The following is a 54,508-nucleotide window of genomic DNA, read 5'->3' as shown; positions in this document are numbered from 1 at the left end:
CAAGGATAAAATTTTGCTTGGATATTAAAAAAAAAAAAAAATTGTTGATGATCTGGGATCATTAAGAAATTTTGGAGAATATTGATCAGAGTTGCGCAGCGAAAGTATGATGGACTGAGTCAATTTAAACTGGTCAAAAATATTGACTATGTTTTGGTAACATATTATTATGAAAGACTATATTGTTCAATAATGAAAGATTTTGTTAATAAGGGAAGGTGTATACTATTGATTCTCAGGTCAATCATGATATGATTATGTTATCTCTTGGATAGAATTTGCTATTTTTGGGTATGCTAAGAAAATAATAATAATAATAATTGAGCGTATCATGACTCGGGTTAGTTGATTGTTGACCAAATATGGTCTAATTTGTTAAGTATCTGAATAAACCATGCATTATCTGCTCTCATCTTATGATTTATAAGTTTAAGTTAAAAGCTTTGTGGCATTTTGAATCATGGTATCAATACTTTGCCTTCTCAGACCTGCTCTTGTGATTTGATGCAAATTATTTTTGAGATAGACTGTTGCTATCTAATGATCGTCAGTACATGTTCATTTTGTGAATTACATTTCTAGCCATTTAATGATTTGACCAAGGTTGGTCATTATCCTTTGAGGGATCAGCACACTACCATGATAAGTGTATGAGATCTATTTCATTTCAAGTTCTATCCCAAACACAACTAATTTTAATCAATCCTGTTGTGAATCGATCCTGATCCAATCTCGAGTGAACATGCATCAAGATGATAATTTCAATATGAGATTTTAGTCAATCACTTATCTAGTGTTAATCTTGCGAGTCTTATGAATTTTTGATAGTTGATCCAAAGCTATCTATCACACTGATTTTGATCGAGGAGAATGAGATCTTGAATTTATATTACTCAATGGGCTGAGCATCTGAAAGGCCTAGATCTCTTAAATTTCGAGGACGAAATTTTTTTAAGGGGGAGAGAATGTGAGATACGGGCTGAAGTCGGCAGCCCCAGCCGACTTCAGCCCCGTTTTCCTTTTTTTGGAAGGAGCCAGAGCAGGGGATCGCAGACGCGATCCCCTCCGGCTTCTTCGGGCGCAGCGAGGGCGGGGCGCCGCGGGCGTTACGCGGCAGCCCCGCGGTCATTCCGCGGCCACCCCACGGCCGCACGAGCGGCCGTTGATTTTGCCCCACCGCCGCGATTTTCGCGGCGGAGAGCTGTTGAAATGGGGTTATAAAACCCCCCTTTCCTCCTCCCTCTCCTCCATCTCCTCCTCTCCCTCTCCTCCCTCTCCTCCCTCTTCTTCCTTTGTTCTTGCCTCCCGAGTGACCGGCGTCCTCTTCCCGACCGAGCGCCGTCCGGATCCCCATCGCGGCCATCCCCTGTTCCGAGATCCATTATCTCGGTTTCGAACGCCACCGTCGCCGCTGCTAGCCGCCGGATCGAGCCACCTGCGGCCGGGATCTGCCGCCTCCGTCGACCGCAGGTAAGCCCCTTCTTTTTCTCTTTATTCCGTTGCTAAACATCCTTGTGTTCTCCCTTTGTTTTGGCCCCAAACCGAGATCACTCGGTTTTCCCTCGATGCCCGTTGTCGCAGAAGCTGCCGGCCGCCACTGCAGTCGGCCGGCCGTCGGCCGGGCAACAGCCCCCGGGCCGCCTTGGCTGACCCCCCCCCAGCCGGCCCCTTCTTCTTCCTCTCCCGTTCTCCCATCTCCCCTGTTCATGGGGAGCTCGGTGAAGAAGAAGGCCCACTGCATGTGGGCCGTGAGCAGTATGATGGGCCGTTGGGCCCTGTTCACCGTGGGCCCAACTTGGACCCGGTTCAAACTTGAAACCCGAAACAAAAAAAAAAAAAAAAGAAAACCCGAAACCCAGTTCATATCCGAAACCCGAACCCGAAACCCAGTTCAGACCCGAAATCCGAACCCGAAACCCAGTTCAACTCTAAACCCGAACCCGAAATCCGAACCCGAACCCGGAACCCGAACCCGAATCCAAAATCCGAAACCCAAAACCCGAAACCCAGTTCAGACCCGAAATCCAAAATCCAGTTCAGACCCAAAATCCGAAACCCGAAACCCGAAACTTGAAACCCAGAACCCGAAATCCGAATCCATTTGGCCGATAAATGGAATTTTACAGATAAGCCCTTGACAGTATATTATTTCACAAAAGGGTATTCTATAATTTATGTTTGGTCCCTATAAGAAAGATTATTACATAAATAATCCATTAGAGACCAACTTTGGGGGCCCTATTTGGTCGGGTCTATGCGGGCCCATTGGGCCGTGTCCGATATGGGCCCTATCGGGCCATGCCCATTATGGGCCAACTCTGGGCCCTGTTGGGCCATGTACAATAGTATTATTTTTTTTTAGTTCTGCTGAGCTCTGAAATTAACAAAGAATTAATTAAATTTAAACAGGTGAACCTGATCCGCCTATCTGAAGTAAGGGTTAAGCGAGAAGAGGTAAGTAACTTAATGCTTCAAAGTGCATTTCTCCAAATTATTTGGTAAAGTAATTTATTACTGGATTAAATTTTGAAATATGTTTTGTGTTTAGTAAAATGGGTCTGGCATATTAAATTTTATTTGAAAATTTTATTATATGCTCTGAATTCCGTGAAACATGCCTGTACAGTTTATGAAATCTATTTTTATATTTATGCATTCTCAGCATGGCTATGATCTGTTCTGTTCTGTTCTGGCCCCGCCAATGGGGATTATACGTTGGACCTGTCGACTTGTAATCTGTGAGGAACCGGTTTCGACACCGCGCCACCGGTGATTAGAATAGTGGTTTCTGGACACCGTTTCCACCGGTGACTAACAATAGTGGTTTCTGGCACTCTGTGCAACCCATGCCACTGGGTTACGTGGCCGTAGCCTATTATGTTGAGATTCTGGTATAAGAGTTTTTGGAAAAATGATAATAAGTTTTGAAAACAACAAAACGATGTTATTTATGATTTATTCCAGATATTATCCTGTATTTTGATCTGATATGCTCTGACCCCACTCTGGGGTATTTTGTTGCTTACTGGGCTAGTGTAGCTCATTATTCTGTTTTCTTCATTTTTCAGATCCAGAGGCTTGATCGCACGGGATTGGGGAGTGCGTTAGATTTTCCGACGATTCCTCCAGTTATTAGTCCTTTAGTTAGATTGATGAAAGTATTTGACTTACGTAAGCATTTGTTATTTGAAATTTTGTAAAACCGCTTTTGAACAATTTAAATAATTATGTCAGTTTTGAATATTTGTATCTGCTTTGATATGATCCGATGCCTTGCACGCCTGTGCCCACCGTACGGGCGTGCGGCGTCTGCCGCGCCTCGGGCTCGGGGCGTGACAATTTACTCTGAATTGCTAGAGACTAGCAATAAGCTAGTTGGGGGGTGTGATGAGAGCATAAAAATGTGATCTACATACCACTTAAATTAGTCTTATTATTAACAGATGATGATAATATCGTCGAGTTAAATTGTATTTTGTGTTTCGCATAGTCTTATCATAAATCAGAGATAAAATGCATATTTGGTACAAGTTTGGTTTAGGAAGATGCTTAACCCAAGCTGTGCGCACCCAATCTCGCCATATCCTAGTCGAACCCATCATATATCAAACTCACAATTATGGGCAGCAGCCAGGCCTGACCATATTAGAGCAACACTTGGCGATCATCCACATGGAATGCACCAAAAACATCCGAAGCCCATCCTTCTGCATCAGTCTGCATCCCAAAACACCCAAAACACCGCATCCTCTTCCTCTTGATTCTCCTGCGGAACCAGCGAGCAGCACCCCACATCATCTTCTTTCCTCGTAATCCCAGCTTCCGGATCAAGCAACGCAACGCCCGTGATTACCGCCCAGCCATCCGCCTCCTCCACGGTGTCCGCCCGAGCCCGTAATCCCAAGCATCAGCGATCGTCCGGAGTCTCAGATCCACGGCGTCCGAGCTTCTCCCCTGCAAGCAATCTTCCGTGATCATCCTGTGATCACCTCCTAGCATCACGCGTCCGTGAACCGCGTCCAACCGCGTCCGCGTGCCAACCTCCAGCCCGAAATCCAGCCACGGATTGACGCCCTCCGCCTCTGCAACACCCGTTTCTTCCTTCTGCAGCGCCCCAGCAACGAATCCATCTTCCGCGATCAACATTCGAGATCCCTCTCCTTCCGCCTGTGAAGCACCGCAGCAGCCGCTATCACCGCCCCGGATGTCCACGTCCTCCTCCGTGGTTTCAAACAAAAAAAAAGAGAAAGGGAAACAGGGGATGCCCTGTTTTCGAAAATAAAAAGAAGAAAAAAATAGAGAGTGAGAAAGGGAGGGATGTTGATGTTTGTAATGGTTTGCTAATTCCGTTGGCAAAGGGTGATGGATGAATCCTTGTCATGTTGCTTTCATCAAGTATACTCTAAACGTTTATTCTAATTATTTTATATCCATTGGTATGTTTTGAATTCTTGAATATTTATTTATTAGATATATCTTTTATGGTTTATATATATATTGATGCATGGATTGTTTCGATGTTTGATTTGTCATAGACGTAACCGGCACGATAAATACTTAGATGTTGAATTCATGTTTTCAGATTGTATACTCCATGATTAGAACTACTGTATCATATTAATCTTTAATCAAGAATCGCCGAGTTTATTTATTGGAAGTAATATTGTCAAGGAGGATTCCGGATCCCTAGCCTTCTCTATATTCTTGAACTTTGTTTAATTATCTATTAATCCTCTGCTTTTAACTTTTGAAAATCAACTGAAAACTACATCTAAAAATTACGCTAATAATCTATAGATCGTTTCCTGAGGAATCGACCTCGGACTCCCGAGTTATATTACTTGTGCGATTCTCCTGCACTTGGGAGAACAATTTTATTTTTGCATCAAATAATATGTAATTATGAAAGGCAAATAAAGAAAAGAGTTAAAGCGCCAAAGATTTTTCCTATTTGGTGTTGCCTGATCCAACCTGATCAACTATGTCAAAACCCCAATCCCATTGCTCTGCTGCACAAAAGTCAGCACCTTCGCCAACTTCACCAATCTCAAAGACTCTCCATCCTTTTCATGACCTTCATGTCTGCTTCGATCCATCCATCCTTATCTGGCTTGAAATCTAGGACCACGGTGTATGCACGTGGCTGGAAGGTGACCAGTAGATATGATCGAAGTTAGACAAGGAATGGGTATTGCTGCTACACCCACAAGCTATCGACTATGCTCCGACGGGCAATGTGAAGAAAGAGAGAGAGAAAAGAGATGCAATTAAGGTACTTGAAAGTAGGCTAGTGTTGGCCGCCGGCCATCCCCTATCCTTATCGGCATCGAAAGAAGCCATCGAGGTGGAGAAGGAGGTGGATAGGCATCAAGGGCATGGGAGGAGGCTTCAATCAATTCAATCTCTCAAATCATAATTTTCCTTCTAAAGGAAATTCATATCAACTAAGAACCGGCTAATTAGGCACTTGGAGTTCATTTAATGAATTACCAATCTAACTATAGTTTCTAATTGTTTTGCTTGAACAACATAATTTATAGAGCAATCTAGTTGTTCCTCCAAATCTGGTCGATATCTGCTCCACTTGGTGCAAGTGGAAATTCTCATCCATCCTGCGATGCATTTTTCTCATGCTTGTAGTAGCTATTTTATGGTCATGTTGGTTGGAATGGAGCTCTAGATTCTTCCTCTACAATGTTCAGCAATTAGGTGGATAGAAAAGTTGTGAAGCTCTTCTCTGACTGTTCAACCTCATTCAAGGATCATGAACTTTTGAACTTTGCAATGGTTGTGAAGAAACTTGTCACGCCCCCGACCTAAGATTGTGAGTCAGGGATCGCAGCAGCCGCCTTATACTCATAAAAAACTCTCTCCACAAGCATGCAAGGTATCTCAATTGATATCATATACAACCAGCAGAATACATTTAAATAATTAACATTCAAATTCTAATTTAAATGACAAAATTAAAAGTCTTACAATAAATAACATTCCAAAATTTTACATCAAATCAAAAATAAAATCTAGTGTAAATAAAGATTGTCAAAATCTTATCTCTAGTCGCTCTCCCATGATAAATTCTGGAGTCAAGCTAATTGTTCAAATCTTTAAAAATATAAAAAATCTATAATGAGCTAGACAGCTCGATAAGTAATGAATACCTTAACTTGAAAATTTATATAAAAACGTATGTGACAATAGTAAAACAAAAATTATCACAAATCAGTGTAAAGACATAAGCAATTCCATTTCAAAAAACAAATCCATTAAGATCCATTTCTTTCAAAATTCATATACACAATTATAAATCCGATTCGAAACAACTCATATTCAACTCAAGAGCCTTTAACTATGGCCATACTTATACTTGCTCTTGATTGATGGAGGGTTGCAATCTTGTAGGCTAGAGAACATTGTGATGGATGGACAAAATGGTAAGACCCAAAAGTCATTTGTGTTCACTCCCATGTCTATCGATGTTGGCACAAGTTACTCCAAGAAAGAAGCCTCGATGCAAGCTTAGAATGGGAATCTAGATCCTCAGTCCTCCGACCAATAGCCTCCATTTGGCTTTTGGTTGGTGGGCATTAGAACTAGATTGTTGAGGCCCCTCGATTTAGGGGAAAGGGGAAAAGTTGTAGACCCTGGCCTTGCTTAGGCCACGAGCATTTCCCTATCCCAAACATCCTCCCTAGAGTTCCCCTGGACTTTGAAGGCTAGCAAAATCGGCCAAGTTTTTCAGGCAGTGGATGCTGGATTATCTAATCTCCATTGTTGGTGCATGGTCTAAGTAGTGGTGAAAGGGCGGGTGTGTTGATCGGATCGGATTTAGGTCAAGCTTAGGCTTGCTCCTGGGTCAGGCATAGAAGGAATCGGGAGAGCCCACAATATTTATGGGCCTTCGCCATGTGGACATCCGTATGGAGCAAGCCCAATTTTCCTCGGTCCCTAGCCCTAGCTTGTTTAGGCTAAATGAAACAGATCTCCTAGTCCACAAAGTTGAGGCATGCTCCTCCCAGATCCTAGATACATGATCGGACCCAAGTCGTGGAGCCCATCAGGCCTGGCCTATCTTCTCTTGAGTCTGCTTTTGGAAAAAGCTCGGCCACTCAGCCTAGCTCAACTCTAAGGAAGAGGCTCTGCCCCCCGAGGAAGAGCTCCAAGAGTCACATAAGGAAACAAAGTTCACACTACATGCACTACATCACTGAGATCCATATCTAATATTTGTAACCATAAAAGGATCTTTTGTCAATAAATGACATGAAGACTGCTATGACTCGATGTTAGTGGTTTTGCTGGACCTAATTTAAGATGTTGTTCAATCAGAACTATGTGGCCATATGAAGTGAACATAGTCCGAGAGTCATTTTCAAGCTATATATGTAATAGTCCAGCCCTCGGGCTTGTGGGACAGCCTGAAGAGGCCAGGCCCAAGCTCGGGCATGCCTTGTTGCACATGAAGGAGGAGAAGACTCCCGATCGGAGTCTTCTTCCTCCTCTGATAATGCCGGACTCTAAGAATCTTGAGGCAATCCCAACACTGGCCAGACTCGAGATTCAATCTATTTAAGACTCCTTCCTTCCACTTTGATTGTCATCAACGAAAATCCGAGATATCACTGCCGATTTCCCAGTTCTTCTTCCAAATTTTCTTCATCGATTTGTCACCAGAAAGGCCATCGAAACCTCACTTGCCTTCTTCTCTTTTTTTTTTCAAGTTTTAGAGTTGTTGCCACGCTGATTTGCACCGAAAAAATCACTAAAATTTGATCCGAAATAGGGGTGCCCTATTTCGGCATCCTTCTTCCATGTTCACCACCACCGGCTGCTTATTCGAGCTGGACATCGCCATTTCTTGGGATTAACGATTTTGCATGGCCGTCAGTCAAAAAAGAATCCACCATGATCTATGCTGAGTTGTTCACCCCTTGCTCTTCTTGATCTTCTTCTACCCTTCTTCGCGCCATCCGACCACTGTCGCCGACGGTGCCGCGGCCGAAGGGCTGCCCGTGGCTATCATCGTCGAGGCTGGGCCGACTAAGTGGCCTGCAATGCTCTGATTCGAGATGAGAGGGGGGATTGACTCTCCCCTATTTTAAGAAGATAGAAGAGAGTCTTCTCTCTTCTTTCTCTCTCCTCTCTTCTCTCTCTCCTCTCTCTCTTAATTTCTCTTCATTATAGACTAGGGTTGACCCTAGTTAAGGGCTCTAAACTAGTGTCGCTGCGACCATCCGTCAAGCTAGCCTTAACCGAATATTGCTGAGCATCATTGGACTCTATTACCATGAATCCCTATTGTGTTTTATGAACTATGGTTTGATTGTCTTTTCATGATTTGACTAGTTGGACTGGCGAGAGCCGATTGACCCAGATCGTCGGACGCTGCATCTAGTCGACCCTATTCATCCAAATTGTTAACCACCGTTGGACCTCTAATTGATAACCTTTGATTTATTCTCTTGATTTGATATATGATTCTTTATCAAATGAATTGGATTATATTGCACTGATCGATTCAAATAATTGGGCGTTGTTATCTAGTTGGTCTTGTATATCTTTTATACAATTCTATTTTTATGGTCAGCCTTGGTTTTATATGAGGCTATAGTCATCCAAGCAGAAAGAAGCCCGACGAGATCTTATACTCTAGTTTCTCTCTTTTTCTATTTTTTTTCCCTTGGTATTCTCTCTCTAGCTTGATCCGAAGAAATTTTGGTTAAAGGGACTCAAAGGGTAGTCTTAGATTACAACATGATGGTGGAACCTTTAGTGGATCAGTAGGAAATTCTGGGTTGTCGGATATCTTGGATAATTTTTGATGTTGATTCGGTTCTATAGGATAACAATCTTTTAGGCATGAAGATATTGAGTAGGATTTTGCGCACTCTGGTTTGTAGATTGTGGTAGTCTGTCTGGGTTGTCAGTAAAGAGGTAAGAATTCTTGTATACTAACCTGCATGATATAGATATTTTTGTACCTATATGTATTTCATGCTAATGATCCAAATAAGTAAGAAGCAAGAATGATTTTATGATCGTTTTGGTATTAAATTGTATTTTGATCATATTTACTTATGATTGATAGTATGATGGGTGTATATATGTACATAATTTATACTTAAATAATAGGACTAATGGATATGGTGCTTTGGACTAACCACGTAATATTGATTGCCCGGTTATGGATGAAAAACATGATCGTGGTTAGTCTAAAGCCAGAAATAAAGTTAAAAAAAATTGATGGATGGATGTGAACTTGATTAAATGAATAAAGACTTTGGGCTCATCTCGTTATCATTGGTTGCCCTACCACAGGCTAAAAATATGATACTACTATTTATGCCATGACAGGCTAGAAATGTAAAGCAATTGTTTGTTCCATCACAGACTATAAATGTGAAACTACTGGTTGCCCCATCAAAAGCTGAAAATGTGATATTATTGGTTGCCCTGTTACAGGCTGAAAACGTGATACTATTGGTTGTCCTGTCATGGGATGGAAACATGATCAGAATTTGGCCCAAAGTAAAAAAAATAATTTATTCAGATAAAGTTAAAAAGGAATGGAACAATGTATTAAGTAAAGAAAAAAACATCTGTATAAGCATTGTTAACAGACACAATTACATGTACAATTTAAATACATATTAGACGGCAATCAGAATATTAAGCACATAGAGCAAGTTTAAATATTAAGCACAAATTAGAGCTATAAACAGAATATTAAGGCATCAAGCAAAATCACCAGCATGGATGTATGTCGGCTGAGATCCGCAGTAGAGAAGGGCGGTCAGCCGGAGGAGGGCGGTTGACCGGATCAGTAAATGGCTTCGACAAAAGGAGGAGAAGGAGGAGGAAGAGGGGCAGGAGGAGGAGAAGGCAAGCGGAGATGGGGAGGAGGAGAAGACGATACATCTGCAGGGAAGCTTTGCGGTGGGTATGGGCAGACGAAAGGAGGAGGAAGAGGGAGAGGAGGAGAAGTAGACCGGCCAGAAGGAGGAGAAGGAGGAGGAAGAGGGGGTGGAGGAGAAGGAGGCCATCTAAGAGAGGGAAAATGAGTTGGGGATCAGGGCGGCGAGGAGGAGGCGAAGGCAGAGTTATTTGGGCTGAGAAGGGTCAATTTAGGGCTAACAAGGGTCAATGGAAGGGGTGATCGAGCTTTTTTAAGCATCGTCAGAATTCAATATTAGTAGGTTGGTTTCGCACAGTGCTAATAAGCGTCGTCTTAGTGTAATTCCTACCCCGACGCCACTAAAAAGTGCCGGCAAATTTTTGCAGGGTGACTAAATTGCTGACGCTTCTTTTTAGCATCGGCACATGAGAGTCGGAATATACTATTTTTCCTATAGTGTTGTTATTCCATTCCAGCTCTGCTTGTTCTTCCTTCAAGAGTTGTATTTCTCGACGGGTGTTGGTTTGTTCTACTTTAAGGAATGTGAGTCGGTCTCGATGCGCAATTTATCTTTTGAAGCCTTGAAGGGGTAATTGATAGAATTTCTTTTTAAGCCTAAGAAGTGGCTTGTATAAAGCAAGGATTGATGACCTCCCGACTATTTCCAAATTCAAATAATATAATTTTCTTAGAATCCTTTCTTTCTTTATAATAAAGTAGTTAGATTTGTAATAATTTCTTTACTAACGACTGAACTCAAGATCAAAGCAATTTTTTAAATTGCTAATATATAGAAAACTCCTTACTCTTTGGATTTAGAAGAAGGGCCAATGAATAAAATTTCCTCTTGACTCTAAATAAAAAGGCATCACAAATCCGATTAAGTGTTGTTGAACGGTATTTCATGGGTTTAATATGTAGGTGGATACGGTCTGAAATGAGATAGATGTAAAGGCAAAATGGAATGGTTTCAGGGAGATAAAGAATATCTAATACTTTGAAATCTATTTCAATAGAGATTATTCACTCTTTTATAGTGTTTAATACACACACACACACACACACACACACACACATATATATATATATCATATGCATGAGTGCGTAATTTTAGATTCTTTATTCTTGCTATCTTTTTCATCAGAATTTTTTAAAAATCTTCAGTTTTTTTTTAATTTATGAGTCTTTGTTTTTAATGGAGATATTCCAGAACTCAGAATTTATGGCCTTTGTGTCGGAAAATAAAAATTCGTAAAGTATATGAGGACCCAACATGGCTCCGCCTCTAGCGAACGGTTTGTGGTTCTGGGGTCTACCAGAGGTGGGTATATATTTATATATATTATTAAGTAAACAATGTTGATCGTACATTTTTTTGACCATGTGCTCTTACACCAAGACTATCAAACCTTTTGATCTCCATGACTGGATACACACAATAGACTGCGTCTACGGCCTGCAGAGCAAGTAGTTTGTGTGAAACCTTCATACCTAACCTCATAGACTCTTCTACTGCGTTATTAGAGCATGACTGGTTCCATCTCCTGGTCTATATATACCGATCCTCTCCACGCCTTCTTATGCCGCCAAATACCCTCATTTCCTCTAAAGATTTAATTTCGTATAGGAAAGAGATGCCTTGCCATATCCTCCTCTTTGCTCTCCTTGCCCTGGCTTCCTCTCGTGTGATGGCCTCCGATCCCAGCCAACTTCAAGACTTCTGCGTTGCTGACCTCAAGTCCCCTAGTAATTACTCTTCACTCTTATCTTTTACTAGTTTCAACATAATGGTTTACGAGTTACCCTTTGTTGCTTAGCTTCTTCCTTTGGATGCAGTCCTTGTGAATGGTTTTGTTTGCAAGCCACCAATGCACATGACAGCGGATGATTTCTTCTTCTCCGGCCTCGATATGCCTGGCAACACGTCGAACCAGATTGGATCTAAGGTGACGCAGGTGAATGTGAACCAAATTGCAGGGCTCAACACCCTCGGCATCTCCTTGGCTCGAATAGACTATGCACCTTACGGTCTCAACCCGCCACACACCCATCCCCGGGCCACCGAGATCCTTACAGTGTTAGAAGGCACGCTCTATGTCGGCTTTGTCACATCCAACACCAACAACGGCAACCTTCTCTTCACTAAGATGCTCAAGAAGGGTGATGTCTTTGTGTTTCCCGAAGGTCTAATCCATTTCCAATTCAACTACGGTCCAATGCCTGCCATGGCCGTTGCAGCCCTAAGCAGCCAGAACCCTGGAGTGATCACTATAGCCAATGCAGTCTTTGGATCAAACCCACCCATCTCTGATGCGGTTTTGGCCAAGGCCTTCCAAGTGGGCAAGGATACGATCAAGTATCTCTAGGCTCAGTTCTGGGTGGATAACAACTAGTGAAGAAGGCCACAAACGGCGTAGTGCAAGTGTCAGCACATATGGTTCATCTTGTGAATTGCTTCCACAAAGCGATTGTTTGGCATATGGTTAAATAGGTGTCTGTTTAGTCGACCAATAAGAACACCCGCTGGTTTAGAGGTGTTCATTTGTTTGGTGTACGTGCATCGTATTCTATATAATTTAACTTCATAAGGCCCTATCGAAAGTGCAGAGCCCAGACCTGTTATCTTGAAAAGATCACCCATCTTTCAAGCCTGCCAATGCATCAATTGTTCTCTCTTGCTCTGTTTGCTCGCTGGCAAGTTTTCTAGGTTCTGGCTCCAACCTTTAATGGTAGCTGCTTCCAACATACCCCATAGGGCCATTTTAGCTTCTGCAATATGTCCTAGAAAGTTGTCAACTCGGTTGCATCTTGAAGTGATTAATCCAGCTTGAGGTGATAGCTTAATGATCAAAGATTGAACAAGGGAGCTGCTGGATGCTGGTTCACTTTGACATGGTAGTCTGTTTAGTCGACTGTATCTTGATGCTGGACAATTGGAATCAACACTAGTATCTATTTTCTAACCATTACTCGGAGTGCTCCTGTGTCATTGTCTTCTAAAGGAAGCAGGTTGTTTGCTTCTTTCCTAGCCTTTCTCCAAATTAAATATTATATCAATTAATGTACCATAATTCAGGACACTATCTGGTGTCCCAGTTATTTGAACTCCAAGATCAAGCTTGATTTTGATGTCCCAGTTATCACATAACATCATCTAATTTAACCTTTTATCTATTTTATAATACGAATAAATTAGATAAAGCTATTAGAAAAGTATTTTGCCAAATTTTTTTTTATGGGCCAGCCATCAACAAATTTGACAGGAAAAACTCGGTTTTAATTTGTAGTGAAAGATTCTAGTTTACTAGAAAGTCTCTCTTTTTACTTTATTAAGGAATTGAAAAAGGAGATATAATAGATGATGCTCCTACTGCTACACCTAAGAGGGAGGAGTAACAAAGAGTGGAGATATACAACTTCAGAAAAACCAAGATAGAGTAGGTATTACAAGCTTTCATCAACTGAAGGAAGAGAACCATCTTGACTTATAAAAGGAATAGGGTAAAGAGATCAAGGGTTGAAAAATGGTCTGCACTAGCTGAAGGCTGAAAGTATCATCATTTGAAGGCATAGATGACTAAGAGTCCGAAAACAAAGATGACCGACAGTGTAATAGTTTAGAAGCAAGTCAATCCAACTAATCCTGGAGTTATGACTGTTGTGGTTCAAATTTGGCCTGAGGGAGACCACGCCGGTGGAGTCGAGGGAGCCGCCAGTGATTGGAAGGAGAAGACGGGAGCCACCTTCTGTGCGATGGCCGCGGACCTGCACAAAGTTTCATCAGTATTTCCGGTGAGGGCCCTTCGACGATCAAGTTAGAGTGGAGTAGATTTGATCCAGCCCAAAAGTCCTTTACAAGTTACCTGACCGAGCTATTTATAGTCTCGGTGGAGTGGCCCAGGTGGTAGTGGCACTGCAGCCCTCATCATGAGAGGTCGGCTTGACGGGTACTGGGAGTAGCTTGGCTTTTCAGGTTCCGAGGCGTGCTTAGTGGAGCGCTCCGAGCTCGAAAGTCGGGGCATACTGCTGAGGTAGGCGCCCCGAGCTTAGTTGGGGCGGGTCGGCGAATACTGGAGGCACCCCGAACTTGGTCGGGGGAGTCGGCGAATGTCTGAAGTTGATGGAGCCTTCGGCGGAGTCTCGAAGTCGAGCTGACTCGGTGCCGAAGTGTGGATTCGATTGGTTGGCGTTGACGTTTATTGGGCCGAAACTGGGCGGCCTTTTAGTTGTGGGCTGGACGATCCATTTTTTCTCCTATCATTTGCGCCCCACTTCCGAGGTCGAGCCGCCTTGCAGCTCGGACGATGGAAGTAGGCAGACTTCTAATCGTCCAGTGCTTCAATCACGTAGGCAAGAAGAGGTGTGTACCAAACTGGGTATGCCTTGGCATATTTCTTGGCCGAGAGCTCGACGTCGGACTTGGGAGGTTCGAGTTGCCAGATTTTCTTGAGTAGAATCCGCCGTGGAAATTTTTCAGTGTTCCACATGGGCGTTCCTTCCTGGAGGTTTCGATCATTAATTTTCCATCCCCCGAAGCACTCCATCTGGCGAAACGTGAGAAGCCGGCCATTAATGCTTCCTTCTCCAAAGCGTCTCATCTGGCGAAATGCGAGAGGTCAGCCATCAATATTTCGAGCTCCGGAGCACCCTCCATAATGATCAGCATTTAGTGGGGGCAATTCAGAGAGATTTGTTGAGGCTGTCTTATGGCCTGCCACGTGGCGGATCCCGGGTCGTCTGATCATTAAGTTGCATGATTGCTAAATTGAAAGTAAAATATAAATCCATTGAAGGTTGAATGATTTATTTAAGCCTTTAGAACCACAACTCTAAATTTTTATCTAACATAGGAAATTAAGAGATGCCTACAACACTATGGGTAACATACCTATTATACGGTCAAATATGTTGAGTCCATTATAACAAGTGACTATTGATACTATTTCATGAGAATGATTTGTCTAGAAATGCTTCCCTCATCTTGAGGGGAAAATAAAACTGGCATGGGGGGAATTTGCAAGTCTATAATCCTTCCTTCTAACATATCTGGAACCTTACCCATCGAGAGTCTATATTTATTAGCTTAGTCTGAATGCACCATAAAACTACTAGAATTATCCCTTTGGCAATCTCTTCTTCCACTTGGGTCATGGCCGTGAAAGTTCTCAAATTTTCATCCAAGTTGAGATGCTTGTAAATCCAATGTGAGAAGTGGATATCTCACGGATGTTGTCTACTTGAACTTCAATATTTTTTCTTCCACCAACCATTTCAAACACTATAATCCCATAACTATAAACAATGGATTTGCTAGAGATGCCTCTAAAATTCCTTGAGAGGACCTCAAGGGCAATAAAAGTAGCCTACAGTCCCTCAAGATTTGGCCATTGATATGATTCTGTCAGCCGAGCTACACTATTTTAGCTGGCCGAAAATAAGATATTTTTGGATATTGCAGCCATGGTAGAGATAGTCTAAGCCTCGTGCATTACCAATTTCAATCTCCAATTGTTTCACCCATTCAAGATCTAGAATAATTTGTTGCTTAATATAAATGAATTTTTCAAGTGATCCATTAACTATGATCTCATATATGAGAATTCCAGTGAATGCGTCCGAACACAAGTTTAGTAAACTCACAATGCCGTTACGAGGAGATGATAAAAACCCCTCTTCTCCTTCCTAGTTCACCACCGAGCCCCTCTCCTCTTCCTCTCCTCCCTCTGTTCTTGCCTCCCGAGTGACCGGCGAGCTCTCCGGCCGAATACCGTCCGAATCCCCTCGCGACCTTCTCCTGTTTCTGGATCTACCTCCCCTTCGGAAGGTGCCGTTGCCGCCGCCGCTTAACACCGGATCGAGCCTCCCTTGGCCGAGACCCACCACCTCCGTCGACCGCCGGTGAGCTTCCCTCCTCCTTACCTTCGTTCTATTGCCGAAAGCATTGATTTTTTTCTTCTCTGTTTCAGCCCCAGCAACCGAGATCATCTCAGTTGCTTCTCCTCCCCGTCGGCCAATGCAATGGCCGCCGGCCGCCATGGCGGCCGGCTGGCCGTCGACCGAGGGGTGGCCTCCGGCCACCCCGCCGGCCCTCTCTCTCTCTTCCGTATCTCCTACTTCCCCTGTCCGTGGGGGGTATGGGGAAGGAGGAGGCCCATCACGGGCCAAACTGGGCCCGTTGGGCCCTATCCATTGCAGGCCCAACTTGGGCCCAGTCCAGTCCGGTTAGGCCCAGTTGGGTAGTACCTTTGTGGGCCCAACTTGGGCCCAGTTCAGATCCGAACCCAGAACCCGAATCCGAACTCGAATCCAGAACCCGAAACCCGAAATCCAAACCCATTTGGCCAATAAATGGAATTTTTCAGTTCAGCCCTTGGCAGTATATTATTTCATAAAAGGGTATCTATAATTTGTATTTGATCCCTATAGGAAAGATTTATTACATAAAGGCCCTCAACTATATTTGTTTAGTCCCTTTACTCAAGTTTTATTACAGAACAATACTATGTAATTATATATTGGTCCTTGCAATGGATTTTATTGCATAAATGAACAAATTAGAGGCTAACTTTGGGAGGGCCCTATTACGCCGAGTCTATGCGGGCCCATTGGGTCGTGTCCGATGTGGGCCCTATCGGGCCATGTCCATTATGGGCCAACTTTGGGCCCTGTTGGGCCGTGTCCAGTAGTATTACTTTTGGTTTTGCTTAGCTCTAAAATTTATAAAGAAATTAATTAAATGTTAACAGGTAAACCTGATTCGCCTACCTTGCGTAGGAATTAAGCGAGAAGAGGTAAGTAACTGGATACTTCAAGTGTGATTTCCAAATTATTTGATAAATAGATTAAATTTTGATATATGTTTTGTATTCTATAAAATGGGTTAAGCATATTAAATTCTATTTGAAAATTTTGTGGTATGCTCTGAAATTCGTGAAATATGACTGGATAATTTATGAAATCTATTTTTCTATATATATGCATTCTCAGCATGGCTATGATCAGTTCTGTTCTGTTCTGGCCCCGCCAATGGGGATTATACGTTGGACCTGTCGACTTATAATCTTGAGAAACCGGTTTCGACACCGCACCACCGGTGATTAAAATAGTGGTTTCTGAACACCGTTGCCACCGGTGACTAACAATAGTGGTTTCTGGCACTTTGTGCAACCCATGCCACTGGGTTACGTGGCCGTAGCCTATCATGTTGAGATTCTGGTATCAGATTTTTGGAAAAATGATAATAAATTTTGAAAACAGTAAAACGATATTATTTATGATTTATTCCAGACATTTTTTTTATTTTAATCTGATATGCTCTGACCCCACTTTGGGGTATTTTGTTGCTTACTAGGCTAGTGTAGCTCATTATTTTATTTTCTCTATTTTTCAGATCCAGAGGCTTGATCACACGGAATTGGGGAGTGCGTTAGATTTTTCGATAATTTCTTCAGTTATTGACATTTCAGTTAGATTAGTTTGGACATTTGAATTATGTTAGCAAATGCTATTTTGAAATTTTGTAAGACTGCTTTTGAATGACTTTAATTATTTATGTCAATTTTAAGCATCTGTGATTAACTCTTAAATAAGTTTTGAACATCTATATTTGCTTCGATATGTTTCGATGCCTTGCACGCCTGTGCGGCCCGCCGTGCGGGCGTGCAGCGTCTGCCGCGCCTCGGGCTCGGGGCGTCACAGATTTGGTGGTATCAGAGCTCAGGTTTCAGATTCCTAGGGATTGTGTTTGAAATAGTCAGATGGAGCTTAAGTTTTAGGATCTTTAGGATTCGTCAGAAAGTTTGAGAGATGGGTAGATATTAGGCCATTAGACGAAGGCATTTATTTGCTTTTGTTATTGATAAATTTGAGTTATTTTATCATAATTTTGAAATGCTAAAATTAGAATGCAACCTAATTATGGTCGTAACCGAAGTGTGAATGAGCTACTCTGAGAGTTTTCTTGGTAGAGCAATTTGTATTTCAAGTTATGATTAATTAGATTTTGACTAAATTAAGTGAAAGAATATTAATCATGAGATATTATCGTGCAATATAATTATTTTGGAAGTTTAACTTGATATCAGGCACTATGGATATTGCTTCTAGTTGAAGTTAATTATTTTGGTGGCAAATTAAGATTCACTTATAAAAAGATGTTTAAAAGTTGGACTAGAAAATATTCATTGAAATCTGTATGTGGATCATGCATGGAACTCGTATATAGAAGGAAAATATACTTGGGGATGAGACTTAAGAATTTTTATTTGGCTCTAACCCTTGAGACTTGAAACAATTAAGATTGATATTTTGATGGATCTCAATGTAAAATCATAGAGCTTATATCTTGATGGAATTTCTTGTAAATCTTTGAACTAGATTATTAGATTCTTGTGAATTAAATATTTATAAATCAAGGCCATGAGTTGATTGTGGATTTTGTATCACCATATGAGAAATGCAAGTGGGATTTCATGAGAGGCCCAAATAAGTTTAGCCTAAAAGAAAAGATTCGGGATGATTGACTAGGCTCCTGAGTAAGCTAATCTAGAATCCTTCAATTATCGAAGCTTAGAATGAATATCAACTTGTATAATGGAATTGTCAAGGGAAACTAGAATTGGCTTAGTTCAAATTTGGATTTAGAATATGATTACTTGATCATATGATGGTACAAATACGCCAACTATCTCAGGGGTTAATCATGACATAGTGTACTTGGGAAGCAAGGATAAAATTTTGCTTGGATATTATATATATATAAAAAAATGTTGATGATATAAGATCATTAAGAAATTTTGGAAAATATTGATCAGAGTTGCACAACAAAAGCATGGTGGACTGAGTTATTTTAAATTGGATAAAAATACTGACTGTGTTTTGGTAATATGTTATGATGAAAGACTATGTTGTTCAATAATGAAAGATTTTGTTAATAAGGAAAGATGAATACTATTGATTCTCAGGTCAGTCATAATATGATTATGTTATCTCTTGGATAGACTTTGCTATTTTTGGGTATGACAAGATAATAATAATAATAATAATAATTTGAGCATATTATGACTCGGGTTAGTTGATTGTTGACCAAATACGGTCTAATTTGTTAAGAATCTGAATAAACTATGCATTATTTGCTCCCATCTTATGATTTATAAGTTTAAGTTAAAAGCTTTGTGGCATATTGAATCATAGTATTAATACTTTGTCTTCTTAGACTTGCTCTTGTGATTTGATGCAAATCATTTTTGAGATAGACCATTGCTATCTAATGATCATCAGTACATGTTCATTTTATGAATTACATTCTTAGCCATATAATGATTTGACTCCAAGGTTGGTCATTATCCTTTGAGGGATCAGCACACTACTATAATAAGTATATGAGATCTATTTCATTTCAAGTTCTATCCCAAATGCAACTAATTCTAATCAATCCTGTTGTGAATCAATCCTGATCTGATCTCGAGTGAACATGCATCAAGATGATAATTTCAATCTGAGATTTTAGTTAGTCACTTATCTAGTGTTAATCTTGCGAGTTTTATGAAATTTTTGATAATTGATCTAAAGCTATCTATCACACTGATTTTGATCGAGGAGAATGAGATCTTGGATTTATATTATTCAATGGGCTGAGCAATTCTAACTTTGAAAGGCCTAGATCTTTTAAATTTCGAGGACGAAATTTTTTTTTAAGGAGGAGAGAATGTGAGATACGAGGCTGAAGTCGGCAGCCCCAGCCGACTTCAGCCCCGGTCCTAATCTGGGAGGAACTGGACAGAGGATGGCGATGGCGATCCTCTCCGGCTCCTCCAGGATCAATCGGGGCAAGACGTCGCAAGCATCCCGCGGCACCTCCCCTCCGGTCAAATCGCGGCCAATCACGGCCACGGATCACGCTCGACTGCTGCGATTTTCGCGGCGGAGAGCCGGTACAAGGGGATGATAAAAACCCCTCTTCTCCTTCCTAGTTCACCACCGAGCCCCTCTCCTCCCTCTCCTCTTCCTCTCCTCCCTCTGTTCTTGCCTCCCGAGTGACCGGCGAGCTCTCCGGCCGAATACTGTCCAAATCCCCTCACGGCCTTCCCCTGTTTCTGGATCTACCTCCCCTTTGGAAGGTGCCGTCGCCGCCGCCGCTTAACACCGGATCGAGCCTCCCTTGGCCAAGACCCACTACCTCCGTCAACCGCCGGTGAGCTTCCCCCCTCCTTACCTTCGTTCTATTGCCAAAAGCATTGATTTTTTTCTTCTCTATTTCAGCCCCAGCAACCGAGATCATCTCGGTTGCTTCTCCTCCCCGTCGGCCATTGCAACGGCCGCCGGCGGGGTGGCCGGCCTGGCGGCCGGCTGGCCGTCGACCGAGGGGCGGCCTCCGGCCACCCAGGCTGGCCACCCCGCCGGCCCTCTCTCTATCTTCCGTCTCTCCTACTTCCCCTGTCCGTGGGGGGTATGGGGAAGGAGGAGGCCCATCACGGGCCAAACTGGGCCCTTTGGGCCCTATCCATTGCAGGCCCAACTTGGGCCTAGTCCAGTCCGGTTGGGCCCAGTTGGGTAGTACCTTTGTGGGCCCAACTTGGGCCCAGTTTAGATCCGAACTCGGAACCCAAAACTCGAAATCCGAACCCGGAACCTGAAACCCGAAACCCGAACCCATTTGGCCAATAAATAAAATTTTTCAGTTCAGCCCTTGGCAGTATATTATTTCACAAAAGGGTTGTTGCCCAGTAGATACAACCCAAGAGGGGGGGTGAATTGGGTCTTTTAAAACTTTTATGCTACTTCTAAAACTTTTTGATTAACTATGCTAAGTTGTATAGATGCACAGTGAAAGTTAAACTTAGCAAGGGTTTGATGTATAGACTTCGACTTGATTAAATATGCTTGCAACTAAAGGATGTGCAGATAAGAATTAAGCAAGCAATTTATCTAAGTAAGTAAGTGTGTTAGTTAGACAATAACTAGAGGCATTACAAATACAAAGGACATATAGTGGTTCGGTGCACCCCAGCACCTACATCCACTCCCCAAGACCTCTTGGAAATTTCACTATAATCCTACCGATTACAGCCGGTTGTTTTACAAGCTCACAACCCAACTTGTTGTTTTACGAGCGCACAACGAACTCGGTCGGTTTTTCCAGGCTCACCGACTAGAACCTCCCCGATTGTTTTCCCGGGATCACAATCAAACCCTTACACGTTGGTTTTACCCTCGGCTCACCAACAAACCTATCACCGTTGGTTTTCCCTTTAGCTCACCAACAAACCTTTCACCGTTGGTTTTTCCTTTGGCTCACCAACAAACCTTAACCCCTTGATTCAATCCCTTGATTGAATCAAGTTACAAGATATTAAAACAAAGTATAAAACAAAACAAAGCTTCTTAAACAAGCAAATATGACAATATAAACAAATAGAGTAAAGAGAAGCCCTCAAACGAGTTTTGAAGATGGAGGAGCTCGGCTTCTTCTTTACTTGATCCTCCTCTGATTTGGCATGAAGTAGAGGATCCCTGAGGCAGCACATGGATGGAGAGGAAGCTTTCGGATTCACTTGGATGCTCTTCTTCTCTCTATTTCGTTTTGGATGGCCCTTTTGTGCTTATGGGAGATTTCCTTTGTAATCTCTTTGAGATCTCTTTCCTAGATGATCTCTCCCACTTCCATAATTTCTCCCCTAGCTCTCTTCTTGTTTTTATAGCTTTAGATGGCGTGGAAACAAGAATATAGCCGTTAGAGACAAGAAAAAGAGCCGTTGGACACAGTCTGCATTTCCTGACAATGTTACCGTTGGGATCGGAGTCGACTCGCGCGATCAGGAGTCGGCTCGCCTGTTGCAGGAGTCGGCTCGTGTTTTACCGGAGACGACTCGGCCACTGTTCCAAATTTGAATTAATGTGCTTGCCTCGACTGGGAGTCGACTCGTCTTAACCTGGAGTCGACTCGCCAACTTCTGGAGCTGACTTGGCAATTTCGGAGTCGGCTCATCCACTGAAGTCCGTGGATCTAATTTTGAATTTTGTCCTCTCGAGTCGACTCGACTGTCCTGGGAGTCGACTCGAATCTCAGAGCCCGAACTCCCGATCCTCTGTCTTTTGGCTCGTCCAGTCTTGGAGTCGACTCGAACTTCCTTGGAGTCGACTCGGCTCTCAGTTTGCGAAACACAGCCTTCTGCCATCTTGGTGTAGCGCTGCCTTGGAGTCGACTCGAGCTGTCTGGGAGTCGACTCGAATCTCAGAGGCAGTAACTTGGTTTTCTGTCTGTTGATGGTCGCGGAGTCTCGGAGTCGACTCGTGCAATGCGGGAGTCGACTCGAATCTCAGAGTCCCAAAAATGCTCTCTGACTTTTTCCTTGTGTTCCGCTGAGAGTCGACTCTTGCTTTCTTTGGAGTCGACCTACCAACCATCGGAGTCGACTCGCGTTCCACTGGAGTCGACTCGAATCTCAGACCCGAAAACTGCTCTCTGACTTTTCTGCCTGTGACTCCTAGGAGTCGACTCATACTTCTCCGGAGTCGACTCATACTTCTCCGGAGTCGACTCGAATTCCACTGGAGTCGACTCGAAGACTGTTCTTTTGAATTTTTCTTTTGATTTTACTCCTCCAATTTGAATCCTTTGAACTTTAAACTTGGGCCAATAAATTGTAGCTTTCTTCCAACTTGAGAGCTTTGGAGGCCTTCTTGTGTTCTTCCAACTTGCTATGTTCCTTGCAAAATAAATATCTTTCTCCTTGCAACATAAACATTAGTATCTATACTTCAAGGTTTTGTGATCATCAAAATCAATCTATGAATCAATCTTTGGGGCATCAATCTCCCCCTTTTTGATGATGACAAAACTTGGAGTATATGCAATATAAAAGATATTGATTTCTAGAAGTAATACATAGCTAAGTTGCATGAAGTGGAAAACATATATATTTAAAAACATACTTCATGATAATGCTTTAGATTTAATCAGCTTAACACACTCAACATATTTAAATTTTAAGCTGATTTGTATTTAATTCAAAGTAATAAAGCATTCTGAGTATATAGCATATACTTAGATATTTCTCCCCCTTTTTGACAACATCAAAAAGATAGTGAAACATTAAGTACAAAGATCAGAGCAGAACACATCGAGTGTGAATTCAAGAGGTTTTTTAATTTGATACCACAGATAGTTTTCTAATCAAGTGTAGGTGGAATCTTGCTTAGGTTAATTCAAGAAGTACCACAAATGATATTCAAGGAAAAATATGAGTGGAAATCTAACCTCTCTTCACTAAGTATGAAAGCTTGTTCATTTAAGACCTTTTGCCTAATCTATTAAGTATTTTATCAATAGGAGAGCAATTCAATTGATTTTCAGAGTAAAAGATCAAAACTTATATATTTGAAAGACATATCATCCTGTTGGATCATTAATTCTTAATGACTTCAAGGTTCTTTTATGATAATAAGAGCATTGGGGCACAAATACCAAAATATGAATTCATGCAATTTTTGATACATCTTAAAACTCTTTTAAAGACTTTCTTTTATTTCTTTAGAGAATAAGCACAATTTGATACATAAAATAATGAATTGGCACAAAATTGAAGTTCTAAAGAGCAAGCCAATTAGGACTCATTAGTGAAGTTCAAAATAGATTTTCTAAGAGATACTCAAGAAAATTTAATACATTGTTCTCCCCCTGTTTCATTAAATTAGAGGCTCTCAAGATTTGTAATTTGGTTCATGAGTGATGCATAAGATATACTAACCAAATAACACGCCTCAAGGTGTATCATAAAGATTTTCAGATTAAATTTCAGATGATACATATTGGAGAGTATTAGGATCATTTTTCATTTTGTATTCTTCCTCTCTCCTTTAGTTATAGATATACGCGATTAAGTTCCGTGAGACCTCTCCTTCTGAAATTTTCTTTCTCCCCCTCTATTGATCATTCCATTTAAGAGTTTAGAATTTGAAGATAATGTTCAATAAAATTGTCAATCTCAAAACTATATTTTCTATAAGTTTCAGCTTATTTTCACAAGACTCAAGGTTTGAGATAAGACAACCTTTATAGAACTCATCTCAAGGTAATTAAAGCGTGTCTTGTAATATAAGGAGGTTCATCAAAATCAATCCATAAAATTTAAGGTATACATCAAATTGAAGTAACTTTAGGATAAGATACTGAATATCTAAAGCTCCCCCTCAAAAGATGCATACTTCTTTAATCATTCTTTTCTTTTGTTGAATTTCAGATTTTAGTGACAAACGTGAATAGAACTGAAATTCTATGATATCGAGAATGGAGAGTGATCAAGAATTATTCAAAATTTATAGCAATCACCCTTTTTAATCTATCAAGAACAAGTTATGCTTCCTCTTAATCTTTGAGACAATGTACTGAAATATTAATCAGAAAATGATTCATTTGACGCTTAGTTTCTTTCAACAGCATTTACATTTTCTTTCTTTTAGAGTCATTTGAGTGAGGTGAAATATTTCTAGCTTTTAGATCATTCACTCTATATATATTCTGATGGAAATCTTTAAGAATGTAGGAGAGAAAAACATATAGATGATCATTGAGGTATATATATTTATAGAACTCAATTTCTTAATGATAGTTTTTCAGCGATGTATACATGAATCACAATAAATCTTTTTAATATCAAAATAAAATCATATATTTAGAAATTTTTGTTTGCAATCAAGATCATCGAAAGACACATCATTTGAACCAATATTAGTATACTTTGAAGATAAGAAATGATATGTTTCGGATGCGTATCGGAGCAATCCCCAAAGGCATCAAAATTAATTCTGTTTTTCTTAAAGTAAGACTTTATTTTAAAAATCACATTTAGTTTAAGCTTTTATACAAAATCAGATTCTGAATTACATAGGATTTTCAATAAAAGCTTTCTAAGTCATAATATGAGATATGTATCTTTCACAATGTAGCTCATCTTAAATTGTTACGATTGAAAAATACATATTTCAATAACATTAAAGCACTTTCAGAATCTTTGTGTTTAATTTTGAGTTTCGATACACAATAAAGGATATTTTAACAAGTATTAGGACATTATGTATCAAAGTTAGGCAAGTAGAAAGATAGATCAAAATCAATTTATTTTCCCTAAATAGAGATATTCTTCTCTTCTCCTTTCTACAATTTTATTTAGCTTTCAGATTTTAACAATGATTGAAATTTCTTTTCAATAAAACTAAACAAAGATGTTATGTAGTATTTCATTCAATCAAGTTGTCCAAGTATGGGGAACTACAAAAAATATTGAGAACCCATAATTTAAAATATCATGCTATATGCAAAATATAGTGTGTGTTAAGTCATACATTAAAATATTAAGAACAAGCATGTCAAGGATCGAAATCAATTCTTTTCGAATTAACTCCCCCTATTTAAATATAATCTTCCACTAATTTCATCCTTAAGGTGTGTTTCCAAGTGATTAAAACTTGACTTGATTCTTCTTATATACTTTCATTTACTTTGTCATTCATTTTTACTTTCTTATGCTTTATACTCTATTTGCTCCCTATCCGGTGGAGTTGGGAAGGGGCACGAGGTACTACCACTAGCCTCCCTCTTGTGCCGTCCCTAATATGCCCTACACCGAATAGTTGGATCAAATAGTGCCGGGTACTACCACTAGCCTCCCCATTGGCACCATCCCTATGATGAGCAATATAGAAAGGTTAAAATGTTCACTTCAAACTCTCCCTGTTTAAGTGTAATTAATTATGGATTTTATCCCTTCCAAAAGAATGCTCACACAAGTCTCACAAATGTGCCGAATATATTATGTTCGTTTTGCTTTTCCTTAAGATTGAAGTATTTGCCTTTACTTAGATTTTACTTCTCTTGAATAACATCCATTTTCTTTTCTTTATCTCTCTCTCTTTTTGTTATTCTCAAGTAATTTACATGAAAGAGCAGAATAAAGAATATGCAAACAACATTTTCATTGTGCTCAAGGATTCATAACTTCTCACAAGTTATTTTATATCAAAATTTTAAGCATATACTTGTGTATTTCATGGTTATGACACAGGCAAAGATATATTTTAGTTTGGGCAAACCATGAAACAATTTCTAAAAGTATAAGTCAGTCAATACACATATAGACATGATATCAAAAATTAATAATTAAAGAATTTAATCATGCCATAATAGGATTTAAGTTATTGACTTAGCTCAATTAATTTGTGAGAAAGGTATCTAAAGTTACCTATTCATTGTATGTTCTTCAAGCCAAACTAGATTTCTTATGTGTGAACTTTTGGCTGAAGAAGATCCTCTCTCTTGTTTGCATGTGAATGTTTAGTGTATCTTACATGAAGATATCCTTCAAGTTGAAATTTCTCATTTTTCTTTCTTGAAGGAAGGTTATTAGTTTCTTTAAGATACAAAGCATTCATCCAACATATATATTTTTTTTAACTAGATGACTCAATATAAGATATGACAATAGTTGCATGTTGAGTCACTTTACTCAAGAGATTGCCTAAATATAAGCAAGCACATATCATTTGAACTAAAGAGATAGATTCATTAACCAAGATAGTTTAAGTCAATTTAGTTTAGATTCTATTTGCTTAAGATAATTATCAATAAGATATGTTAACTATGTTTTAATCAATTTATCTTAAACATTTGTTTCTATCAAAATTCAGATTATGATTTATTTGTTATCAATAAAATATGATTAATTAAAGTTAGATTGAAGTCTTGCATAAGGTCACATAATGAGCATACAATCTGGTCTACTAGCTGTAAAATAATTATTCTATCATGCTTCAATACAGCTTTAACACAATAGATCTACTTTGCTCATCCTTTTCAAATTCTACATGATGGGGTCATAGATATACCTTCTTCATGCCAATCTTCTATGAGAGTTTTCTTGTGGACTAACGTTGGTCAATGAAGATTCCCTTTCCTGTTTGTCTTAATTTGGAGTTTGAGAGAAGATGTTAATTCATTCATCATATTTCAAACTCACTTTGCAATATAACTCTTCATTAGTAGAACCAAAAATGATGTCATCAATGCATACTTTGAGCAAATAAGATATCACAAATTCATCTTTTTGATGCATAGATTTATCACTATTACTTTCTATCAAAAAGGTTGCTTAAGCTTTTATATATCATGCTTTTGATGCTTGTTCTAAATCACATATTGCTTTATCATATATGTAATGTGTATTTTTAAATATGGTGGTTATTTTTCATAGATCTCCTTTTTAATGAAGTAACCACATAGGAGTGACTTCTACACATTCATTTGACAGAATATAAAGCTCATGAAGCAAGCACATGATAATGATGATCTTTACTTCTAATCATGCAAGAATTTCATCAAGATCTAATTCATCTTTTCTTGATTGAATCTTTTAGTAGTCACCAATTTTTCTTCATTAAGTGCATTTCTGAAAACTCAATTTGGTTCTAATTATTAACAAGTTTTCAGATTGTCATATGTAAAAGATTAAACATATCCATATATAATTTGATTTTAGTATCTTGATAATGAATCATTAGTCTCATAAAGAATAAACTGAATTGATATTTCTTTAACTAGAATCTTTTCATTGAATATTCTATATGCATTGCTTGATGAATGATATCCAAGGATAGAAATATCTTTATCAGATTTGGCATTATTTTCATAAGAATATATCAAGTATAACGTGTACGACTGAAAAATATGAAAGATATGCAGTAGTTCATTTTCTATTTTTCAGAAGATCAAATGGAGTTTTCATCAAAAATAGACCTAATAGAAACCATATATATGACAAGCAATGATGATAGCTTTTAAATGACTATCGTACAACATTGCCTTTTTCATTTCTTCAAGGATTCTATTAACCCTATTTTACTTATGGTGTTCTTTGGTGCAGAAATAATTGTATTCAATATTATTTTCTGTGCACAACTTAATACAAAATTGGTTTTCAACACTATGCCATGATACTTCTTTTACTTTCATAGTTTGCAAACCTTTTTCATTTGATCCCTTTCACAAGATTTAGCAAATGCAGAAAATACTTTAATTTTACTTGCCAAAAACAAATCCAATGTAAGCTTGTAAAAACTTAGTGATGGAAACAACATCTTTAGATTTAGAACTTGATTCTTGTTTGTTTCCTTAGTTAACATGCATAGTAAACTTTGACCTTGCAGAAGATATTCTAAGTAAACCAATGACAAGATCTTTTGAGATTAGGTCCATACTAGCATAAGTTAATTTTATATGCCAAAAAGAATTTTTTGATCATAGTATTTATAATGCATATATTCAAAGATATACCAAGTACACATTTTCATATCTATGATCAATGAACAATAATGCCATGGATAAAAACTCTCAGTCAAGCATATGGAGAATTCATAGAGTTATTCTTAGGAGAATTGATTTACCAAATTATCCATCTATAAGTAAAGAAAGATGGAGTGATTTGGATATATTTTCTTTTCATATCAGAAATATCACTTATATCACAAGAAAAGAATGATTAATACTTGCAAGATGTGTTTTAATCAACTAATAAAACAATTTCAGTATGAGAGGATGCAAGAATTACTAATTTCATTATTTCTTCCATTTTAGTCACTTTTCTTAAGTATATTTTAAGTTTCATTCTTTATGTTCCATAGGTACCTTGGTACACCTATGTGTACATCCTCATTTTCTCATTTTGGGTACCCAAGCTTGCTTGAGTCCTTGAGAGTTAGGACATATGGTTCCTTTTGGAACCCATATCTGTTTAATAGTAATAACTTTACCATTTGATTTAATTATACTAGAACGATAGGTAAAGTTGTTATTCCCATCCTTTTCATTTTTGAAATAAGTTATCTTATTTAATGGTTTGCTTGGTAAATTGATAACCTTTTTCTCTAGAGATTTATGGCTAAGCGAAGGAGTCAAGCTAAATTTTGATTTATCAAAATCAGCATGTTGGCTTTCAAACATCATTTTTAATCTTTCTGAACTTACAGTGAATTTGTTAATAAAACATCTTAATTGGTTAATTTCTTTACTTAAGTTTTGATTTTCTTTAATTAAGCTATGATTTTTCTGAATCAATTCTTCTGAAAATGACCTTAAGCTTTCATTTTCAGAATTTAGTTTCTTAAGATTTTTATTCTTTACAGATAATTTTCTACAATCACTATACAACTCATGAAAAGCATTTAATAATTCATCATAAGAGAATTCTTCTTGAAAATCATTTGAGGTAAGAGTAGATTCAGATTTTACCTTGTCTTCTTGTGCCATAAAGCACAAGTCAGTTACCTCTTGTAGTTTCTTGGAGCTAATATCATCATTGTTGCTCCTAACCTTTATTTTTTGGCTTGACTCTTTCTTGGTCAAGGCTTTCTTCCTTTTTATCTCTTTCTTCCTTTCTTCTTGCTTTCTCTTTTTCTTTGTCTTTAGGAAGCTGATTTGCCTCGGAGTCGACTCGGACCTTATTGGAGTCGACTCGGTTATCTTGAGGGTTGACTCTGAAATACTTGGAGTCGACTCGACTGAGGTGGGAGATTCAACACCTTTTTCTGCAGTCTCATTGTTAGAATGTAATTGAAGCACATGAGAGCTAATCTGAGATTTATCATAAATATTTTCTAAAGTATCCCAGATCTCCTTAGCAGATAAGCATGCAGAAATTTCATTAAACTTTGTTTCTTGAATAGCACAATATAATATGTTCATAGCATTAGCATTTAATTGTGCTAAGTCCTTCTCATTAATATGAGAGAGTGTGTGAAGGTCATTTATTATGATTTTCCATAGATAGTAGTTTTGTGATTGAATGAAAATGCGCATGCGTATTTTCCAATGTGGGTAGTTTATACCATTAAACAGTGGAGGTGTATCAATTGGTTGTCCTTCTCCTAGAAAACTATCTATTTGAGTTGTCATGATCTTTGGCTCTAGTCGGTTAAGACTACAAATAATATTTGAGCACCTGCTCTGATACCACTTGTTGCCCAGTAGATACAACCCAAGAGGGGGGGTGAATTGGGTCTTTTAAAACTTTTATGCTACTTCTAAAACTTTTTGATTAACTATGCTAAGTTGTATAGATGCACAGTGAAAGTTAAACTTAGCAAGGGTTTGATGTATAGACTTCGACTTGATTAAATATGCTTGCAACTAAAGGATGTGCGGATAAGAATTAAGCAAGCAATTTATCTAAGTAAGTAAGTGTGTTAGTTAGACAATAACTAGAGGCATTACAAACACAAAGGACATATAGTGGTTCGGTGCACCCCAGCACCTACATCCACTCCCCAAGACCTCTTGGGAATTTCACTATAATCCTACCGATTACAGCCGGTTGTTTTACAAGCTCACAACCCAACTTGTTGTTTTACGAGCGCACAACGAACTCGGTCGGTTTTTCCAGGCTCACCGACTAGAACCTCCCCGATTGTTTTCCCGGGATCATAATCAAACCCTTACACGTTGGTTTTACCCTCGGCTCACCAACAAACCTATCACCGTTGGTTTTCCTTTTGGCTCACCAACAAACCTTTCACCGTTGGTTTTCCCTTTGGCTCACCAACAAACCTTAACCCCTTGATTCAATCCCTTGATTGAATCAAGTTACAAGATATTAAAACAAAGTATAAAACAAAACAAAGCTTCTTAAACAAGCAAATATGACAATATAAACAAATAGAGTAAAGAGAAGCCCTCAAACGAGTTTTGAAGATGGAGGAGCTCGGCTTCTTCTTTACTTGATCCTCCTCTGATTTGGCATGAAGTAGAGGATCCCTGAGGCAGCACATGGATGGAGAGGAAGCTTTCGGATTCACTTGGATGCTCTTCTTCTCTCTATTTCGTTTTGGATGGCCCTTTTGTGCTTATGGGAGATTTCCTTTGTAATCTCTTTGAGATCTCTTTCCTAGATGATCTCTCCCACTTCCATAATTTCTCTCCTAGCTCTCTTCTTGTTTTTATAGCTTTAGATGGCGTGGAAACAAGAATATAGCCGTTAGAGACAAGAAAAAGAGCCGTTGGACACAGTCTGCATTTCCTGACAATGTTACCGTTGGGATCGGAGTCGACTCGCGCGATCAGGAGTCGGCTCGCCTGTTGCAGGAGTCGGCTCATGTTTTACCGGAGACAACTCGGCCACTGTTCCAAATTTGAATTAATGTGCTTGCCTCGACTGGGAGTCGACTCGTCTTAACCTGGAGTCGACTCGCCAACTTCTGGAGCTGACTTGGCAATTTCGGAGTCGGCTCATCCACTGAAGTCCGTGGATCTAATTTTGAATTTGTCCTCTCGAGTCGACTCGACTGTCCTGGGAGTCGACTCGAATCTCAGAGCCCGAACTCCCGATCCTCTGTCTTTTGGCTCGTCCAGTCTTGGAGTCGACTCGAACTTCCTTGGAGTCGACTCGGCTCTCAGTTTGCGAAACACAGCCTTCTGCCATCTTGGTGTAGCGCTGCCTTGGAGTCGACTCGAGCTGTCTGGGAGTCAACTCGAATCTCAGAGGCAGTAACTTGGTTTTCTGTCTGTTGATGGTCGCGGAGTCTCGGAGTCGACTCGTGCAATGCGGGAGTCGACTCGAATCTCAGAGTCCCAAAAATGCTCTCTGACTTTTTCCTTGTGTTCCGCTGAGAGTCGACTCTTGCTTTCTTTGGAGTCGACCTACCAACCATCGGAGTCGACTCGCGTTCCACTGGAGTCGACTCGAATCTCAGACCCGAAAACTGCTCTCTGACTTTTCTGCCTGTGACTCCTAGGAGTCGACTCATACTTCTCCGGAGTCGACTCATACTTCTCCGGAGTCGACTCGAATTCCACTGGAGTCGACTCGAAGACTGTTCTTTTGAATTTTTCTTTTGATTTTACTCCTCCAATTTGAATCCTTTGAACTTTAAACTTGGGCCAATAAATTGTAGCTTTCTTCCAACTTGAGAGCTTTGGAGGCCTTCTTGTGTTCTTCCAACTTGCTATGTTCCTTGCAAAATAAATATCTTTCTCCTTGCAACATAAACATTAGTATCTATACTTCAAGGTTTTGTGATCATCAAAATCAATCTATGAATCAATCTTTGGGGCATCAATCTCCCCCTTTTTGATGATGACAAAACTTGGAGTATATGCAATATAAAAGATATTGATTTCTAGAAGTAATACATAGCTAAGTTGCATGAAGTGGAAAACATATATATTTAAAAACATACTTCATGATAATGCTTTAGATTTAATCAGCTTAACACACTCAACATATTTAAATTTTAAGCTGATTTGTATTTAATTCAAAGTAATAAAGCATTCTAAGTATATAGCATATACTTAGATATTTCTCCCCCTTTTTGACAACATCAAAAAGATAGTGAAACATTAAGTACAAAGATCAGAGCAGAACACATCGAGTGTGAATTCAAGAGGTTTTTTAATTTGATACCACAGATAGTTTTCTAATCAAGTGTAGGTGGAATCTTGCTTAGGTTAATTCAAGAAGTACCACAAATGATATTCAAGGAAAAAATATGAGTGGAAATCTAACCTCTCTTCACTAAGTATGAAAGCTTGTTCATTTAAGACCTTTTGCCTAATCTATTAAGTATTTTATCAATAGGAGAGCAATTCAATTGATTTTCAGAGTAAAAGATCAAAACTTATATATTTGAAAGACATATCATCCTGTTGGATCATTAATTCTTAATGACTTCAAGGTTCTTTTATGATAATAAGAGCATTGGGGCACAAATACCAAAATATGAATTCATGCAATTTTTGATACATCTTAAAACTCTTTTAAAGACTTTCTTTTATTTCTTTAGAGAATAAGCACAATTTGATACATAAAATAATGAATTGGCACAAAATTGAAGTTCTAAAGAGCAAGCCAATTAGGACTCATTAGTGAAGTTCAAAATAGATTTTCTAAGAGATACTCAAGAAAATTTAATACATTGTTCTCCCCCTGTTTCATTAAATTAGAGGCTCTCAAGATTTGTAATTTGGTTCATGAGTGATGCATAAGATATACTAACCAAATAACACGCCTCAAGGTGTATCATAAAGATTTTCAGATTAAATTTCAGATGATACATATTGGAGAGTATTAGGATCATTTTTCATTTTGTATTCTTCCTCTCTCCTTTAGTTATAGATATACGCGATTAAGTTCCGTGAGACCTCTCCTTCTGAAATTTTCTTTCTCCCCCTCTATTGATCATTCCATTTAAGAGTTTAGAATTTGAAGATAATGTTCAATAAAATTGTCAATCTCAAAACTATATTTTCTATAAGTTTCAGCTTATTTTCACAAGATTCAAGGTTTGAGATAAGACAACCTTTATAGAACTCATCTCAAGGTAATTAAAGCGTGTCTTGTAATATAAGGAGGTTCATCAAAATCAATCCATAAAATTTAAGGTATACATCAAATTGAAGTAACTTTAGGATAAGATACTGAATATCTAAAGCTCCCCCTCAAAAGATGCATACTTCTTTAATCATTCTTTTCTTTTGTTGAATTTCAGATTTTAGTGACAAACATGAATAGAACTGAAATTCTATGATATCGAGAATGGAGAGTGATCAAGAATTATTCAAAATTTATAGCAATCACCCTTTTTAATCTATCAAGAACAAGTTATGCTTCCTCTTAATCTTTGAGACAATGTACTGAAATATTAATCAGAAAATGATTCATTTGACGCTCAGTTTCTTTCAACAGCATTTACATTTTCTTTCTTTTAGAGTCATTTGAGTGAGGTGAAATATTTCTAGCTTTTAGATCATTCACTCTATATATATTCTGATGGAAATCTTTAAGAATGTAGGAGAGAAAAACATATAGATGATCATTGAGGTATATATATTTATAGAACTCAATTTCTTAATGATAGTTTTTCAGCGATGTATACATGAATCACAATAAATCTTTTTAATATCAAAATAAAATCATATATTTAGAAATTTTTGTTTGCAATCAAGATCATCGAAAGATACATCATTTGAACCAATATTAGTATACTTTGAAGATAAGAAATGATATGTTTCGGATGCGTATCGGAGCAATCACCAAAAGCATCAAAATTAATTCTGTTTTTCTTAAAGTAAGACTTTATTTTAAAAATCACATTTAGTTTAAGCTTTTATACAAAATCAGATTCTGAATTACATAGGATTTTCAATAAAAGCTTTCTAAGTCATAATATGAGATATGTATCTTTCACAATGTAGCTCATCTTAAATTGTTACGATTGAAAAATACATATTTCAATAACATTAAAGCACTTTCAGAATCTTTGTGTTTAATTTTGAGTTTCGAAACACAATAAAGGATATTTTAACAAGTATTAGGACATTATGTATCAAAGTTAGGCAAGTAGAAAGATAGATCAAAATCAATTTATTTTCCCTAAATAGAGATATTCTTCTCTTCTCCTTTCTACAATTTTATTTAGCTTTCAGATTTTAACAATGATTGTGAATGACAAATCTGAAATTTCTTTTCAATAAAACTAAACAAAGATGTTATGTAGTATTTCATTCAATCAAGTTGTCCAAGTATGGGGAACTACAAAAAATATTGAGAACCCATAATTTAAAATATCATGCTATATGCAAAATATAGTGTGTGTTAAGTCATACATTAAAATATTAAGAACAAGCATGTCAAGGATCGAAATCAATTCTTTTCGAATTAACTCCCTCTATTTAAATATAATCTTCCACTAATTTCATCCTTAAGGTGTGTTTCCAAGTGATTAAAACTTGACTTGATTCTTCTTATATACTTTCATTTACTTTGTCATTCATTTTTACTTTCTTATGCTTTATACTCTATTTGCTCCCTATCCGGTGGAGTTGGGAAGGGGCACGAGGTACTACCACTAGCCTCCCTCTTGTGCCGTCCCTAATATGCCCTACACCGAATAGTTGGATCAAATAGTGCCGGGTACTACCACTAGCCTCCCCATTGGCACCATCCCTATGATGAGCAATATAGAAAGGTTAAAATGTTCACTTCAAACTCTCCCTGTTTAAGTGTAATTAATTATGGATTTTATCCCTTCCAAAAGAATGCTCACACAAGTCTCACAAATGTGCCGAATATATTATGTTCATTTTGCTTTTCCTTAAGATTGAAGTATTTGCCTTTACTTAGATTTTACTTCTCTTGAATAACATCCATTTTCTTTTCTTTATCTCTCTCTCTTTTTGTTATTCTCAAGTAATTTACATGAAAGAGCAGAATAAAGAATATGCAAACAACATTTTCATTGTGCTCAAGGATTCATAACTTCTCACAAGTTATTTTACATCAAAATTTTAAGCATATACTTGTGTATTTCATGGTTATGACACAGGCAAAGATATATTTTAGTTTGGGCAAACCATGAAACAATTTCTAAAAGTATAAGTCAGTCAATACACATATAGACATGATATCAAAAATTAATAATTAAAAAATTTAATCATGCCATAATAGGATTTAAGTTATTGACTTAGCTCAATTAATTTGTGAGAAAGGTATCTAAAGTTACCTATTCATTGTATGTTCTTCAAGCCAAACTAGATTTCTTATGTGTGAACTTTTGGCTGAAGAAGATCCTCTCTCTTGTTTGCATGTGAATGTTTAGTGTATCTTACATGAAGATATCCTTCAAGTTGAAATTTCTCATTTTTCTTTCTTGAAGGAAGGTTATTAGTTTCTTTAAGATACAAAGCATTCATCCAACATATATATTTTTTTTAACTAGATGACTCAATATAAGATATGACAATAGTTGCATGTTGAGTCACTTTACTCAAGAGATTGCCTAAATATAAGCAAGCACATATCATTTGAACTAAAGAGATAGATTCATTAACCAAGATAGTTTAAGTCAATTTAGTTTAGATTCTATTTGCTTAAGATAATTATCAATAAGATATGTTAACTATGTTTTAATCAATTTATCTTAAACATTTGTTTCTATCAAAATTCAGATTATGATTTATTTGTTATCAATAAAATATGATTAATTAAAGTTAGATTGAAGTCTTGCACAAGGTCACATAATGAGCATACAATCTGGTCTACTAGCTGTAAAATAATTATTCTATCATGCTTCAATACAGCTTTAACACAATAGATCTACTTTGCTCATCCTTTTCAAATTCTACATGATGGGGTCATAGATATACCTTCTTCATGTCAATCTTCTATAAGAGTTTTCTTGTGGACTAACGTTGGTCAATGAAGATTCTCTTTCCTGTTTGTCTTAATTTGGAGTTTGAGAGAAGATGTTAATTCATTCATCATATTTCAAACTCACTTTGCAATATAACTCTTCATTAGTAGAACCAAAAATGATGTCATCAATGCATACTTTGAGCAAATAAGATATCACAAATTCATCTTTTTGATGCATAGATTTATCACTATTACTTTCTATCAAAAAGGTTGCTTAAGCTTTTATATATCATGCTTTTGATGCTTGTTCTAAATCACATATTGCTTTATCATATATGTAATGTATATTTTTAAATATGGTGGTTATTTTTCATAGATCTCCTTTTTAATGAAGTAACCACATAGGAGTGACTTCTACACATTCATTTGACAGAATATAAAGCTCATGAAGCAAGCACATGATAATGATGATCTTTACTTCTAATCATGCAAGAATTTCATCAAGATCTAATTCATCTTTTCTTGATTGAATCTTTTAGTAGTCACCAATTTTTCTTCATTAAGTGCATTTCTGAAAACTCAATTTGGTTCTAATTATTAACAAGTTTTCAGATTGTCATATGTAAAAGATTAAACATATCCATATATAATTTGATTTTAGTATCTTGATAATGAATCATTAGTCTCATAAAGAATAAACTGAATTGATATTTCTTTAACTAGAATCTTTTCATTGAATATTCTATATGCATTGCTTGATGAATGATATCCAAGGATAGAAATATCTTTATCAGATTTGGCATTATTTTCATAAGAATATATCAAGTATAACGTGTACGACTGAAAAATATGAAAGATATGCAGTAGTTCATTTTCTATTTTTCAGAAGATCAAATGGAGTTTTCGTCAAAAATAGACCTAATAGAAACCATATATATGACAAGCAATGATGATAGCTTTTAAATGACTATCGTACAACATTGCCTTTTTCATTTCTTCAAGGATTCTATTAACCCTATTTTACTTATGGTGTTCTTTGGTGCAGAAATAATTGTATTCAATATTATTTTCTGTGCACAACTTAATACAAAATTGGTTTTCAACACTATGCCATGATACTTCTTTTACTTTCATAGTTTGCAAACCTTTTTCATTTGATCCCTTTCACAAGATTTAGCAAATGCAGAAAATACTTTAATTTTACTTGCCAAAAACAAATCCAATGTAAGCTTGTGAAAACTTAGTGATGGAAACAACATCTTTAGATTTAGAACTTGATTCTTGTTTGTTTCCTTAGTTAACATGCATAGTAAACTTTGACCTTGCAGAAGATATTCTAAGTAAACCAATGACAAGATCTTTTGAGATTAGGTCCATACTAGCATAAGTTAATTTTATATGCCAAAAAGAATTCTTTGATCATAGTATTTATAATGCATATATTCAAAGATATACCAAGTACACATTTTCATATCTATGATCAATGAACAATAATGCCATGGATAAAAACTCTCAGTCAAGCATATGGAGAATTCATAGAGTTATTCTTAGGAGAATTGATTTACCAAATTATCCATCTATAAGTAAAGAAAGATGGAGTGATTTGGATATATTTTCTTTTCATATCAGAAATATCACTTATATCACAAGAAAAGAATGATTAATACTTGCAAGATGTGTTTTAATCAACTAATAAAACAATTTCAGTATGAGAGGATGCAAGAATTACTAATTTCATTATTTCTTCCATTTTAGTCACTTTTCTTAAGTATATTTTAAGTTTCATTCTTTATGTTCCATAGGTACCTTGGTACACCTATGTGTACATCCTCATTTTTTCATTTTGGGTACCCAAGCTTGCTTGAGTCCTTGAGAGTTAGGACATATGGTTCCTTTTGGAACCCATATCTGTTTAATAGTAATAACTTTACCATTTGATTTAATTATACTAGAACGATAGGTAAAGTTGTTATTCCCATCCTTTTCATTTTTGAAATAAGTTATCTTATTTAATGGTTTGCTTGGTAAATTGATAACCTTTTTCTCTAGAGATTTATGGCTAAGTGAAGGAGTCAAGCTAAATTTTGATTTATCAAAATCAGCATGTTGGCTTTCAAACATCATTTTTAATCTTTCTGAACTTACAGTGAATATGTAGCATCAAAATGTCCAAAACCAATTGCACTCGCTTTCTTGGATAGGGAATGAAACTGCAGACTGCTTAAAAAGTGCTTCCAATTTCTGACACTCAATATATAAAATATGTAATTGACATTTCTCTGGACATTTCCATCTTCTGAGCAAATGCATTACTATCTCATAAATATATAGTCCTTTAACCATCCATGATAGCTCCAACACTCTGGCTATCTATGACTTGTTAAGACGCAAGCAAAGGCTCCAAAACAAGCCTCATAATCAGAAACTAGGAGTGCCATAAACTAGATTATCCGATGTTTAACTGCAGTAACTAGATGTCCAATTGGTGGTAAAGGCGCTCTTGTCAACAAGAATTACAACATCTCAACCTGAGAGAACAAGAGAATTGTCATGTTATTAGCATCAGTCATTCCCACAAATTTTCATCATCTTTCCAATTCATGCTTCAAGAAAATGATAAACATCACAAATCCACACTGCTAGCTTCCAAAGAATTCATCCAACCATCAAACCTACGTATTTTGTCTAAAATCAAAATCCCTGTCTACATCAAACATCATTTGGACACATTAAAATTCCTGCCTTTCTACGGTACATAGAAGCCAACTCCAAAACTAATAACTCCTTTTGTTTGACTTTCACAACCAGATTCCAATCCCAAAATTATTCAAAGTCAGATCACTATTTCCTGCATAAGACAAAGAATATTATATGTTTATTGGGGAGAAAAAGAACAGCATGAAAATCAGCTAGATATATTCCTACAAAACAATTAATTGTTGGTCCCAGGCATTTCCTACTTTCAAGATAGAAAAACACTGAGAAAATATGATTTTCCTCCTTGTAATTAAAATTAAAAGCAATAAATTGAATTTTATACAGCTTAGAGGTGGTTTATGAGAAAGTTGACAACATACCTGTAACAACCCAGAACCTCGCCCAAAATAGCTAGCCGGAAGGTACTATTTGGGTTCCTTGATCCTGTATAAATAACCAAGATCTACCCAGCGAATAACCGATGTGGGACTAAACACACGCCCGCACGGGTCCTCACATACTCCCTCCGTTCAAGCCCTGACGTCCTCGTCAGGCTAAGGGTTCAAATCCATTCAAATATAATCACAAATACCACGATCGGCTCATGGTTAGCCCCAATGGATCCGTGCTGCAGTGTCCCCTAGTCCACATAGGTTATGGGCCAGGTCCGCTCTGATACCATTTGTAACAACCCAGGACCTCACCCAAAATGGCTAGCCGGAAGGTACTATTTGGGTTCCTTGATCCTGTATAAATAACCAAGATCTACCCAGCGAATAACCGATGTGGGACTAAACACACGCCCGCACGGGTCCTCACATATAAATAAACGGGGTGCAACACGAGGACTTCCCAGGGGGTCACCCATCCTAGTACTACCCCCGCCCAAGCACGCTTAACTGTGGAGTTCTGATGGGATCCGGTGCATTAGTGCTGGTATGATCGCACCAATAGTCCCACATCGGAAAGACTCGTTCCAGAGCCTGGGCATATGAGGCGGGTGTCTCCTAATCCTGCAGACGCGTTTTGGGTGGAAAACAAAACCGGGGAGGGGTGAAGGACGCTTGCGTGAAGCCCCAGAACCGGACAATATCTGGCAGGGGAGCCTCGCGGTCCCCCCTCATGTGGCCCCCACGTGGGCACTAGGTGCCTCACGTGCCTCGCGCAGGCGGGGGCGTGACATTTGGTATCAGAGCCGAGGACGGCTCTTGTCCGATGGTGGGAAGGGTGTGAGGCCCAATAGTCCCACATCGGAAAGACTCGTTCCAGAGCCTGGGCATATGAGGCGGGTGTCTCCTAATCCTGCAGACGCGTTTTGGGTGGAAAACAAAACCGGGGAGGGGTGAAGGACGCTTGCGTGAAGCCCCAGAACCGGACAATATCTGGCAGGGGAGCCCCGTGTTCCTCCCTCATGTGGCCCCCACGTGGGCACTAGGTGCCTCACGTGCCTCGCAGAGGCGGAGCCGTGACAATACCCCTCCAAATCCCGTCCGGAAAGGTCCATGAGATGCAACAATATATGGCTGGAAGTAACTGGGCACGGATGAGTTTGCATTAGGAACAAGACCGTATTGCTGAAAGTAAGCAGGTATAGATAAGGAGAAAAACAATGAGAGCCCAACTATGATATTATTTCTGGAGCTTCCTGTCTCACTGTAACGGAGGTTTGACAGGCCCAGAGCAGCAAGCATGGCCCACATAAAGCAAAGAAGAGCAGCAACCATTACATCAGGGATAGAAGCAATAAATCCTCCAACTTTACCTGTATGCATTAGAGACAATCGAGCAACGCATAAGGGCATACATAATTTGTTAAGAAGATAACATTAAAAAAGCAGGAAGAGAGACTATAATAAATTGAAAGAAATATAATACAGTAAGATCACTCCCATCTCAGTTAATTTTCATTCTTCATGAGCAATTTGGTCAGTCAACTGTTGAAAATATAAACTGAAAGATAACAGAACCACTGCTTACCAACAAATGATAACAGTATCAGAATGACGGCACCCAACTCAACTGCTCTCCGGCTACCCATAAAGAAAGATAAATCATCCATCAGTCCATGATCAAACAAGAATCTTGGCTAGGGTCTCTATCTCTTCGCTCTAAGTTCAGTTCATCAGGGTCAGAATTCCTCTTTTCTCTGAGGGAGAGAGAGGGAGAGAGAGGAAAAAGAGAGTAGGGACCGGACCTGAAGTTCTCGGCGGTCTTGGGGGCGATGTCGGCGAAGAGCTCCATCTTGATGCGGCCGGCCGGGATGGTGCCGATGGTGACGTCGAAGAAGACGATGGGGTTCTTGGGGTTGGGTGGCCGCTGGTGCCACTCCACCGCCACTAGAAGGCCTGTTCATGAAAGCGGCGGCGAGGGCGAGGAGGCAGGGGAGGGCTTCCGCGACATCGGAGGAGTTGGTGGTGGTGTTGGGGGTGAAGTCGGGGTTGGGAAGGCAGCAGGTGGCGAGGGAGGTGTTGGAGGGGGCAGCGGGGGAGGGGCAGGAGAAGGCAGGGTCGGCCAGGGAGAGGGAGGAGGGGAGGGGGGCGGCGGGGGGAGGGGAGCCGAAGAAGGTGCCGCCGATGGAGATCTGGGCGCGGATCTGGGAGGGATCGCCGGCGACCTCGATGGGGTACTTGAGGTCGGGGTTGGGGGAGCAAACCCTGGTGTGATCACTGTAGCCAATGCGGTGTTTGGGTCGAAGCCACCCATCTCTCGTGACGTTCTTGCAAAGGCCTTTCAGGTGGACAAGAAGACTATTGACTGGCTGCAGGCTCAGTTCTGGATGGACAACAACAACTGATTGTTGGTTGTCTAAAGAACCTGAATAAAGTTTCTGATTTAATCAAACTTGAGTTGCTACAGCAGAGCTCACAAATCAGATGTGCAGAGAGTAACAGAGGCAATATTCTGAAGGGATTTTTCTTATGTCTTTTAGACTTCCTTACAAGACAGCAGGGCTTACAAATTTTCTTAAACACATTGGACAGTTCTGGAACATTAAAAAGAGCATACATGATCATAGAGAAATGAAGAGACACATTGACCATACAACTTGGACTGCATAGGAAAGGTAACAGTAATTAAAACAAGCTCTAAGTGCATTAACTTCCAACACTCCCCCTTAATGCACTTTCTTCACAACTCCAATGAGATTTCTGAGATAACAAAACTTGTTCTTTGGGAGTGCCTTTGTCAGTATATCTGCTAGCTGCTCTTCACTCTTGCAATACTTGAGCTGAATTTCACCATTCTCTATAGCTTCCCTTATGAAATGGTATTTGATTGCAATATGCTTGGTACACTACAGGAAAAGTCGGTTTTACCGACGCTTTTTTGCCGACGCTTTTTACAAGCGTTGGCAATTTTCGGTCTATCAACTAAATGTGGCGATGCTTGTAAAAAGCGTCGGCAAAAAACGACACTAATTCATGTCGGTGTAATCGCAGGCCTAAGACGACGCTAAAAAGCGTCGTCAATCCCTTTTCAGAAGCCATCCTCACGCTGTCGTAAAATATTTCGGGATCGCAGGCCTAAGACGACGCTAAAAAGCGTCGTCATTCCCTTGTCCGACGCTGTCCTAAAAAACCCCATGGGGCTCCTTTTCCTTGCCATGACCTTCTCCCCCCTCTCCCCCCTCTCCACCCACCCCTTGAAAAACTACTCTCCATCGCCTCTTCTCCCCTCCACGGGCCGCTCAAAACCCCTCCCCCTCGCCGCCCTCCCGCTCCAGCCACGAGAAAGCCAGCTCCGCCCCGGCTCGTTCGCCGGATCCGGCAGCGGAAGCAGGGAGGGGAGGTGCGGAGGGTCTGGTGGCCGGATCCGGTGGTATTGGTTGCGGATCTGGCGGCGGACTCCTCTCGTTTGGTTGCGTATCTTTGTTCGGGTTCTTGTTGATGGGGAACTGCTGGAGCGCGAGGATCAAGGCGGAGAGCCCCTGCCACAGCGCTTCAGCTTCAGGTATGATGATGAACTGGTGAGGCTTTTTGGTTTTCGAGGCCTCTTGATGCTTGGCTATGGTTTTTTGGATGACTTTATCCATTTTTGGGGGGTCTTTAAGCTGAGATTGTTGCGCTTTGATCTGTTTAGAGAGTTATACTTCAATTTAAAAAGATTTGTTGCTTGCTATCAGCCAGCTAGTCTAATTAGAAAGTTTCATGATCATTTATTTTGCCTGCGTGCTTGAGTTGTTTGGGTCTTTCGATTTTCTTGGGCTATAGATTTGGGCGGTGATCTTGCGAAAGGTTGCTCTGACTTCTCGTAGCGAGGATGAGATCTTGCAATCTTCCAAGCTGAGGTGCTTCACCTTCAGTTCCACCATCTGGCCATCCGGCCCCCAGGGCCTCATGTTCCCCATGATCGAGTCCCCCGGCGCCACCGAGCTCGCCGTTCTGCTGTTTCCCACCGCGCGGCGTCCGCGGGTCCGCCGACACAGTGGTGCGCGCCTCCGCCTATGGCATCGACGATGGCTACCTGGCGCGGGTTGACGAGGAGCTGCTGGTGATGTGCCAGGTGGAGACGGCGGCGGGGCTGGCGGAGATCGAGGCAATCGTCGGCGTCGAGGGGGTCGACGTGGTTCAGATGGATCTGAGCGCGAGCATGGGGCATCTGTGGGATCTGAGGGATGCGATGAAGGAGGCGGAGAGGAAATTGGGAGGAATCGAGGCTCTGATTCAAAATATTTTTTAAATTTTTTTTTTAAAAAAAATATTTATAACGACGCTTTAAAGCGTCGGCGAAAACCCAAAACTGGTTTGGGCTTTCCTGACGCTTTAAAGCGTCGGCAAATGTCGTTTTTTGCCGACGCTTTTATTAGCATAGGGAAATCCCTGTTTTTACCGACGCTTTCCCTTAGCGTCGGCAAAAACCGGACCCACGCCCACCTGCCCGACGTCTGACCCACGCTTTGGGATGCGTGGGCTGGGAATTCGCCGACGCTTAAAAGCGTCGGTAGAGACCAAAAAAACCGTCGGGAGATATCCTTTCTTTTGTAGTGGTACGATCATGACTGATTGGATTTTTCCCAATAGCAATGGCTGATTTGTTGTCACAAAACAATATGGTTTCTTCTTCCCGTCTTTCTCCAATGTTTTCAAGAATTCTTCGCAGCCACACAGCTTGTGAAGTTGCTTTTGCTGCAGCCACATATTCTGCTTCTGCTGAAGATTGTGCCACAATGTTCTGCTTCTTAGATGCCCATGAACATATGCCTGAACCAAGAGAAAAAACATAGCCACTTGTACTCTTCATATCATCCAAACAACCAGCCCAATCACTGTCACTGTAACCAATTAGACTTGAACATTCTCCAGCCTTGTAAAGAATCCCATAATCAAGAGTGCCTCTAAAGTGTCTAAGAACTCTTTTCCCAGCTCCATAATGGTTCTGACTGGGCTCTTGCATGTAGCAGGAAAGTAAATTTGCAGCAAACATTATGTCTGGTCTAGTGGCTGTAAGATACAAGAGGCTACCAACTAAACTTTTATACATTTTAGCATCTGCCTTCTTAGCACCATCATCCTTCTTCAACTTTTCATTTTCAACCAAGGGAGTAGAAACTGACTTGCATCTGTCCATATTGAATTTTTTAATAATGCCTTTTGCATACTTCTTTTGAGAAATGAAAATCCCATTTTGTGTTTGGGATACTTCAATTCCTAAAAATTAATGCATTAGCCCCATGTCACTCATTGCATAAGCCTGCATCATATCTCTTTTGAACTCTTGAATCAAGCTTTCATCATCACCAGTAAAGATTAAGTCATCAACATAAATTGAGACTTTCAACATAGAAGCTTTTTTCTTCATGACATAGAGAGTGGGTTCACTTTGGCTTTTCTCAAAGCCCTTCTTGGTGAAGTACTTGTCAATCTCACTATACCAAGCTCGTGGAGCTTGCTTCAGCCCATAAAAGGCCTTTTTCAGTTTGTACACTTTATGTTCTCCCCCATTCACCAAGAATCTGGGTGGTTGCTCAACATATATCTCTTCTTCAAGTGTCTCATTTAAAAAAGCAGATTTAACATCAAGCTGGTATATTTTCCAGCATCTTTGACCAGCAAGAGCAATGATAGTTCTTATAGTTTCAAGTCTTGCAACTGGTGCAAAAGTTTCATAGAAGTCAATACCTGGCTTTTGCGCGAATCCTTTGGCGACAAGCCTTGCTTTGTGCTTTTGAATGCTGCCATCTTGATTAAACTTAGTCTTGTATATCCACTTCACTTCAATTACATCTCTTCCTTTAGGCCGATCAACAAGCTCCCATGCATGGTTTTTTTCTATCATACCCATCTCTGCTTCCATTGCCTTGACCCAAACTTCTTGTTGTTTTGCTTCTTCAAAGCTTCCAGGTTCTAGGATAGAAAAATTGCATGCCTCATACACTTCACTCAGACTTCGCATCCTTCTTGGAGGACTTTCAGGTGAAGAGTTGATGGGAGAAGACAATCCCGAGCTTGAGCTTGGATTTGATGGGGCTGTAAATGACTGAGAGGAAGCTCCATCATCTGAAATTTCTGGAGTATTGTGCTCCACTTCACATGTTTCAGATGGAATCTCCTGCACTCTATTGTTAGTCCACTCCCATGAAGCTTTTTCATCAAAAATAACATCTCTACTGATGATTAATTTTTTAGTTTCAATATTATAAAGCCGATACCCTTTTGTCTCCGAGCTATATCCAACAAAGATACATTTTTCACTTTTCATATCAAACTTTGCTCTCTTCACACTAGGAATGTGTGAGTAGCAGATGCAACCGAAAACTTTAAAATGCCTTACCGATGGCTTGATTCCGCACCAAGCTTCAATTGGAGTCTTGTTCTTCACTGCCTTTGTTGGACTTCTGTTGAGAATATAAGCTGCTGTATAAACAGCTTCAGCCAAAAAAGTTTTTGGTAAGCCTTTCTCATTTAACATTGAGGTAGCCATTTTCACAAGAGTCCGGTTTTTGTGCTCAGCCACTCCATTTTGCTGTGGGCTGTATCCTGCTGTCAATTGCTTCCAAATACCTTCATCTTTGCAATATTCTTCAAAATTTTCTGAAGTGTACTCGCCTCCCCTGTCACTTCGAATAGTCTTAATAGTCTTGCCACTTTGTTTCTCAACGAATGCCTTGAATTTCTTGAACACAAGAAAGGCCTCTGATTTTTCTTTCAAAAAATAAACCCAGGTCATCCGAGAGAAATCATCAACAAAAATAAGAAAGTACCTGTTATGATTCAAAGAGGGAGTTCTCATTTGTCCACATATATCCGTGTGTATAAGCTCCAATGGTGCCTTTGCTCTCCATGATCTTTGTTTTGGAAATGATCCACGGTGTTGCTTGCCCATTATACACCCTTCACATGGATCCAAACTGATTTCAATGTCAGGCAGCCCATTCACCATATTTTTCTGCTTTAATAGCTTTAGCCCATGGAAGTTTAGATGACAAAATCTTTTATGCCATAGCCAAGAATCTTCAACAACTTCTCCTTTAAAAGCCGAAACTGATTCATACTTGAATTCAATAAAAAAATTTCTGTTCTTGGTCATCTTGACAGATGCAGATAGTCTTATTTTTTCGATCATAAATTATGCAGCCATCATCTTCAAAGCAGAGACGATAGCCATTCTCCACTAGTTGCCCAACACTTAGCAAGTTCTGTTCAAGGTTAGGAACAAGCAAAACATCATGAACATGCTTCGTTCCTTTTCTAGTTTCAACAGCAATGCTTCCTTTTCCTTTGGCTTGAACAATAGCTCCATTTTCCCAACCGTACCTTAGGTGTGACTGTAGTATCAATACCAACAAATATTTTTTCATTTGGTGACATATGATTATTGCACCCACTATCTAGGTACCATACACTATTCTTTTCTTCACAAGCTACTTGACAAGCATAAAATAAATTCCCTTCATCATCAACCTTTTGCTCAGTGAAGTTAGCTTGATTGTTTGTCTTAAATCTGCAATTTTTTTCAATATGCCCAAACTTCTTACAGTGATTGCATTGAGGCTTTCCACGATGCCAGCAACTTGAGGTATCATGGTTTGTCTTTTTGCAAATCTTACATGACATTTTAGAGTCATTGGAGAACATACATTTCTCATAATTTCTTTCTTCCTTCTTTGAGTCATCCTTCTTCCATCTTATTTGTTGATTGCTTGAATCACCTTTCTTGAAGGATCTTTGAGGCTTTAAGTTGAGCTTTGATTGAAAAGCACTTTCAATCGATTGGTCTGAACGCCATTGTCTCCTGTGCTCATGAGACTCCAAGGAACCCATCAATTGCTCAATGGATAAGGTGCTGAGATCCTTTGACTCTTCAATTGCTGCAACAATATAATCATATTTTTCGGGCAAGCTGATTAAGATTTTCTCAACTATCTTCTGATCAGAAATATCTTCACCATACATCTTCATCTGATTGACCACATTAATGACTCTGGAGAAATAATCTTTTACAGATTCAGATTGCTTCATTTTTAAATTTTCAAACTCCCTTCGTAAGAATTGGAGTTTTACTGTTATGGCCTTACTGTCACCTTGAAACTCCCGTTGCAAGGTCTCCCAGGCTTGGCTGTATTGGCTCTGATAATTCTTGGAAAAATGGTTGGAGAAACTCCATTTTGAATCTTGGAGAGGGCTCTAGCATCTGTCATTCTGTTTGCATCAAGTCTCTTCCTTTGGGCATCAGAAAGTCCACTCTCATCATCAGGATCTTCGAAACCTTTTTCAACAATGTTCCAAAGACCTTCAGCCAGGAGCAAAGTCCTCATTTTCACCTTCCAAAATTTATAATTTTCACCTCCAAAAACTGGAATAACAGAGAAAGAAGGAGCAGGATTTTCTGCAGCAGAGGAGGCCATCTGGTCCTGTAGTTGCTGTCTTCTTTTGTGGGAGAAATACGCCCTGATCTATCTATCGAAAACACAGCTCTGATACTAGTTGTTGGTTGTCTAAAGAATCTGAATAAAGTTTCTGATTTAATCAAACTTGAGTTGCTACAGCAGAGCTCACAAATCAGATGTGCAGAGAGTAACAGAGGCAATATTCTGAAGGGATTTTTCTTATGTCTTTTAGACTTCCTTACAAGACAGCAGGGCTTACAAATTTTCTTAAACACATTGGACAGTTCTGGAACATTAAAAAGAGCAGACATGATCATAGAGAAATGAAGAGACACATTGACCATACAACTTGGACTGCATAGGAAAGATAACAGTAATTAAAACAAGCTCTAAGTGCATTAACTTCCAACACTGATAACTCTTTCTTTGCTACAAGGATTGCTCCGCTGATTCATTTGTATTATTTTGATTGTTACACTTATTCGTTTGCATTCTTTAGCACAAATAAGCAAACAATGAGTTGACAATTCTACAGCAATAAAGGCAATTTATTTCCCAGTAGGAGAAAGTGCTTCTTGCTTCTGTTTTTATTTTTCTTTTTGCTGTAACATTAGGTCAAGATGTTTGTTGGACTTGATATCACAAATTTCTTATTCCTTTATCCACCAACTTTATGTTTGTGAGCGGATAGGATGAATTAAGCCATAGGCATCATGGAGGAAAAGATGGATTTTACTGAATGGAGGGCTGAAAAAGGAAAAGTATTTGGATCTAGATTGTCTTTCAGCAGCCATGGCTTCAAAAGTTTGGCAAAAATAGAATAGTGGTGTATGACATCCTCCGCACAGGTTTGAGAAGCACCTACTTTTAAGCTTCTGTCTGGACTCAGGCTACTTCTAATTTTGACTATTAGGAAAACAGCTATTCCTATCTCTATCTCTCCTCTATCCCTGGCTGCAGGAAGAACAAAGTTGAAGGGAGGCCACAGGCGTAACAATCCTATATTTTTAATACAAATCAAATTGGATTATTGATCCAATATCTTGGTTAAATCAATCTCCATTTAAGTTTTTAATAATTATATCTTAGACTAGTGGCTGGTTATGGTGCATTATTTGCAATATTTCCGAACCCAAACAACTTCCAATTATTTACCTGAATTGGCTGATCATGTGACTTGTTCGGTAAATAGTTCTGGCCTAATAAAGTTGAAAATAACTTAATGAACTCATCAAAAATTGTTAAGTACAACTAGAATACATAATAGTCGATTTGAAACCATATTACTTCAAAAATTTATTAGATTAATATAATATCTATTTTGAAAAATATTTAAAGACATACTTACTAATGAGATGTTGTTGTTGCAAAAAATCCAAATCAATTTACAACCATACTAATTTGTCACACAAATAAATCATAAATAAATATCAATATTGAAAACTATTGGTTATACAATAATGTATAGGTGATATAATTTATCTTATTGATAAATAGCCTGTGTTCTATAATAAAACTGTATATATTACCAATAAAGTTTTATTTCACTAGTAATTGTTGTACTTATAAGGTACCATTGTAACATAAAATTTTTGAAACATTCATTTATAAACATTACAATATTATAGACCTTTTATGATAATATTTGAAACTATTACTATAGAATACAATTTCTTATAGTGGTTATAAGATACCCTCGCTATATAATAACTTTTAATAACTCTCACGATGAAACTTCGTGAAATTATATATCTGTTTTGATATTTCTTAAAATCATTACTAGAGAACATTTATATTGATGGATTTTGTTAAGTGTTACTAAAGTTCTGTCACTAGACATTGTTGGTTGTAGTAGAGGCTGGAATTTCGGTCCTCTACTTTGTTTTGTTTGATGCTCTATTTCACTATTGCATATTTGTTCCTAATGTTGTGTTGTCTGTAATATTATTTGCTCTATGGCCCCACTTCCTCACTATTTTCAGCATCGTCAAATGTTCTCTCACTTGGGCAAGTGTCTTCTGGTGGTTGGCTTCGATCCTCTCTAGTTCCCAATAGGGCATTTTCCATATGTTTTTTCCTTCCCTATATTTTCATTTTTCGCCTTTTTCCCCCTTGTGTGATCATTTTAATATTTTAAATGAAAGAGTGTGCATTAAAGAACCCTCATCCCCCAAAAGACATTTCATAAAAGGAAGAGGAAACAACAAATGATTTTGCTATTTTGCAATTTAGTTCTTTTTTCCCGTTTCCCATAAGTATAAGATTATTAGTGTATACATATATATATATACACCAAACTAATTAGATTTATGAATATACATAGAAAATTTTTAAAATTTAAAAATTAACTATATTTTTCCTTGCAATTTTGTTTCATCTTTTTCTATAGTAATATCAAATTACCAATAATATAATCATTGTATCTCCGTAATCCATAACATCCTATACTGACTAGCCAACCCTAAGATAACCATAAAACAAATTAGGGAAAAAATGAACAAATAAAAATTCTAATTGCAGAATATATACGACATCAGCTCTTTGAGTCACATGTGTAATTATAAAAAACCATCTGACAATTATATTGAATTCTCTAGACAAGGAACCTTCAATATCAAATAATAAATCTAGTAAATAATATGTAATTATGAAAGGCAAATAAAGAAAAAAGTTAAAGCGCCAAAGATTTTCCCTATTTGGTGTTGCCTGATCCAACCTGATCAACTATGTCAAAACCCCAATCCCATTGCTCTGCTGCACCAAAGTCAGCACCTTCTTCAACTTCACCAATCTCAAAGACTCTCCATCCTCTTCATGACCTTCATGTCTACTTCGATCCATCCATCCTTATCTGGCTAGAAATCTAGGACCACGGTGTATGCACGTGGCTGGAAGGTGACCAGTAGATATGATCGAAGTTAGACAAGGAATGGGTATTGCTGCTACACCCACAAGCTATCGACTATGCTCCGACGGGCAATGTGAAGAAAGAGAGAGAGAAAAGAGATGCAATTAAGGTACTTGAAAGTAGGCTAGTGTTGGCCGCCGGCCATCCCCTATCCTTATCGGCATCGAAAGAAGCCATCGAGGTAGAGAAGGAGGTGGATAGGCATCAAGGGCATGGGAGGAGGCTTCAATCAATTCAATCTCTCAAATCATAATTTTCCTTCTAAAGGAAATTCATATCAACTAAGAACCGGCTAATTAGGCACTTGGAGTTCATTGAATGAATTACCAATCTAACTATAGTTTCTAATTGTTTTTCTTGAACAACATAATTTATAGAGCAATCTAGTTGTTCCTCCAAATCTGGTCGATATCTGCTCCACTTGGTGCAAGTGGAAACTCTCTTCCATCCTGCGATGCATTATTCTCATGCTTGTAGTAGCTATTTTATGGTCATGTTGGTTGGAATGGAGCTCTACATTCTTCCTCTACAATGTTCAGCAATTAGGTGGATAGGAAAGTTGTGAAGCTCTTCTCTGACTGTTCAACCTCATTCAAGGATCATGAACTTTTGAACTTTGCAATGGTTGTGAAGAAACTTGTCACGCCCCCGACCTAAGATTGTGAGTCAGGGATCGCAGCAGCCGCCGCATACTCATAAAAAACTCTCTCCACAAGCATGCAAGGTATCTCAATTGATATTATATACAACCAGCAGAATAAATTTAAATAATTAACATTCAAATTCTAATTTAAATGACAAAATTAAAAGTCTTACAATAAATAATATTCCAAAATTTTACATCAAATCAAAAATAAAATCTAGTGTAAATAAAGATTGTCAAAATCTTATCTCTAGTCGCTCTCCCATGATAAATTCCGGAGTCAAGCTAATTGTTCAAATCTTTAAAAATATAAAATAATCTATAATGAGCTAGACAGCTCGATAAGTAATGAATACCTTAACTTGAAAATTTATGTAAAAACGTATGTGACAATAGTAAAACAAGAATTATCACAAATCAGTGTAAAGACATAAGCAATTCCATTTCAAAAACAAATCCATTAAGATCCATTTCTTTCAAAATTCATATACACAATTATAAATCCGATTCGAAACAACTCATATTCAACTCAAGAGCCTTTAACTATGGCTATACTTATACTTGCTCTTGATTGATGGAGGGTTGCAATCTTGTAGGCTGGAGAACATTGTGATGGATGGACAAAATGGTAAGACCCAAAAGTCATTTGTGTTCACTCCCATGTCTATCGATGTTGGCACAAGTTACTCCAAGAAAGAGGCCTCAATGCAGGCTTAGAATGGGAATCTAAATCCTCAGTCCTCCGACCAATAGCCTCCATTTGGCTTTTGGTTGGTGGGCATTAGAACTAGATTGTTGAGGCCCCTCCATTTAGGGGAAAGGGGAAAAGTTGTAGAACCTGGCCTTGCTTAGGGCACGAGCATTTTCCTATCCCAAACATCCTCCCTAGAGTTCCCCTTGGACTTTGAAGGCTAGCAAAATCGGCCAAGTTTTTTAGGCATTGGATGTTGGATTATCTAATCTCCATTGTTGGCGCATGGTCTAGTAGTGATGAAAGGGCGGGTGTGTTGATCGGATCAGATTTAGGTCAAGCTTGGGCTTGCTACTGGGTCAGACATAGAAGGAATCGGGAGAGCCCACAATATTTATGGGCCTTCGCCATGTGGACATCCATATGGAGCAAGCCCAATTTTTCTCGGTCCCTAGCCCTAGCTTGTTTAGGCTAAATGAAACAGATCTCCTAGTCCACAAAGTTGGGGCATGCTCCTCCCAAATCCTAGATACATGATTGGACCCAAGTCGTGGAGCCCATCAGGCCTGGCCTATCTTCTCTTGAGTCTGCTTTTGGAAAAACCTCGGCCACTCAGCCTAGCTCAACTCTAAGGAAGAGGCTCTGCCCCCCCGAGGAAGAGCTCCGAGAGTCACATAAGGATACAAAGTTCACACTACATGCACTACATCACTGAGATCCATATCTAATATTTGTAACCATAGAAGGATCTTTTGTCAATAAATGACATGAAGACTGCTATGACTCGATGTTAGTGGTTTTGCTGGACCTGATTTAAGATGTTGTTCACTTAGGACTATGTGGCCATATGAAGTGAACTTAGTCCGAGAGTCATTTTCAAGCTATATATGTAATAGTCTAGCCCTCGGGCTTGTGGGACAGCCCAAAGAGGCCAGGCCTAAGCTCGGGCATGCCCTGTTGCACATGAAGGAGGAGAAGACTCCCGATCAGAGTCTTCTTCCTCCTCTGATAACGCCGGACTCTGAGAATCCTGAGGCAATCCCAACACTGGCCAGACTCGAGATTCAATCTATTTAAGACTCCTTCCTTCCACTTTGATTGTCATCAATGAAAATCCGAGATATCACTGCCGATTTCCAAGTTCTTCTTGCAGATTTTCTTCATCGATTTGACACCAGAAAGGCCACCGAAACCTCACTTGCCTTCTTCTCTTTTTTTTTCTAGTTTTAGAGTTGTTGCCACGCTAATTTGCACTGAAAAAATCACTAAAATTTGATCCGACATAGGGGTGCCCTATTTCGGCATCCTTCTTCCACGTTCACCACCACCGGCTGCTTATTCGAGCTGGACTTCGCCATTTCTTGGGATTAACGATTTTGCATGGCCGTCGGTCAAAAAAGAATCCACCACGATCTATGCCGAGTTGTTCGCCCCTTGCTCTTCTTGATCTTCTTCTACCCTTCTTTGCGCCATCCGACCACTGTCGCCGACGGTGCCGCGACCGAAGGGCCGCCCGTGGCTATCATCGTCAAGGCTGGGCCGACTAAGTGGCCTGTTTTAAGAAGATACAAGAGAGTCTTCTCTCTTCTTTCTCTCTCCTCTCTTCTCTCTCTCCTCTCTCTCTTAATTTCTCTTCATTATAGACTAGGGTTGACCCTAGTTAAGGGCTCTAAACTAGTGTCGCTGCGACCATCCGTCAAGCTAGCCTTAACCTGAATATTGCTGAGCATCGTTCGACTCTATTACCATGAATCCCTATTGTGTTTTATGAACCACGGTTTGATTGTCTTTTCATGATTTGACTAGTTGGACTGGCCAGAGCAGATTGACCCAGATCGTCAGACGCTGCATCTAGTCGACCCTATTCATCCAAATTGTTAACCACCGTTGGACCTCTAATTGATAACCCTTGATTTATTCTATTGATTTGATATATGATTCTTGATCAAATGAATTGGATTATATTGCACTGACCGATTCAAATAATTGGGCGTTGTTATCTAGTTGGTCTTGTATATCTTTTTATACGATTCTATTTTCATGGTCAGCCTTGGTTTTGTATGAGGCTATAGTCATCCAAGCAGAAAGAAGCCCGACGAGATCTTATACTCTAGTTTCTCTCTTTTTCTATTTTTTTTCTCTTGGTATTTTCTCTCTCTAGCTTGATCCGAAAAAATTTTGGTTAAAGGGACTCAAAGGGTAGTCTTAGATTACTACATGATGGTGGAACCTTTAGTGGATCAGTAGGAAATTCTGGGTTGTCGGATATCTTGAATAATTTTTGATGTTGATTTGGTTCTATAGGATAACAATCTTTTGGGCAAGAAGATATTGAGTAGGATTTTGCGCACTCCGATTTGTAGATTGTGGTAGTCTGTCTGGGTTGTCAGCAAAGAGGTAAGAATTCTTGTATACTGATCTGCATGATATAGATATTTTTGTACCTATATATATTTCATGCTAATGATCCAGATAAGTAAGAAGCAAGAATGATTTTATGATCGTTTTGGTATTAAATTGTATTTTGATCATATTTACTTATGATTGATAGTATGATGGGTGTATATATGTACATAATTTATACTTAAATAATAGGCTAATGGATATGGTGCTTTGGACTAACCACGTAATATTGATTGCCCGGTTATGGATGAAAAACATGATCGTGGTTAG

At 39.0% G+C, this 54,508-nt stretch overlaps 3 protein-coding genes and 1 non-coding gene across 4 annotated transcripts; 2 read left to right on the top strand and 2 right to left on the bottom strand.

Moving 5' to 3' along the window:
* The first annotated feature begins 11,529 nt into the window (after window positions 1-11,529).
* Window positions 11,530-41,734, top strand: LOC113461322 (putative germin-like protein 2-1). The gene is made up of 3 exons (XM_039128613.1): window positions 11,530-11,641; window positions 11,732-12,231; window positions 41,501-41,734. The coding sequence occupies exons 1-3, from the start codon at window positions 11,530-11,532 to the stop codon at window positions 41,558-41,560; spliced, it is 672 nt and encodes a 223-aa protein (XP_038984541.1). The 3' UTR covers window positions 41,561-41,734.
* On the bottom strand, window positions 39,598-39,716 carry LOC120111802. Its single transcript, XR_005513198.1, has one exon. It is a non-coding gene; the product is annotated as a 5S ribosomal RNA (ribosomal RNA).
* A 111-nt stretch (window positions 41,735-41,845) lies between the features above and the next one.
* On the bottom strand, window positions 41,846-44,334 carry LOC120111454 (secreted RxLR effector protein 161-like). Its single transcript, XM_039128499.1, has 2 exons — window positions 43,754-44,334; window positions 41,846-42,056 (listed from the first exon to the last, which is right to left on the bottom strand). The coding sequence occupies exons 1-2, from the start codon at window positions 44,332-44,334 to the stop codon at window positions 41,882-41,884; spliced, it is 756 nt and encodes a 251-aa protein (XP_038984427.1). The 3' UTR covers window positions 41,846-41,881.
* On the top strand, window positions 42,357-43,438 carry LOC120111765. Its single transcript, XM_039129659.1, has 2 exons — window positions 42,357-42,717; window positions 42,978-43,438. The coding sequence occupies exons 1-2, from the start codon at window positions 42,371-42,373 to the stop codon at window positions 42,988-42,990; spliced, it is 360 nt and encodes a 119-aa protein (XP_038985587.1). The 5' UTR covers window positions 42,357-42,370; the 3' UTR covers window positions 42,991-43,438.
* Window positions 44,335-54,508: the final 10,174 nt, after the last annotated feature.

This window comes from Phoenix dactylifera, chromosome 8 (genome assembly GCF_009389715.1).
Source record: "Phoenix dactylifera cultivar Barhee BC4 chromosome 8, palm_55x_up_171113_PBpolish2nd_filt_p, whole genome shotgun sequence".
Taxonomy (NCBI): domain Eukaryota; kingdom Viridiplantae; phylum Streptophyta; class Magnoliopsida; order Arecales; family Arecaceae; genus Phoenix; species Phoenix dactylifera.
The sequence above is the reverse complement of the archived record's forward strand: the minus strand, read 5'-3'. Positions and strand labels throughout refer to the sequence as shown.

Excerpts from the sequence above, each read along its gene's own strand:
- LOC113461322 (XM_039128613.1), top strand. The coding sequence starts at position 11,530 with ATGCCTTGCCATATCCTCCTCTTTGCTCTCCTTGCCCTGGCTTCCTCT. Across the intron at positions 11,642-11,731 it reads TGCTGACCTCAAGTCCCCTA|TCCTTGTGAATGGTTTTGTT; the intron begins GTAATTACTCTT and ends CTTTGGATGCAG. Across the intron at positions 12,232-41,500 it reads TTTTGGCCAAGGCCTTCCAA|GTGGACAAGAAGACTATTGA; the intron begins GTGGGCAAGGAT and ends AAGGCCTTTCAG.
- LOC120111765 (XM_039129659.1), top strand. The coding sequence starts at position 42,371 with ATGACCTTCTCCCCCCTCTCCCCCCTCTCCACCCACCCCTTGAAAAAC.
- LOC120111454 (XM_039128499.1), bottom strand. The coding sequence starts at position 44,334 with ATGGACAGATGCAAGTCAGTTTCTACTCCCTTGGTTGAAAATGAAAAG. Across the intron at positions 42,057-43,753 it reads CCAATCAGTCATGATCGTAC|CAAGCATATTGCAATCAAAT; the intron begins CACTACAAAAGA and ends CCTGTAGTGTAC.